A 63,508-nucleotide genomic window follows, 5' to 3' on the forward strand; every position below is an offset into this window, starting at 1 on the left:
TGATGATAAGCCACTTCGTTGAGCTATCATTTGTGATGGACAGGTCGCTTCTGAACAAAACGCTATATAGCTCAGTGGGGCCTTACCTCGTAAAATAAAAACAACAATATTGCTTAGCTTTTAGCTTTCACCATACTTCACCGCGCTGGTCAGTGCGGGTTGATTATGAAGGCGCGGTGGGTCCTGGGTGGGGGGTTGGTAGAGGTCTCAGACGGCACTCACCACTGATGCTGAACGTGGCTGGAAGTGCGACGCAGTGCGTTAACCGCTGAGTCACCTCTCCACCCCTAACCTTGTACATTGGAACCTATTTTGCACACCGCGCGTAATCGCCCAAGCTTGCTTAATCGGAGGTACCAGCCGGTGGCTCGTGCAACAACGACAAAACCACAGCGATTCCGCATGCGGCTGAGGGCAGGCTCATTTGAAGGAATGGTCAAAGAGCAACCTTCAAGTGGAAAGTTACCGGGACGACATCGCCACGCGGAGGCATTAACCCCCCCCCTCCCATCTCCCCGGCGTACGCGCGGGTCCCAGCGCATGAACCATCCGAGAGAATCAATATCCCCCACCCCCCCTACCGGCCCACGCATGCGACCTTAGCCCGCCCCCCGTGCCTGCCCCAGGTTAACTATCGGCGGTCGCGCTAAAGCGCCCACGTGGTGCGCCCGATGCGCCGCCGGCGAAGCCTCCCCAGGTAGCAACGAGGGTGGCTCGGCCGACGCTCGCAAGCGCTGATTCGTGCGGCCCTGAGTCGGGGTCTTTATTTGTTTGTTTCTGCGCTCTGCGTCTGGGACAGAGCGGTGTCCCCGCGCGCGTGTGCTGCGGAATTGTCCGAGTCACGGGAAGGGAACAGAAGAAGCTCGCTCGTTCGCAAGCTTTGGCGGACGAACGCTCCGCCGTGCCGTTCAGTGGCCGATCCACCGCCCTTCCTCCCCATTGATAAAGGCGCAGTACAACAGGCAGGGCGCAGTGCCGTATTAAAGACAAGCCACAGTGCGATGTTTGGCCACCATAAACAAAACTAGTGACCAATATATTCAACCGCTGCGGTCTGCGCTTGTTTTACAGAAGAGTAGCACAACTACACGAACTCTCTCTCTCTCTCGCTGTGTCTGCTGAAGCCCTCTGTTCATGGCCAGCAGACTTTGACTTCGAGCTCGTGAACAGAGCGCCTTCCTACGCAAGAGCGCAAGGGCCGTTCCGTCTTGTCGCTCTGTGGCGACGGGATCGTCGTTGCACGGACATCGCTCGCCCGATACAGACAACGCTCCTTCGGCGAACACCGCCGTCGCTCGTCTTTCGCTGCAGCGGGAGGGGTGCCAACAACGGTGGCAGGATGTTGACTACGTCGCCTGGTATGCAGGAGGTCGCGGGTTCGATCTCGACCCTGACGCCTGATGTGTCTTTGGAGTTCGCGTGTCTCTCTCCCCGTGGTCGCGTGGACTTTTCTCCGGGTCCTCCGTTCCCCCCCACCCTCCACATTTAGAATCAACATCACGCGTTTTTGATTATTTGGCCGCTTCACATTTTCCCGTGATGATAAGCCACGTCGCCGAGCTATCACTCATGGCCGGGTCGCTCATTAAAAAAAAGAGATATGTATAGCTTAGTGTGTGGGTCTTTACCTGCTTAAAACATTAAAATAAACCCATGAAAGTGTATAGTTGAGTTTATATGCTCGGCTTAACGCGTCGCTCTTCTGCAAAAGTTGTTTGGCTCCCCCACCCACCCCACTCTCCACCCTCCTTACAATTCCCGTCGCGGCGCTGGGATTTGTGAGCGAGTGTCCAGAACGCGGTTTTTTTTGTTCCGATTGCTGCCGTGCAGAAGGGGTTGGGGGGTAACCATGGCGCTGTCCGAAGCGCGCGCCGCCTCGGGCACAAAGGCGCCGCTTGTGCCGCGCTCACGGGCCAGCCCGCAGCGAGCCCCTGCCGAGACAAAGACAAAGGTCCCCCGTATAGCCTGAAACAGGCGGTCGGGGCAAGTGCTGTTAGCGAGCACGTATTAAGGCCGTCACGGCGCATGTGGGGGTGGGTGGCCAGCAAAACGCACGGCCACCTTTGTCTCCCTAGTGACGATGTTTACTACACACCGCACCAGGTACTCATTTGAGGCTGAGTCGATCTATTGGAGGCCCAGGACCGGTTCAGATAATTATCGCTGATGTTGGCCGTGAGCGGAAATCGAACTCGGGTCGCCAGGTTCGTAGCGCAGCGCGCTAACCGCTACACTACCGCCCCCTGCACACACACACACACAGATAATAAATACATGATTCCAATCACAACGTTCCCTCCGTGTGTGGCTCTCTCTCTCTCGCTCGCTGCCCCTCAATGATCTCACACGTCTGAGACGGAGAAAAAAAGAAGTACCAAGTCTCTAATGATAAAACTTCCTCTTCCCCCGAGTGTTTTTCAGCAGATGAAGACAAATGCCTGTTTGTTGTGTCTGTGCGCGTGTGCGTGTGTGTGTCTCTGTGTGTGTATCTGTGTGTGTGCTGGTTAGGGGAGCGGTAGTGTAGTGGTTAGCGCGCTGCGCTATGAACCCGGCGACCCGGGTTAGATTCCCGCTCACGGCCAACACCGGTGACGATTATCTGAACCGGTCCTGGGCGTCCCCTAGGTCGACTCAGCCTGAAATTAGTACCTGGTGCGGTGTGTAAACATCGCCACTGGGGAGACAACGGCGGTCGGGCGTGGTGCTGGCCACCCACCCCGTCGTGTACCGTTCCGGCCTTCATAGGTGCTCGCTAACAGCATTTGCCCCTACAGTCCGTCAAGGCTATACGGGGGATCTTTGCGTGTGCTGGTGGGGGGGGGGGGGGCAGTCTCGCAGCGAACAGCGCACTGAGCTACAAACCCGCCCCACCCGAGTTCGATTCCTGCTCACGGCCAAAGATTACCCGAGTACCTGGTGCGGTGTGTCAACATCGCCGCCGCTCGGGAGACAAAGGTCGCCAGCCGAGGCGCTGGCCAGCCCACCCCCTCGCCTGCCACGCCGGTCTTTATAGTTTGCTCGCTAATAGCAATTGCCCCATAAATCCGTTACGGTTAGACGGGGGTCTTTGTCCGTTTGCGCGTGTGTCGACGATCAACTGGCGTATGTTTTAATCTGTCGTGGGCCCATCCCAGGTTGACTCAGCCTCGAATGCGTACGGTGTGTAAGCGTCGGCACCGGGGAGACAAAGGCGGCCGGGCGATCAGTGGTTCGGAGGTGAGCAACGACGTGGGGCCAGAGGCGACAGACACACAACACGAATGCATCGATGTATGCTGAATACACAACACGTGACCACCCAACATCAGAGGAAGTCCAGCGAACGAGCACGCGGGTCTCCAGCGCAACCAACCCTGGACGATTACATTATGGACTAGCCTGTTGCCCAAGGACGGGTGTATTGCAGTAAATCTGAAACTTGCAAGCGAAAAGCAGATCGCGACGGGATATTCATTGCATCAATTCGTGTGCAATTTGTAAGGGCGCGGTGACACGGACCTGTTTCATTTAAAGGTTATAATCCCCTGTTCATCATGACGTCCTTTTTACTTTGATGTCCCAATAGCGTTACGGAGATCGCGTGAGGTGAGGGTGTTAAGTTGACACTGAGGAGGGGGGAGGAGGCGCCTTGCCCCCCCCCCCCCATGTGGAGTGACGTCATCTGCTAATGATTAATAATGAGAGGGGGTGTCCATGTGGAAGACGTCACCTGTTCATGAGTATTAATGAGGGGGGCTGGCCGACGTGGAGTGACGTCACGCGCGGGACACACATACATTATTGGCTCATTATTGTAGTAAATATGTTAACCTTGCACTCTAGTGGTAGTGCCTTACACTGATAATCCCTACGAATCGAGGCCAGCCTGGCAGCCTTCATATATGTACAGGGTGCTTCAAAACAATTTTGACACTTATATGGGAATATCGTTTTTAATAGGAAAAGAACGGATAATCCACTGTAACATGATAATAAAAGTACGTGAATAGCTTCAAAAAGTCAAAGAGTCACCAACACTTGTTATCCATCGTTGTCAACACGTGCCTGGAACTGTCTCCAGGTAGTCTCTAGAGCTCAGAGGCACATTTCTTGTGGCGTTGTCGCAAATTCTCAGAAGTGTTAAAAACATTTTTTTAAGCACCTTGTATCTCACTAACTTCTAAATTAGTGGTATACAATTCTTGCGAACTGTTTTTGTGTTTAGTTTTCTGTTCCCTCTACTCCCCCTGTCACGCCTGCGATTAGCCCGGTTGGCTACGTACAGTGCGAAAGAAGTTCAACATACACACACATATTGTACACATCCATTCGCAGACACTCGAGTAAATCGTCGTGGGTGAAGTGCTTCTCCATCCTTGGCAAGCGAGACTGCCGTCAAATCGATGGATGAAGCCTTGTAGAAGTGAAACGAGGCGACGAGGAGTGTTGCCCAACAGGAAAGGGGACAGCTGACCTCTTGACACCCGCGCTGAAAAATGATCCGGCCTCTTAGCTTCCCGTTCCTATGGAGCCCCTCCACCAACCCCCGCCCCCCATTCCTTGCTATTAAAGTTCACTCTCGAGAACGTGGATAGTAACACACAGTCCTGCTCAATCCGCTGCTGGATGAGGGTCCCCGCCCCACGCCACCGTGCGTGCGGGTCGTTGGGTTTATTTCGCTTTGTTTCAGCAGGCTGATCAGCGTAGATATGGAGGGCGTCGAGGTTCAGTGTAACAATGGGTTTTGTTGCACCCTGTGGTGCAAATCACGAAGCCGCGCAGCCTCTAACACCCGCTGTGCATTACGGTGGTATGTAATGTATGTGTAGTGTAATAGCGCCGACTACTCTCCAGCAGCGGCAACTGCGGTGGACAAACAGTACACACGCCGGTGAACATGGACACGGCTGTGTGTGTCGGCAGGGCGGAGTAACTGGGGCAAGGGTCGTGGAACACCCCATCTGAAAGCCCCTGGAGCCCGCTAGTGGGTTCGACAAGGGAGACGCGGCCAGGGCGGAGCCAGGCCGTGCCGGGTAGCATAAAAGCAGCTGAGAGGGCGAGCTCGGGGCTGCCGGTTCTGGGAGGTGGACTCGTCTCGTCTCGACGTCGTCTTTGCCGCCTTCGTCGCTCCCGCCGTCTTCGCTGGATATTGCGCTGCCGGAGAGTTGTTGGCTGTCTCGGTCAGCACCGTCGGTGTTACACGGTCAGTGTCGTGTCTAGGCTAGGCTAGGCGACTAGGGAGAGCGCGAGGGCGAACCTGTGAAGTGTGAAGGTGTTAATAAAGAAGGTGCCTCCTGGAAACCCATGTCTCCGAGTCGCTGACACGACATATGTACTATGTTGAATTTCTTTCGCACCGTACGTAGCCAACCGTGCTAATTGGAGGTGCGGGGAAGGACAACAAACTAAACACACAAAACGGTCCTAAAAAAACGAGTTTTCAATCTAAATTTAAAAGTGCATAGCTCCAGTGGCTTCCTAATGGTGGAAGGAAGAGCGTTCCTAGATGGTCAGCGCGCGATGCACTGACCATCTTTGTTCGACGGCCAGCCAAAATCCGCTGCTGCGAGGATGACCGGAGTTCGCGTGATGGTTTTTGTGTTCACTTGACAAGATCAGCGAGGTATTGTGTGGTTCATTTCTGGCGAGCACTTTGTGTGTAACGAGTGGTCACACATCCAAGCACTATCCTGGTTCAAAATCCTGTTTAGTTTCCTCTATCTGAAGAGATGGGGCGCATACCAAATGATTTGGTTATGGGCGCAAGCAACAGCATACAACAACACCATGTGTATATACACACACTGTGTGTTTAACACGTAGCCTGCACGTGTGTACACTGCACCAATACACACCGGCGGTGCGTAGCCACACGCACTGGTTCTGCTTTCCAAGAAACTCTCAATGTTACGATCTTCTGTAGTGATTATAATTTGGAAGAGGGTGCTTGTGAAAAGTGAGGACAAAGACGCAGCCCTGCAAATGCTTGTTCACTCCCCTCTTGGAGGAAAGTCGATCGGAATCTTAATTGAGACAGGAAGAATCCGATGAGCTATGAAGCTCTTTTTCGCAGATAGCCAGCAGGGGACTGGTCAGAAAGTTACAACAAACAAACGATACGGAAACACGATAGGAGTGCAGAAGTATAGGCAAGCTAAGCAATTCACCAATTTAAATATGACTCAAGTAGATAAGTATGCATTGCATAAGGACACCAATGCCTGCCATGGCTCGAGGGAGAACGTCTCTCGACACACGCAGCGACTTGTAATTTCTTCTTTACAGTGCTGTGAAAATAATAATAAAAATTGTTTTTTTAATAAAACACTATCACAGAATCCACCGGAAGAAAAAAAAAATTCACAAACAGAATCCGTACCCCGCAAGTGCAAAGCTGCAGCCGTCACGATGTGGCCACAGCACCGCGTGGCTGCACGGTGACACGTGACGTCTCGAGGGCAGCGAGCAGCCGGGCAGCGCTGCGGTTTGCTGCTGCACGCTGCTGCTCGTTCACTTCCTGGGCTTCGTGTTGTGCAATATTCATCACCCCCCCCCACCCCCCAAGTTGGAGCTTTTGTCTGGGGCCTCTCAAATACAATGCCCCGCTGGACGCGGGAGAGACGGTTCATCCGCCACACGCTATGCTGAAGGCACTACGTTGCTAGCCGAGATTTCGTTTAATGTAGCCGCCGCTGCTACTGCTCCGAAGTTTTTTTGGGAATCAACCCGCGGTGTCTCTTCTCCGGGGATCGCCACTCTGCCGTCACTGTAACTCTTTTTAAACAAGTCGTCAGTGAGGTCAAACAATACAAATGCGAATGTGCGTAATTGTTATGTAATATTTTACATCTTGATAATAGGTTTTCCCCTTTTTTTTTGGCAACAAAACAGGTGTTAAGATGTTAAAACACCAAACTGAAACCTTTAACAAGGAATCGTGTCTGCATTAACCACAATGCTTGTGGTCAGAAACAAGGCCGTAATTATAATATATATTGGGGGGGGGGGGGACACACACATCCCCCCCATTATTCAAATATGCTCAAAATGTCCCCCCCCCCAACATATTGCTATAAAATATATTTCTCTTTTTATGATTGTGGTTATGGTTGTACTTTATTAATCCCTAATCTCTGCCATTACATACAATGAAACAAGAAAAGGTAAAAAAAGAAAAAACAGAGCAATGTAATACAATACAATACACTCTTAGACACTGTAGAAAAAAAAATCCATCCCATGTGTTAGTGAATTTTTTAATATCTTCGGCAGGAAATCGCAGGAAATTAGTTTTCAATTTTTTTTTTTGGGGGGGGGACCCCCAGACCCCCTGTAAGATTTGGTCCCCCCCCAATGTTGACTCCATGGCTACGGCCTTGGTAAGAATGCAAACAAAAAAAACATACTCTGATAATATATGCATTGTCCTTGAAACTGATTGGTCTACACCAGAGACAGCTGTTTCTGCAGGTGAACTCACTTCTCCGTCTGTGTCTTCCCCTCGCACTGCTGGACTTTGGGATTCCATCTGTAGAGGTGATACGCGCTGGGATTAGAGATCGTATGCCAGCGCGTAATGATTGGCTGTGTAGGTGGTGACGTGCGCTGACGGTGGAGGATCAGGGGTCAGCGCGGGGTCGTGGGTTACGGGGTACTGATTGGCTGTGGACGGGTGACGTGCTGAGAGGGAGTGATCGGGTGGCAGCGCGGTGTGATTGGTGGAGGAGTGTTAACACGCGCTGGGGAAAACGGATCGTAGAGAGAGTGCGTCGTGATTGGTTCATTAAGGAGCGATGCTCACGTTGAAGTACGCATTAGCTCCGCCTCTCGTGAGCAGGGGCTATAAAAGGGGATGCACACAGGCGTGAGGGCAGTGTGTAACCAGCGAAGAATGAAGACGGGGATGAAGACCTAGGGCCCTGCGGTACCTAGTCCCGCTGTCCTAACGGGACCGGGACTCTGTGTAACCCAGAGGCGAGTGTAGTGTGTGTAGCCATAGGCGTAAGGTCTACGCGAGCCGAATGCAGTGTATTGTGTAGCCAGGGACATAGGGTCTACACGAGTCGAGTGTATTGTGTAGCCAGGGACATAGGGTCTACACGAGTCGAGTGTATTGTGTAGCCAGAGGCGTAGGGTCTACACGAGTGAAGGGTATCGTGTGTAGCCAGAGGCCTAGAGTTTACACGAGAGTAGTGGAGTGTGAAGTCGGAAGAAAGGAGACTACACGTTGTATTTTGATACGTAAAGATTTAATAAAAGTGTGTTCCCGTCAAGAAGTTCCTGCCATCAATTCCCATACTTCAACTGGCGTCAGAAGTGAAACGGTCTTCCAAGCATGGGTACAAGGAGGAACCGTCGGACCCACGGGATTGACCACGGGGACAACCTCGACGACGCGGGTCAACTGGCATCGGGGGGTGAGGAAGAGGAGTTGCCCACGGGCCAGGATCCGCCGACGGCGCCGGACGAGCCACGGGGGACTGACGCCGTGCTTCGCGAAGCGCACTCCCGTCTGGCGGAGCTGCTGCTCGCCGCCGCGTCCATCTTGGCGGAGATCAGCTCGTCGGGAGGAGCGGGAACGGCGGCCGACGTTCTGCAGGGTCGCCCTGCAGATTCCCGCCAAAACGATTTTGCGATGGCCGCCATTTCATCTGCACCGACTTTTGGCGGGAACGGCCATCACCACGTGGCAGCGGTTCTCCATGCGCGCCCGCTGACGTCACCAACGCGCGCGGCGGACCGCCATCACACACCCGCCGATGGGGCCGCCATCTTACACACCGGCGGGGCGGCAGAGAGGAAGCACGAGGAGGAGGACGACTTCATTTTTCAGCAGCGCCTTCCCACGTTGTCAGCCTTCAAGGCGGAAGGCGGGGATTGGAGCCAATTTCAGCGCAGATTTTTGGCGCATCAGGAGATGTCCGCCTGGTCCGACGCTACGGCACTGCGGGCACTGCCTGCCATGCTGGATGACAACGCGCTCGCGGCCTTCACGTCCGCACGCAGGTCGGACCGCTCCACGCTCAAAGATGCGCTGGCTCTCATGGCCAAGGTCTATGGTCCTCCCTCCGCGTGCCGCCATCATTTTTATGCAAGACGGAAGGCGGACACGGAGACCGTGCTCGCCTACCGCACGGCGTTGCTTGCTCTCGCCGACGCCGCGTTCCCTCGTATGGACGAGGAGGGCCAAGATGCCATGGTTTTGGAGCAGCTGCTCAAGTTGGCGCAGGACCTGGGGGTCCCCATCAACACGGCCGATGAGACCGATATTTCATCCTTACGGGTCGCCACAAGCATACAAGCGCACGAGGTCCTTCAACGTAAACAGGGAGTCGTCTGCAACGCTGCCGTGGCCTCAACTCCGGGCCCAGTTGTCACCGTGCCCTAAGTCGTCAGCCCACGAGAGGAGGCGTTCATCGCGGGACGACCGGGGGACTGGAGATCGGGGGGTCGTTCGCCTCTGCGAGCGGCCCGCAAGCTGGAGCAACCGAGATCTCCGACGACTGTCATCACCTGCTATAACTGCGGCCTCCGGGGCCACGTGGCCTCCGGTTGCCGCGCCCCACGTCAGCGCGCCATGGGACCTCGGCTGGACGACGACCAAGGCCCCAAGTCGTCCCTGCAAACCCCGGCAAGTCGCGGCACCTCACATGCTCGGCCCGCATACTCGGCACATATGGGTCGTCGCGTTGCGGCGGGGGAGAGCCGAGTAGAGTTCGGGGATTCGGTTCAGAGAGGGCGATTCGGCCGGGACCGGGGAGACATTAAATGGTCGGAGTTGGGGCACAGAATAGTGGCTGCCTCAGCGGGTTCATCCGTAGTTACCGGATCTATTGATGGGGTCGAGGTCAGGGTGTTAGTGGACACGGGGGCATCGGCGACTATTATATCGGATCTCATTTATAATATTCTCCCTGTACAATGTCGTCCGCTTCTTCCGGTGGATGTGCCATTTTACGCCGCTAACGGGGGATCGTTGGGCATTATCGGTCAGATTAGGGCATCCATTTGCATTGGTGATATCAAATTGTCGGGATCCGTTTTTGTTTCGTCCTCCCTGGCGGTCCCTTGTCTATTGGGCACTGATTTTTTGGCAAAAATGCCCATCAAAATTCTCATTGATCAGCGTTGCATTGAACTACCATCGGGTCGCCGTATTTCATTTTTTACGAGCCTTAATGAAATTCGGACGACGTGCGCTACCATACAGGCGTTAGCGACACAGACCGTGCACGTGCCCCCGGGTTCACAAATGTTAATTCCCCTCCGGTTGCGGAAGCCATGGGTGAAGGAGGCCTCGGAACAGGGCATGCTTTTGGGTCCTTCTAATAGGGCTGTTGGAGGTCTCGATTTGTCGGTGGCTCACACTTTGGTGGGGGCTGACAGGGATCCGTTTGTGATGGTTTTAAACGCTGGGGCGCGGCCGGCCGTCATTCAGCAGGGCACCGTGCTAGCTCACGCGGCGCGGGTCCCTGCGGAGGAGAGGCTGGTTGCGCAGGCGGATCCGAGTCCCACGAAAAACGTTACATTGAAGGAGGACCTCGATTGGGTTGATTCGCTGTGCGCGGACTCTGACGATTTATCAGCGGTACAGTTGGGTGCGCTGCGCGGGTTGCTCATTGAATTTTCGGATGTCTTCAGTAAACATAAGTATGACATTGGGTGCACGGACCTGCTACGCCACCACATTGAAACGGGCGATGCGGCACCGGTCAGGCAAAATCCCTTCCGACTGAGTCCTGCTGAAAAGGAACATGTTCAGTCGGCAGTTAACGATATGCTAGAAGCCGACATTATTTCGCCTTCCTCCAGTCCTTGGGGAGCGCCTATTGTGCTCGTTAAAAAGCAGGACGGGTCCCTGCGATTTTGCATCGATTTCCGTCGCCTGAATAAGATCTCTGTGGCCGACGCGTATCCGCTCCCCAGGATGGACGAGTCTCTCGACGCATTGTCTGGTGCGCGATACTTTTCGACTCTTGATTTATTATCCGGATTCTGGCAGTTGCCACTCGACGAAGAGTCTAAGCCTAAGACCGCATTTCGGACTCCAGGGGGCCTGTTTCAGTTTAACCGGTTACCCATGGGACTTCACTCCTCTCCGGCGACGTTTCAGCGTCTTATGGAATTGGTTTTGTCGGGCTTGCAGTGGGATACGTGCCTCATTTACCTTGACGATGTCATTGTTTTCGGTAAAACGTTTGAAGAACACCTCCAGCGATTGAGGGGGGTGTTCTTGCGAATGCGATCGGCTAAATTAAAGTTTAAACCGGCCAAATGCCACCTTTTTCGTAAATCCGTGAGGTACTTGGGTCACATTGTCGACTCTTCGGGGATTTCTACCGATCCTGCGAAGACAGACTGTGTCAGTTCGTGGCCAACGCCCACGTCAGTGTCAGACGTACGCAGTTTCATCGGTTTTGCTTCGTATTATCGCCGATTCGTTGAGCACTTTGCCACCATTGCAAAACCCTTGCACGCTCTAACGGCGAAAGGAGTGAAGTTCCGATGGGGACCGGAGGAGGAGGCTGCATTCTGCTCCCTCCGGGACGCCTTGGTTAGGGCCCCACCCTTGCGCTATCCGGACTTCGCGAGTCCCTTCTTGCTAGACACGGACGCTAGCAACACGGGCATTGGGGGAGTGCTGTCCCAAGTCGTTGGAGGGGTCGAACGAGTGGTCGCCTATGGTAGCAGGGTGTTGTCGCCGGCAGAGCAGCGCTACTGCGTCACCCGTCGCGAACTGCTTGCCATTGTTTTTTTTGTACAACAATTCAGGCCATATCTCTATGGTCGTCATTTCACGGTCCGGACGGACCACGCGGCGCTCCAGTATTCATTGCGGGTCGCCCAGCCCTCGGGCCAATTGTCGCGGTGGTTGGAAGTCCTCCAGGACTATCAGTTCACGACTACGTACCGTAAAGGCTTGCGACACACAAATGCCGATGCCCTGTCGCGGTTGTTGCCTTGTCACAAATGTGCGTGCTTATCGGGATCGGCGCGCTGTAAACCGCCGGTTACGGAAGGTAGGGAGGCGTTGGTTGCGGCCGCGAGCACACCAATTGGGGATGGTCCCGCTACCCCTGGGGGTCAGGACTCGCTGCTCTCAATGTCATTGATTGAGTGGGGCCGTCTCCAAATGGCGGACAGCTCCCTGCTGGCATTGCGCCGCAAGACAGGGGGTTCCGAAGGTAACCACGACCGAACTGGCTCCTACGAGCTTAAGCAAGGCCTATTGATGAGATGGGACAGTTTGTCCCGGCGGCATGCGATTGTGGTGCCTGCTGCTGTGAGGGGGAAGGTTGTCTTGGCCGCACACGAACGCCTCTTGCATTTGGGAGTTAACAAAACGCTTGCCCTGCTTCAGCGTGACTATTATTGGCCGGGAATGGGGGGTGACGTGGTGAACATTCTGAAGGGTTGTGTTGAGTGCGCCAGACGGAAACCACCGCCTGTGCCAGCTAATCCACCGCTGCAATCCATCCAGGTCTCGCGCACTAACGAGCTCGTTGCACTCGACATTCTGGGGCCTTTTCCGGTCACGCCTAGGGGTAATAAGTACCTGTTGGTGGGGGTCGAATATTTTACCCGGTGGCCTATGGCGTGGCCACTCGCCAACCAGTCGGCGGCGGCTGTGACGGACGCCTTTGTCCAGGGCTACGTCCTGGACAAGGGGGCTCCCGAACGCTTGCTGACTGACCAAGGGAAGAATTTTTCGAGTAAATTACTGCAAGAGGTGTGCGACCTGTTGGGTACCAAGAAGGTGCGTACCTCCCCGTACCACCCGCAGACGGACGGGATGGTGGAGAGGCTTAACAGGACATTGACTTCTATGTTGTGCCAGCAGGTGTGTGAGGCGCATGTTGATTGGGACCTGCAGGTCCCTGGGGTCCTCGCCGCGTATAGAATGGCCCCCCATGCAGCTACGGGATTTTCCCCGTTTTATCTGATGTACGGTCGGGAAGCCGACCCGCCCATGGAAACGCAGCTGGGTCTGTCCGCACCACGAGCAAATTCGAAATTGGCAGAGCATATTAAATTTAATATTCATAAGCTGACAGAGGCAAGGGAGGCCGCACGGCTTAATTCACGGGCTCGCCAAATTGCAAACGAGCGGTTGCGGGCACGGAAGGTGTCCGTGCACAATTGGGAACCAGGTGACAGGGCCTGGCTGCATTGCCCGCAGGCACCTTTGGCTACGTCGCCTAAATTGTTGAAGCCGTGGCGGGGACCCGTGGAGGTCGTGCGGGTTGCACGCCCCCAGTGCGTTCAGATAAAATGGGGAAAACGCCGTTGGTACGTCCACCCCTCCCGACTGAAACCGTTCTCGCCTCCGTATGGCCTCCCCTTGTGTCATGAGGGCCGAGCATGTGACGTGACCAGCGACCCTGAGGGGGAATTGTCTTTGCCTGCTCCTCACATGTCTCCGCCTGATCCGCTCCCAGGTGTCTCGGAACTGACAGCTGCCGACCACCGGCGGCCGGATCTTGAGCGGCCGGAGCCACCGGACGGTCGCCAACGTCCCGTCCCATACGACGGACCGGCCAGACGGACTCGCGCTAGGTCGCGCTACTTTGTGTGACCTGCCACGTGAGGAGTCGAGGCAGCCGGAGCGCCTCGGCACTGCGTTTAGTCACAGAGACACTTGGCGCGTTCGGTTTCCGGTGTTCGCTTTTATTGTGTTCGTTTTCCGGTGTTCGCTTTTATTGTGTTGTTCGTCGGGCTGTATATTGCTTCATATTTAAGTGTTGTGTTGTGTTGTTGTTGTTGCGTTACGGGGCACACTGAGAGGTGGAGTTTCTTTGTTACTGCATTGACGTTAGGTTGTGTTGTTGGTTAACAGCCGGGCCGGCTGCAAGCTATGTGGGAGGGGGTGATGTAGAGGTGATACGCGCTGGGATTAGAGATCGTATGCCAGCGCGTAATGATTGGCTGTGTAGGTGGTGACGTGCGCTGACGGTGGAGGATCAGGGGTCAGCGCGGGGTCGTGGGTTACGGGGTACTGATTGGCTGTGGACGGGTGACGTGCTGAGAGGGAGTGATCGGGTGGCAGCGCGGTGTGATTGGTGGAGGAGTGTTAACACGCGCTGGGGAAAACGGATCGTAGAGAGAGTGCGTCGTGATTGGTTCATTAAGGAGCGATGCTCACGTTGAAGTACGCATCAGCTCCGCCTCTCGTGAGCAGGGGCTATAAAAGGGGATGCACACAGGCGTGAGGGCAGTGTGTAACCAGCGAAGAATGAAGACGGGGATGAAGACCTAGGGCCCTGCGGTACCTAGTCCCGCTGTCCTAACGGGACCGGGACTCTGTGTAACCCAGAGGCGAGTGTAGTGTGTGTAGCCATAGGCGTAAGGTCTACACGAGCCGAATGCAGTGTATTGTGTAGCCAGGGACATAGGGTCTACACGAGTCGAGTGTATTGTGTAGCCAGGGACATAGGGTCTACACGAGTCGAGTGTATTGTGTAGCCAGAGGCGTAGGGTCTACACGAGTGAAGGGTATCGTGTGTAGCCAGAGGCCTAGAGTTTACACGAGAGTAGTGGAGTGTGAAGTCGGAAGAAAGGAGACTACACGTTGTATTTTGATACGTAAAGATTTAATAAAAGTGTGTTCCCGTCAAGAAGTTCCTGCCGTCAATTCCCATACTTCACATCCATTCGTCCCATCGTCACCTCGTCACATCGTCACATCACCCCATCATCCCATCGTAATATCGTCACATCGCTGAGGCTCCAGCAAGTCAGTAGGACTCACAACAACTCGGGGAGATGATTTGTTGTTTATAGAATCTCGCAAGTTACTGAGCACAGGCCCAAAAGCCCCAAATCACTTGCGGCCAACAACAAACAGCATCATCCAAAGTGGAAGAGTTAACAGTGCAAACGGTTATTGAATAATTGCAATATTATGCTAATTTGGGAAAGGGACGATGATGATGATAGGAGGGCATTCCATAGTGTGGTGAATGAGTGGATGAGTGAGAGAATGAGTGGGTGAGTGAGAGAATGAGTGGGTGAGTGAGAGAATGAGTGTGTGAGTGAGAGAATGAGTGTGTGAGTGAGAGAATGAGTGGGTGAGTGAGAGAATGAGTTGGTGAGTGAGATAATGAGTGGGGGAGTGAGAGAATGAGTGGGCGAGTGAGATAATCAGTGGGTGAGTGGGAGAATGAGTGAGGAGTGAGAGAATGAGTGGGTGAGTGAGGGAATGAGTGGGTGAGTGAGAGCATGAGTGGGTGAGTGAGAGCATAAGTTGGTGAGTGAGAGAATGAGTGGGTGAGTGAGAGAATGAGTGGGTGAGTGAGAGACTGAGTGGGTGAGTGAGAGCATGAGTAGGTGAGTGAGAGACTGAGTGGGTGAGTGAGAGCATGAGTGGGTGAGTGAGAGCATAAGTGGGTGAGTGAGAGAATGAGTGGGTGAGTGAGAGAATGAGTGGGTGAGTGAGAGCATGAGTGGGTGAGTGAGAGCATAAGTGGGTGAGTGAGAGTGAGTGGGTGAGTGAGAGAGTGAGTGGGTGAGTGAGAGTATGAGTGGGTGAGTGAGAGCATGAGTGGGTGAGTGAGAGCATAAGTGGGTGAGTGAGAGAATGAGTGGGTGACTGAGAGAATGAGTGTGTGAGTGAGAGAAGGAGTGGTGAGCGAATGACTGGATTAGCGACCGAGAGTGTGGTGCTTGTACACCGTGTGAACGAGACGAAATGATGAGTCCGGTATCCCAAGGGCCTCAACGTGGAAGGGGAGACAACAGTGAGTGAAGTTGCAACCGCGCATGGTTCTACACCGGCCACTAAAACCACCGCCACCCATGCCGCGATCTCTGATTTACGACCAAAGAGAAAGCATTTGCTGAGACCAGTGAAATAACTACATTGTCTTCCTGCTTCTAGGCTGCGAGCGTGGGAATCGTCTGCATTGTTATAACAAACATTTAACAACAGTGATGGCGAGTAACCGTCAGACGTTGTTTTTTCGATGCACGTGAGAATTGTTATTCTGGTAAAAGTTACAACCCTCGCAAAACGCACATCACAAAGCTAATTACTAAATCAAAGGATTTCTCTCGCCACAGACTTCCCGTCCACGGTTCGATTAGAAACACGCCGAGGTCAGCAACAACGCCTCCAACTCCTCCTACATCTCCTCCCTTCCCACCCCTTCCGAACACTGTTCGTAAATTAACAGAAGTGGTAAATCTCGTTTCCACGTTGCAACAGGCGCAGATAATAATCGGGTTTTCACATACATCGTTAAAAACTTTCACTTTGTTTTTTAACCACCCGTGCAGAGATAACCACGGCTATGTACGATGAGCAAGTGGCAGCCACGGCTGTGAATCCGCCCGGAGGGTCGTCAAGCAGGTAGAGATGGAGCGATGAAATCGGATCGCGCGCAGGTGCTTGGTGGATGATGACCATCGTGTTTGGAGCGGCCGGTGCAGCGGTTACGGAGCCGGCTACCCGAGTTCGATTCCCGCTCACGGCCAACCGCCAGTGAACAACATACGAACCGGCCCTGGGCTTCCGCTATAGGTCGACTCAGTCTCAAACGATGACCTTGTGCGGTGTGTAAACACCGGATGGGGTGCTCGCCTCCCACCCGCCTCGTGTGGCGTGCCGGCCTTTGTAGGTGCTCGCTAATGGCACTTGCCCCATCGGTCTGTTGAGGCTATACGGGGGATCGTTGTCTTATTGTCGTCGTTAGATCGCTATAGATTGTGACTGACCGTGGCTGCTGCTGGCTGCTTTTGCCGATGATGCTATAATCAGACCGCGGGTTGATGGCTAACGCACAAGTTGTAGGTCATTAGTCAAGGAGCATTTTCTTTTTGAAATGTACAAAGAGCCAAGCGCACCGTGGAGACGGAGCTATGAAATCAGCAAATGTGCGTGTGGTAGGTGATTACATCGCAGAATCGTGAGAGATGCTGACATCCCGCAGTGAATTGATCGTGGCCGCTGACGCTGCTGCTGCTGCTGATGAAATCAGACTACAAGTTAATGATTGACAACGCGTGCATGTCCTTGGTCACTTGCAAAAAAGGATTGAATATCGGCTTAACGAGCTTTCACACGTAGTTATTGCTTTGTGTACCACGCACGTTCATGCTTCACAGCCATTCACTCGCATCGCTATCTCAAGAGACGCGGACTGCTGTGATGGGTCGGGTTTGTGTGATGGGTGGAGTTGGTGAGATGGGTGGAGTTGGAGTGATGGGTCGAGTTTGTGAGATGGGTCGAGTTTGAGTGATGGGTGGAGTTGGTGAGATGGGTCGAGTTTGAGTGATGGGTGGATTTGGTGACATGGGTCGAGTTTGAGTGATGGTGGAGTTTGTGAGATGGGTCGAGGTGGGGTGCTCAGCTGAGCACATAGTTGGGATGGGACACGCGATGCACGTGTGCACTGTAGTGCAAGAAGGCAAGGGATAAAGCTCGCGCATGTTCTGAGCAGCTGTGGAATCCGAAACCATTGACATGGGAGTGTTTGCACACTTGTGTCTGTGTGTTAGTAGAGAGCGGTGGCGCAGTGGTTAGTGCACCGTTCTACAAACCCAGCGCACCGTGTTCGATTCCCGCTCCCAGCCATCATCGGTTTACAATTGCGTGAACTGCTCCTGGGCTTCCTCTAGGTCGATTCAGCCTTGCCTGAGAACCTTGTTGACATGCATAAACATTGCCATTGGGGAGATAAAGGTTGCTCGCTGACAATATTTGCCATAAAAGTCCGTTAAAGGCTGAAACGGGGAATCGTTGTCTTGCGTGTGCAATGCAGAAGAGTATCGGATGTATTTTTTTTCCAAATGTCATGTTTTAGGCCCCGTTTCGGATCATCCGAATATTATATTTTTTGATTGTTTGCATGTTATTTCGACGACCAGAACACATCCATATGTGTTGGCATTTCAATGTGTCTATATGAGTTGTAATTGTTTATAGACTAACTTAAATGATTTTACGCAATGGCATTAACATAAGCAGACAAATCTCCTGCTTCCCGCATCTATCCCTCCACATGCCAAGAGACACATGGTCTTCTGGGAGTGGACAAGTTCATCACAAGCAAACTCTGGACTGGTTTTTATATTCATTGCCTCATCAGCAGAGTCAAGATCACTTGAACCAATGCTTGTGAAATGCCAGATGTAATTCTTATATTCTCTACAATGATACGAATGCTCATTTGTACAGGTAGTCCTCTACTTACGACGGAGATGCGTTACGACGACCCCATCGTAAGTCGAAAATATCGTAAGTCGAAGATGGCCGAGCCTACCCAGGAGTCTTAAAGAATGGTGATAATTTAGCAAAACAGAGCAATTTACAGTACCGTACTGTATAAACTATATACTGTATGTATTTATTAATTACAATACTGTATTGCACAGTAAAATGTAAAGTAAAAAAACAAGGTAAATTCTTAGCCTATCTATATGAACTGCAATTTAATAGACATTTTTTTTCTGGAAACAATCCTATCTGCTATAAAAATTGTTTTTTTTAAGTGCATTGAACGTATCGTATCGTGGTAACCTTAAAATAAAATCGCTAAAGCTACGTATCATACATGCATTGAACGTATCGTAGTGTATCATATTCTACTGTACTCAACAAGATTCTGTCCATCGTCTGCATATTTGAACGATGTTAGGTTGTTGATGGCAATTTTGTCGTATCGCTATCGCCATCGTAAGATCGAAATATCGTAACTCGGGTACTACCTGTATTAATACCGATATGTATTTTATTAATCGAATTATTAGATTTTATGTAAAGTACCATCTATAAATCAATACGTGAAATGTAAGATTGTTTTTTAGTTTGATAGATGAACCAAAACGTGGCATTCGCGTGACAGAACCATTTTGTCGTAGGAAAACGCCGACGTGACGTCACAGGAGCGACTACTCTTCCTGTGTCGTCACTTGTGTCGTCACATCCCCCCCCCCAACTCGGGGTAACGCAGCGGCCCTCGTGTGCAGTGGACCAATGAATGGCTCAGCGATGGTGAGACATCCAGAGAAGGACACTGACGTATCGACCACTCGATACTTATTTTATGTAAATGAGATTTATATAGCGCCAAGGCGCTTTACAGCAATTATTTAATTGTACATTGCGTGATAATAAGAATTGGGGGATATTGTAAGTGGTGGTGTAGTTTTGATGGCAGTAATACAGAGGGATTGATAAGGAGTGTTTGGGGTAGGCCTTGTCGTAGTTTGGGGGTGACAGAAAGCTGAGGTGGGGTGGGGGGTGGAAAAAAAATTAGGCATAATTGCATTGGGAAGACAAAGAGGGACGGTGAGGGGCTGGAGCCAGGAGGGAAAAGGGGGCCAATCGCTCTGAATGAAAACATCGATGTGCCCCGAAACATTACAACGAACACATTGATGTTTGTTTGGTGTTCAATGTTTTAAATTATTGTTTTTGTACGTTTGTTTATTACCTCTTTACAGGGAATAGCAACGCTTACGTTCAAAAGCAAGGTATTTTTGCTCAAGGAAATAATGAATAACTCAATGTAAGATAGCTAATAATGAATTGCTCAGAAGGCAGAGGACTGCTGCAGAGTAGGCACTCAGCAAGGGCTTGCGTTACTTTCCAAGATACATCGTAATAGGGAATGAGAAATAGATTAATAGGAAAAGTACAAGAACAACACAAGGCTGTTGTTGTTGAAGAGACAACACTCGCCCGCAATCTTGAGTCTACTTTCCATCAACATGTGTAGAAATGTTTAATGATTTAGAATAATGCTGTATACATACACATGTAAAAAAGGCACATGGCTTGTTGTTGCAAGGTCAACACTCAGCCAATAGCAAACCTACATCTACTTTCCAGCGCACGAGCTTTAAACCTATCTGAGTGTGTGTACATGCGTAGTGTCGCGTGTGTATAGCACAAGTCGGAGATGAGATAATTGCAGGAGCCACATGCTTTTATTTGTTACACCTTTCCGGCCGTTCACACCCAGGATCGCCTTCTCTCTCGACCACGTCGCCGTACAGCCCGGCCTAGACACAACCCTAACCGCGTCGACCGAGACAGCCAACAGCTGCCCAGCCGCACAATTATCGGGCGAAGGTGGCAGCGACGAAGACAGCGAAGACGACAGGACAGCTACGACGAGACGAGTCCACTCCCAGAATCAGCAGCCCCGAGCTCACGCTCTCCACTGCTTTTATTCTACTCAGCACAGCCTGGCTCCGCCCTGACCACGCCTCCCTTCGCGAACCCACTAGCGGGTTCCAAGGGCCTCCCGATGAGGTATTCCGTGATCCTTGCCCCAGTTCCTCCGCCTTGCCGGCACACCCGTCTATATACTCTACGGCATGTGCACTAACTGTCCACCGCAGTTGCCGCTGCTGGACAGCAGTCGGCGCTGTGTCACTACACATGTGTCAAGCACTTTTGGACAGTGACCGGTAATAATTTCATTAAAGAGCTTACAATTAATTCGGCATGATATATACAACAAGGAAAGCAAAACAGCGATGTTCCAATGTAAATCGGAAGGATCATTATCGATGTCAAGACATTGATGCATCAGAACCAAATCATCAACGTCACCGATTGATCGATCTGCTCATTTACCCGACCCTAGGATTCGCGAACCCGGCCACCCAAGTTCGATTCCTGGCTACAGCCAACATCAGTGACAAGCGGTGTCTGAATATGTCCCTGGTGTCGTCCAGGTCGACTTCGCCTACAATGAGTGCTGGGCGCAGTGTGTAAACATTAGACCTGTACTGGGGAGACAAAGACGGCCGGACGTGGTACTGCTGGTCACTCCATATTATCCTCCGGAGTTCCTTGTTCTAATAGGTCCAGCACTTGAGACTCTGGAATCTATGCAGGGCAATTTGGTATTTGTAGAGACGGCAAATCTCAATAGGTGTTTTACCTGGTTATGTAAAGTACAGTCGCGACGACACTACAAATGATACGCTGCAATGTGAAACATTACTTGTTACAGTTGTGACTTGGTCGCACGTGAAAGAAAGATCACAGTCTTTCACGAAATAATAAAGTGCCCTAAACGCATACAGAATAGGGAAAATTAGCCTCTACAGTATATTTTAATCCACCAATTCATGGGGCCTTCTGCAAGCAATGTTTGCCAGCAGATGGATATCTGCGAACAAGCGCTTCATAGCCCATCGGATTCCTCCTGTCGAAATAAACATTCTGATTCTGATCTCTGGATGAGTTTACATATGCTCTCCGCGCGCAAGTCTCTTTAAACAAACACTGCTGAGCGGCCAGATGTTGAAGGCAAGCAAATCTGTAGCGCTATACAAAAGCTCACGACCAATTCAGACTATCCCCGGGGACATGTAGATAACGCCATGTACGTCACACATTGATAACAATAACGCATTCGTCGACAACACTGTGGAAATATATTAGTTTTAATAACAGATGAAGTTTCGGGCAATGGCCCTTACCCACAGCAAAGAAAATGTTACACGAACGCTGTCGAGTTAGTTGTGCTTGTGCATCCCATATTCTTATTTTTTTCGGTAAAGTCACGTAGGTAAGAAAATGAAATAAAAATTAATAAAAATTAAATAATAAAAATAATAAAAATCACGACGTTTTGGAGGCAACACAAGTCTCCGTCATCAGGTGGGACCGTCACATCCAGATTTGCTGTATCAAGTGAGGCAGGGATTCCAAGATGCATCCACTTCAATGCAGCAGCAACACCAATTACTTATCTTACTTTATATTGATGGAGCGCGTTTCGCTTAAAGCACTCATGAGTGAAGCTGCCATATTGCTGAGAGGGCACGTGGTTGGGCTGGCAGGCCCATCCTTCCCTCTCCCAGACCCCGCCTACTTTTTGCCTCGCCACGCCCAGTCAGCCAATAGCCCCGCTTACTTGTGCATAGCCACACACACTCACCCGCGAGCCCCAACCCCCCACAGCGAGCGGATTGGCTCCCTCTGATACCCTGGCCCCGCCCTATGATTATAGACCCCGCCCACTGACCAGATTGCCCCGCCCAGCGCTCAGGTGTCATGTGTCAGTAACGAGATCAGGAAATATTCAACTCGGGGACACAAAAAAACTCCTCTGATTTTCACGAAACCTTCGGCGCTGTGGTGGGGTGGGTGTGGTGTGGTGCGTCGTGTGGGACACCGGAATAGCCCCTCTGACGTCAAACCCAGCTGACCCCGCCACGCTCGGCAGCTGAGTTACGCGTGGACACAGGCAACACGTTCGGGGTTTGACAAGGCGCTCGTGCATCGCATGTTGCGCTCACTCACTCTCACCTGCTTCCGCGAGGAGGAATGTTTGCCAAAGCACACAAGTCGAGACCCGCGGGTTTCCCCGGGCAATTTTGGGACACTTGGCGCGTTTTCTATGCTGCGTGCAGAGAGCAAACGAAGATAGTCCGTGCCATGGGATTAACCAAACCCGTTTCGCGACTAAGCGCGATGATGCCGATATGCAGCTCCGTGTGTAATGGGATCGCATCTGCAGCGATGTTTAGCATCCGTCCACAACGCGAGATGGCATCGTGCATTTACCGGCGTTCAATCAAAACCGTTTTGCAAAGAACACGATACACGTCCAAATATGATCCAATCCTATACGTTGTATATCTTATAGGTATTACCAGTATACGATATGAGCTTGTTATACTATAAGAACTACAAATGAGAATGCGAATAATGGCGCATCCTTTGCTCGATGGAGGTTATCCCGACGTCTTGACCGACGGTCATGGAAGCTGTTTGACCATACTTCACCACACTGGTTAGTGTAGGTTGAAGGCCGGGAAGGTGGATTGACAAAGGGGGATGTATGTATGTATGTTGAACTTCTTTCGCACCGTACGTAGCCAACCGTGCTAATCGGAGGTCCGAATATACCGGATGATATTGGTGTAAGCTGTTCATGTGTGCCGGATGTTTGAAGCAAGAGCCATCCACCAGAATTAGAATATTTATTTCGACGGGAGGAGGAATCCGATGAGCTATAAAACTCTTATTCACAGATGTCCAGTAGGGGTGGGTCAGAACGTTACAACAACAAACAATACAGAAACGCGATAGGGGTGCAAAGTATAGGAACGGTCAACGAATCACTTAAAAAATAAATCTACAAATAATACGAAATAATTGTTTTATCTAACTAGGCAATGCCCGTTAAGCTGTTTGATTTTCTTTCAGACGCAACCTGGCCACACATGATAGCTCGACGAAGTGACTTATCACGTGGACGTTTATATCGGGCGAAAAAATCTAAACAATCGCCAAAGGCTGGACTCGTTCAAACTCAAGACCAAAAAAATAAGAAAATATCCACCATGCGTCCGAAGTCTCGTATGAATGAAGCAGAGTGACATTCCATTTTGAACTTACAGGGTATAATCACAACCAGCTTAACACATTCTTACAGACGGCGAATCGGGGCGAGAGCCCCGGGCCCCACGCTTTGGGGGGGGGGGCGCACTCTGACGACGCCACAGTGGTGTCAGATGTAACACTTAGCTTTGAAAGTGTGTTGGCACCGGGTCAACACGGTGGGGTTTGCCCCGGGTCCCGCATACCCCTGCTTACAGGCCGTGTCTATCCACTGCTGGATGAAGGCCTCTCCACACCTCGGGGGTTGTTGGATCATACTTCACCACGACGCTGCTCAGTGGGAGTTAGTGAAGGGCTAGAGTCGTGAGGAGTGGGGGCGGGAGAGGGCGTTGGGGTCAATATATATTTCCCCCCCACTGATGTTATCCGTGGCCAGGATTCGGGAATCGAACTCAGGTCGAACTCAGGTCGCCAGGTTCATGGCGCATTCATGGCGCAGTGTGTGTGTGTCACTAAGTGACGGTGACGTCACCACAGCGTCTGTGGCAGGCCAAGGTGCACTTTATGGCCACGTGTAAGTGTCGAAGGCTCGCTGACAGAGGAGGTCACAGGATAGACCCAGGTGCCAGGGGTTAATGTGCCAACAACCGCTATGCCCACGCCACCATCCCAGACCCGAGCGACCGTACAGAAGTTACCAAACGCAAATTCAGTCCCCCAACCGCGATACGTGCAGCGGCATTACTTTGCCTCTCGCTTGCAGTTGCTGGAATCTGATGGCACCGTGGCTGCTTTGCGTCCGCAGAGATAAACCCAAATGCAGGAAATGTCGCGCGCTCACACGCGGGTGACGACCATGGGCAGGTGGAGTCCGGGTTGCTTCTGCTGCTGCTTCTCGCTCAGAAATGTTGCCGCCGGAAGGGATTTCAGGTGTTAACTCGAGCCCCGACCACCGATCCACCCTATAATGCCACTCACAATACACCTACGCGCATCGAATCGCTTATTCAGCCACGCAACAACCCCCCTAACGTACCCACTCAACCGCACACACCTACCCAGCAATGGATCCACCCACTCACCCAGCCACTCATCCAACCACCCAGTCACTCACCCAACCCCACAGTCACTCACCCAACCACCCAACCGTGCACTAAGCTACGCATACATCCACCCAACCATGGACCCCACCCACTTACCCAACCACACAGCCACTCATCCACCCACCCAGCCACTAACCCAACCACACAGCCATTCACCCGACCGTGCACCCAGCTACGCACACACCCACCCAACCATGGACCCCACCCACTCACCCAACCACACAGCCACTAGCCCAATCACCCAGCCACGCGCACCACCACCCAATCACGCGCCCACCCACTCACCCAACCACACAGCCACTCATCCAACCACCCGGCCACTCACGGAAACCGCCCAACCACGCACTCACACCACCCCCCGCCGCTACATACACAACGGCTCAACCACACATTTGAGCACGTATCCACTCACCCAGTCATACCGCCACACAACATTCCCACACCCCCCACTCGAGCAGCTCACAGGACCCCGCCCTCCGCACGGCAAAAGTTGCGTCGTGTTTGGCGAAGCCCTCCCCTCCGTGCCTGTTTTCGCTGCTTGCTCAGTGGCTGCGAGAGTGGGCGCCCCTCTCTCTCTCTGGTGTGAGTGTGTGCGTCTCTCTATCTGTGTGCGTGTGTGGGGTGAGAGTCGCGCCTCTCCGTCTTTCACTCTCTGTTGATCTCTTGACGCCACATAGCTCTTCCGCTACCGAGCCCTTGAGAGCAAAGGGCGCTCTCTCTATCTGTGTGGTGTGCGTCTCTCTGTCTCTCTCTCTCGGTGTCTCTCGCCACGCGGGTTTTACGCTGCGTCGCCTGCCTCCGTCCGTGTGTCCGACGTTTCGAGCGTCGGGGTTACTACCGCGGCACGCACGGAGGCTTTTCGTCTCGCCTCGCGTTGGGTTTCGCCCGTGCAAGTTTCGCGGAGAGGTAAGGTTGGGCGTCTGGTTCCACAGCAGAAACCACATGTGGGAGTCTGTTGCGCAATAGGGCGCATGCATTGAGCTCAGTCATAGCATGCGCATGTATACTGTGTGTGTGTGTGTGCACAGTGACTTGTATATGGGGAGCGGTAGTGCAGCGGTCAGCGCGCTGCACTAGGAACCCGGCGACGCGGGTTCGATTCCCACTCACGGTCAACCCCAGCGAAGATTATCTGAGCCGGTTCTGGGCCTATCCTAGCTCGACTCAGCCTCAAATGAGTATCTGGTGCCGTGTCTAAACATCGCCACGAGGGAGACAAAGGCGGCCGGGCGTGGTTCTGGCCACCTACCCCCTCGCGTGCCATGCCGGGCTTCGTAGGTGCTGGCTAACAGCACTTGGTCCTACAGTCTGTTAAGGCTATAGGGGAATCTTTGTCATTGTAAATGTAGTGATATGTGGATATAGAGCACATCGATTATTTCTAATTAGCCTCTTGTAGAGCTCACTGATGTTTTTTTTAATTCAGGTTATATCGCGTTGTTTGTTCCACGTGATGTCCGACAATAGAATGTTTAACTTCTTTGCGAAGTAAACATTCAATTATAAAGTCCTCCCCCGGGGAAATGGATGTTCAGTTCCGTTCCTGAAGAAGAAATTCCCACCATGTGGAGCGAAACGTCGGACATCGCGCGGTTAACATTCCGAAAACACATGTACATCGGAGAGAGCGACAACACATCCGCGAAAGAGCGAGGCAGCGATTATCATGATCTCACCCTGAGCATCATACTGGACATCTGTAAACAAGAGATATGTATCTTCTTGGTTCTTTCGGTAAAGTCACGTAGAAGGGAAGTAATAAAATAATAAAAATAAAACATAATAAAACAATTCTCACGACGTTTCGGCCACAACGCAAGCAGCCGTCCTCAGGTGAAAACCAGGTCCGTCGAGGCGACAGAGTCTGAATGAAACAGCACACGAGCTTGGAGCATATATATAAGCTGGGTGCATTGACAAAGGAATTTGCATATCAAAAGGAATTTAGCATATTTATGGGAAATGCAGGAATGTGATTAGTACTGCATATGCATGTGCATTATGCAGGATTAACAGCATCAAAGGGAGCTGCAGTTGCTGCTGCTGCAGCAGTTGCTGCTGCTGCAGCAGTTGCTGCTGCTGCAGCAGTTGCTGCTGCTGCAGCAGTTGCTGCTGCTGCAGCAGTTGCTGCTGCTGCAGCAGTTGCTGCTGCTGCAGCAGTTGCTGCTGCTGCAGCAGTTGCTGCTGCACTTGCTGCTGCTGCTGCACTTGCTGCTGCTGCTGCACTTGCTGCTGCTGCTGCACTTGCTGCTGCTGCTGCACTTGCTGCTGCTGCTGCACTTGCTGCTGCTGCTGCACTTGCTGCTGCTGCTGCACTTGCTGCCTTATCCATTTTAATATAACACTATGTATTATCCTACCCACCCTAATGTGTATCATACTGCTATATGTTTACTGTACAATTACGACACCATACATTACTCTGCACACTGCACCATGCCAGTGAGTGGAACGCGGTCTGAAAGTCACCGTTAATCGTGAACACAATCAGTTAAGATCCGAAATGGTTTATTACGTCCTTCCAATGATTGCTAAGCCAGAATCCATCTTCTCGGTTGAAATTGTCTCTGTGTTTGTATATGTGGATCGCCTCATGAACGAATCTCTCATGATAGCCAGATGGCTTGCAGAGAACCTCTGTCTTGGAGAAGTCAATGTCATGTGAGCCCACTGAATTGTAACAGTGATCTGCCACGGCTGAGGTGTTTGTCCTACCGTGTTTCAGGTCTGCCTTATGTTCACGGATGCGGTCCGAGACATGTCGTTTGGTTTCTCCAATGTAACTGCTACCACAGAGGCAACTTAGTTTGTAGACGCCAGGGTACTGTATGTCTGGAACCACATCTTTTACAGACGGGACCAGATCACGGATTTTATGTACTGTGTTGAATCGGACCTGGATCTTGTGTTTAATCAGGATTTTGGAGATATTTTTTGTGACCCCAGCAATGTAGGGTAAGGTGATGGTCTTGAAAGGCTCCTCAACAGGATCCTTCTTGATGGTTGGAGTGATGGCTTTGCGGATTGTGTAGTCGGAGTAACCATTAGCCTTAAGAGCTTGGCGTACGTGTTTGAGTTCACTGGAAATGTGTTCATGGTCGGAGATGCATTGGGCTCTATGATATAGAGTCTTGATGAGGGAATTCTTCTGGGATGGATGGTGGTGGGAATCCGGTTTTAGATAAGCATCCGTGTGGGTGGCTTTCCTGTAGACAGAGTGGCTCATTGAACCATCAGGTCTCCTTTTGATTAGGACATCCAAAAAGGGTAGCTTGCCATCATTTTCGACTTCCATGGTGAATCTGATGGCTGGGTGTATGGAATTGATGTGGTCGAGAAATTGGTCTAGAGCAGGCCGGCCATGTGGCCAGATGACAAAAGTGTCGTCTACGTACCTCTTCCATTTCTCCATGAAGATGTTGGCTACAACCGGAGATAGGGGGGAGCCCATTGGGGTGCCCTCAATTTGAGACGGACGCCATCCAGACTGCCACTCTACGCCCGACCTTATGGAAGAGGTACGTAGACGACACTTTTGTCATCTGGCCACATGGCCGGCCTGCTCTAGACCAATTTCTCGACCACATCAATTCCATACACCCAGCCATCAGATTCACCATGGAAGTCGAAAATGATGGCAAGCTACCCTTTTTGGATGTCCTAATCAAAAGGAGACCTGATGGTTCAATGAGCCACTCTGTCTACAGGAAAGCCACCCACACGGATGCTTATCTAAAACCGGATTCCCACCACCATCCATCCCAGAAGAATTCCCTCATCAAGACTCTATATCATAGAGCCCAATGCATCTCCGACCATGAACACATTTCCAGTGAACTCAAACACGTACGCCAAGCTCTTAAGGCTAATGGTTACTCCGACTACACAATCCGCAAAGCCATCACTCCAACCATCAAGAAGGATCCTGTTGAGGAGCCTTTCAAGACCATCACCTTACCCTACATTGCTGGGGTCACAAAAAATATCTCCAAAATCCTGATTAAACACAAGATCCAGGTCCGATTCAACACAGTACATAAAATCCGTGATCTGGTCCCGTCTGTAAAAGATGTGGTTCCAGACATACAGTACCCTGGCGTCTACAAACTAAGTTGCCTCTGTGGTAGCAGTTACATTGGAGAAACCAAACGACATGTCTCGGACCGCATCCGTGAACATAAGGCAGACCTGAAACACGGTAGGACAAACACCTCAGCCGTGGCAGATCACTGTTACAATTCAGTGGGCTCACATGACATTGACTTCTCCAAGACAGAGGTTCTCTGCAAGCCATCTGGCTATCATGAGAGATTCGTTCATGAGGCGATCCACATATACAAACACAGAGACAATTTCAACCGAGAAGATGGATTCTGGCTTAGCAATCATTGGAAGGACGTAATAAACCATTTCGGATCTTAACTGATTGTGTTCACGATTAACGGTGACTTTCAGACCGCGTTCCACTCACTGGCATGGTGCAGTGTGCAGAGTAATGTATGGTGTCGTAATTGTACAGTAAACATATAGCAGTATGATACACATTAGGGTGGGTAGGATAATACATAGTGTTATATTAAAATGGATAAGGCAGCAAGTGCAGCAGCAGCAAGTGCAGCAGCAGAAACTGCAGCAGCAGCAGAAACTGCAGCAGCAGCAGCAACTGCAGAAGCAGCAGAAACTGCAGCAGCAGCAGCAACTGCTGCAGCAGCAGTAACTGCAGCTCCCTTTGATGCTGTTAATCCTGCATAATGCACATGCATATGCAGTACTAATCACATTCCTGCATTTCCCATAAATATGCTAAATTCCTTTTGATATGCAAATTCATTTGTCAATGCGCCCAGCTTATATATATGCTCCAAGCTCGTGTGCTGTTTCATTCAGACTCTGTCGCCTCGACGGACCTGGTTTTCACCTGAGGACGGCTGCTTGCGTTGTGGCCGAAACGTCGTGAGAATTATTTTATTATGTTTTATTTTTATTATTTTATTACTTCCCTTCTACGTGACTTTACCGAAAGAACCAAGAAGATGAATCCCTGCAGTCACGAAAGCTTTAAATCGAAAGAGATATGTAACTCATCGGATTCCTCCAGCATAAATAACTATTATGATTCTGATCTTTGGAAGTTGCAAGCGATGCAGGCGGGGCAATATTATGTTGGGCAACAGTGTGTCAAGAGAGTGGTAAACAGATGTAATGAGTGTGTGTGTGTGAAAGTTTATCGAGATTGGTGAGAGAACGTGTACAGACTTTAAATTTAAACTTAGTTTCTTTTCCGAGTATCTTTTTAAAATATTTTTTTTCAGTGGGGTATCTACGAACGATGCACCCTCCTTTATGTGTGTAACAAACAAACAAAAATCTCAAACATGATTATGTGGCCTCTCTAGAATAATTATCAGAGACAGTTAGACTCCGTCGGGTTAGCTTTTGGATTGTAAATTCTTTAACGCACGCGAAGGGTACCCCCCACCCACCACGGCCACGCGGGCAGGACCCGAACTTATTTCACCTCGTTGGGGGGGACCACGCGGCCACCGGACGATATTTACCCGGGGCACTGCCAAGCATCGATGAGTGGCCGAGTGGAATTGTCGTTGACCCGCCAACGACGCGCTCCTGAACGTGGGAGCGCTCGACCACTTTGTCACTTACAAGAATATTTATTTATGCTGGAGGAATCTGATGAGCTGTAAAGCTTTTTTTTCACGGATGTCCAGTTAGGGGCGGGTAAGAACGTTACGACAACAAACAGTGACGGAAGTAATTTTTATTTTAAACATAATTGCTGATTACGGTAGGCCCAAAGGCATCAAACATCAAGCCGGCCAGCAACAAAAAGCACTGTCAGAATTGTAACCGATAAAACGAGTTAAGACTCGTGGGTTCGATCCCGACCCTGACGCATGCTGTAGATTTAGAGTTTGCGGCGTCTCTCTCCCCGTGGTCGCGTGCGTCTTTCTCTGAAGTCCTCCGGATTTTCCCTGCACACTTAGAAACCTGTTTAGAGAGTCCACCAGCGAAGATGGAGAGTCCACACTTTACATGCATCAAGAATATGTGTCTGAATCTTGATTTGAAGCTATAAATGCCCACGTGATAAGCAACTTCGTTGAGCTATCGTTTGTGGCCAGGTCGCTTCTTAAAACAAGAGCGATGTATCTCAGTGGACCTTACCTGGTCACATTAAAAATAGTTTAGTTTATCTCTTAGTAATAGATGACAAGAGTTAACACGTTTGGTGAACGTGGGCAAGCTGGTTCAGAGCTTGTGGTAAAGAGAAGATGGTCAGAGAGGATCCGTGTCGATGTGTCTTTGCTCCGCGCCAAACGGTATTTTTATTCGAAAGTGCTCTACAGACCCCGGTGAATGGTCGCTCTGTTACCCGCATCGCGCTCCGCCGTACCCAGGAAAGCACCCTTCGCTGTGCGACTCTCATGACTATCGTCGCACGAGGGTGCCCCCCCTGCTGATGTTGCTGCTGTGCGTAATCCCGGTCGGGTGACTTTGCCCGTTGGCCCTGCCCGCTGGCACTGCCCCCTGCCCGCTGGCACAGCCCCCTGCCCACTGCCCCCTGCGCTGTTGCCGCGAGAGAGCGAGAGGAGAGGCGATGGGAGGAAGGGAGGAGGCAGGGAGATGAAGCTCATCGTGGATGGAGTTTGAGGAAGAGTTGATCAGCACATGAAGAGGGGAGCAAAGGACAAGGAAAGTTGTAGAGCAGCCCGAAGACTGGCTTAAGCCTGGAGCTGTGGATATTATTGTTGTTACGTGTATATATAAAAGACTCGCGTGCAAGTGATTGTATGTAGGTATGTTTAACTTATTTGGCGCCGTACGTAGCCAATCGTGCTATTCGGAGGTGCGGTGGAAGGACAACAAACTAAAGAGAGCAACAAGCAGTTCTAAAGAAATACGTTTACAATCTTGATTATTTAAAGTGCACAGCTCCCAGTCGCTTCCTAATATTCGGAAGGAAGAGCGTTCCAGACGGCCGCATGGAGCTCCTCTGAAAGCACGCGATGCGGTGACCACCTTTGTCCGATGGCTATAAATGACTACGTGCTGGATAGTGCTTGGATGGGTGACCACCACGCATGAAAAAAATCAGGTGCTATAGGCTGCTGCTGCTGCCCACTGGGCTACGTTGTGGACAACAGAAGATGGATTGAAGCCAAAATCCATCGTTGTGCTGCTGAACCTCTATGGTCCCACGCCGATGCTCGTTTCATTTGCCCAAATGAAACCAAGTCCGAGTGCTTTTCCCTCCACGTGTTTCCCTGTTGTTGTTGCTGCTGTTTTTGTTTGTTGTTGTTCGAATCTCGTGGGTGTTTTTTTGTTGTCCGGGCAGCCTGCACCAATGTCCTTCTGTAGCGATGGGATCTGTCCTGGGCATGTACAGATATTGTATAAAGCGCCCTCGCTACAAACTGGACGGACAAAGCACGTCTACGTGAGGTATCCGCGCGTTCTCGCCCCTGGTTAATTACCCGAGGTCTGCCGCGGCGGGTAATCGGGGCTTGTCGGGGCATCGGCCTGGCAAAAAATCTCGACAACTGGCATTTAGCTCCTGGGCTTATCGCTGCCATGCGCAGGAATAGAATCAAATAGTGCCGCGTTGTGCAATCGGAGGAGGGGGAGGAACACACAGAGGAGGAGGAGGCATGTGCGGTGCAAAGGCAACGAAAGGGCATAGGGCAACCGACTGGTATCGGTCTCCAACAAACCGCTCGTATAATCACACAGCGATCGGGATCGTATCGAAGGGTTGTTAGTGGCAGCCGTCCTGGGGAAACTGATGAGGCTCCAGATACTAATAGGGCAGTGGTCGTGGGGTAGAGTCCAGCCTATATCCTATGTCGTGTGCCTGGCCCGGTAGCGGCGTTTAGAGGCCACGCGATACCCGTGCGTCATGCGCGCGCCCTATTTTCGCACACGTGCCAACGCCGCGGCAGCACCTATCGCGGGGAGATCAATTAAACGCGATATGTTAAACGGTGACAGATTGGCGAAAACCACGACCTTTGCGTGCCCATGTGTACCGGTTTTCTTTTTCCGGAACGCGTTATCGGTCGTGCTCTGCCCCTGCTCGGGTGCATACACGAGTGCGGGCTTTCAATGGTCCCGGGGATTTCTGGAAAGAGCTTTTTGGAAAATGTTTACGACAAGTGCGAGGGGTGCGCGAGTGCGCTTTGGGTAATGCGTTATGCGGCCCGTTGGTGCTCTTCATCGTAAGCCGATACTCATATCTACAAACTAGGAGAGGAAGTATCGAATTTTCTCTGTCTCTCTCTCTCAACAAACCAGCCACATGTCCATGCCGCCTCCGTGTAACGATTAGCACGCTGGACTGGCAATCCAGAGGTCACCCCTTTGATCTCCCCTGCGTGGCAGTTTAAACAATAACCGTGCAATGTTCTCAAACCCCCCCCCCCTCCACTCGCCGCCTCGGGTCCCACCCAGCAGGAGAATCAGAATGGGGATCTTTTATTTATTACTGGAGGGATGCGATTAGGCTATTGAGCTCTCGTTCACAGATGTCCAGTAGGGGCACGGGTCAGAGCGTTACAACAAAAACACGACAGGAGTGCAAAGTGTAGAAAGGTAAGGAAATCACGAAAATGATATATAAATATTAAACTAAACTCTTTTATTTTACAGGTGAAGTCCAATGATCTGTTAGCTCCTTTTTCAGAAGCGATCTGGCCACGAATGATAGCTCAACGAAGTGGCTTATCACGTGGGAATTTATGGCAGCAGGAAAATACTCTGAACGCACTTTGATTCTCAATGTGTGTGGCAGAGCGAGTCGATGATCGAGTGGTGGTGGTGGGGTAAAGATGCTCGTGCACCCACGTCTTCCAAGACGCCTGAACAACTGTGGAGGAGTATGCCAAATTCCAGCCAGCATCACCAATCTTGTAAAATCTTGAACACTCATTGAGTGTTTTGCCTGGATAAAGCTTTGAACATGAATGTTGAACTTGAACTTATTTCGCACCATACTTGACCAACCGTCCTAATCGGACGTGCAGGCGAAAGGCAATAAACTAAACATACGGTCGCAGAAGCGCATCTGAAAGTGCGCGATGCAGTGACCGTTTTTGTTCGACGGTTAGCCAGAAGCCGCTGTTACGACCATGACTGGAGTTCACGTGATGGTGGTTTATGCTCCTTGACGGACACAATACACAGTAATCACAATTAGTCCATCGGCAGGCCGCGTGTGGTGGGGTAAAGTGTGGGTGCACCCACCGATTCAAAGATGTTCGCCCAGCGTGGATGAGTCGGCCAAATTGCCCTCCACAGAAGGGTTCTCTCTAGCGGAGACCCTTCTGCCCGCGGTGGCGCGGGTGAGTGATCGCAGGGCTGCGCCTTTACCGTAGAACAGGCCACGTGAATCGTCGCCGCGTGCAACGTTGGAGAGGTTTATCATCGAGTGGGCTGACATTGCACGGAGAGAGCGAGCGCTTGACCACAAAGCAGTGCGACATCACACGGTTGCTCCTTCGGGGGGCCCTGTAAACTTAGAGCTCGCTGCATAGCACGTGTTTCAATTGAATTCTGGGCAGTCTTCTACACTTGCAGATGTTAATGATCAAACGCTCCCTCGGTGGACTCCTATAATGAATGTAATAAATAAATAAATGTTACTGGTTTTGATAAAGGGCCACTGCTTAGAAACATCAGACTGCTGTGTGGGTGGACGCGATTAGCCGCGCTATGTCAATCCACTGCTGGATGAGGGCCTCCCCACGCCGTGCGAGCCGTGCTGGGGCGTGGGGTTACACAGCCATACTTCACCGCGCTGGTCGGTGTCTGTCGGTGAACGCGGCGAGCATCGGCGGGGGAGCGTAGAAGTGCAGTACAAATGTTTTATTCCGCTGAGCTGACCGCCACGCGGCAGCAGCAACCTATAACAACCTGGTATGCATGGTGGTCACTCATGTAGGCACGATCCAAGCTCGGCGCCGCTTAGCTTGTGAGGTGCGGTGAAACTGGGATGCGTGTTCCGGGTGGTGCTGTGCCTGATTGTAAAGCAGTGTTAACAAATAATTTGGTCAGAGAATTGTATTTTCATCATAATGGTTTTTGTGTTGGATCGCGTTAACTGCCCACCACCCGACCTCTTACACCTGCTGTATATTTGGAGTTTGCGGTGTGTCTCTCTCTCTCCCCGTGGTCGCGTGGATTTTTCTCCCGGGTCCTCCGGTTTTCCCCTCCACATTTAGAATCAATATCACGCGTTCAGAGTATTTGGCCGTTGCCATACATTTTCCACAGGATCAGCCACTTCCTTGAGCTACCGTTTGTGGCCAGGTGGGCCTTACCTGGTCAAATAACAAAAAAAGTAGGCTCAGTTTGCTTAAACCCCTTTACAACACGCGTTTGTTCTTGGGAAATGTAGAATTAGCAGCTCGGAAGCTTGAGACGACGGGGCGGCTGCCACGGCAAAACGCGTCATGCACGTTACACCAAGTTTTGGCCAGTAACCCTTTGAATCGTCTGACCGGTCTTCGATAGGCTTAGTCCCTGATCGCAGCACAATCTTGCAAATAATAGTTTGGTTCATATTGGATCACGTATCTTTACGAGTTAATACTCTTCCCCCACCCCCCCCCCCCCCAGTTACCTACGGGGTGGTTAGGGTGGGGGTTTGAGTAATGATTGTAACCTTGGTTATAAAGCATCTACAGCGTGCGTCGAGTTGAATGACCAACAGAGGAAGGAGCCCTCGTGTGAGTGACCGAAAGGGCAGATAGGGGAGATTCCCTCGGGAATTTTTGGGAACGAAACTCATTGCATGCATGTGTGCGCGTTGAACTTCTTTCGCACCGTACATAGCCATCTGTGCTCCGCACGGTGTGGCTACCACAGCAGTGTTATGTAGTTACAGGAATAATCATGTAGCAGTGGATGGAGAGTGAACCACTGTGAACGTAAGATTGCAGTGATAAGCTTTTTGCAGGCATGCGGTTTTAACTGTGCTTTGTTTTTATTATGGTTGTTGTTTCCTGGTCCAGTAACTCCTTTTCAGGAGGGCTTGCACACTGCATGGGACGTTTGACTCGTTCTGTTGTCCTCAGTGTTTGGCTTCCCGTGGAAGGAAACTGATTAGACAGAGAACACTGCACGAGGCATACGAGGGGATAACACTCAAAGGTCGGGGCAGACAGGGCAGGAACCCACTTGCTGTACTGCTACTTCGAGGCCACCTTGCAGCCCGGCACATTTTTGAAGTTCACAAATCTACCAAAACTGTTTGCTTCAAAGCACCGGAATATGGGATACGTATTGTTTAGTGATTTAATTGAGGTCTGCCAATTGGCTTTGGAGATCAGAGGTCTGGGTTGGCACCACTGAGGTCCTGGGTTCGAATCCAGGCAGCTGACCATGATTAAACCTGGATCCCAAGTGTAGCGAGGTGATGGTGGTCTCAGCCCGGTCACCAATGATATTGCACAATCACTTTTTAGCTAAATAACACGCTCTGGGAAGTCAGTTGGACTGCGATGCAATGACTATTATGTACATTACTCTCAGTGACAGAGTGCGTCGTTGACCAGAGCTCACATGGAGGGATCTCTGATGTAGTTCTGTCACATCCACTTCAGCGGGCCTTCCACCAGCACGAAGGCTTTTTCCTCTGCCCTGCGAGAGATCCGAACGGTCGATTTAATCTCATGGCACGGGGGCGCCGATAGCGCAATCGGAATGAAATTAGGGAAGGGAAAAAAAACACAAGTAAAAGACTAAAAAAAGTATTCCGTGCAACCAAGTGGGCCCAACGATTTGCGCTTCAAGAAAAAAAATTTGCGTACGGCACAGTGCGTTGTATGTTGGTGTGCACGGGGGGGTGTGGGGTTGCAAGGTGCAGCCGTAATTGCATTGTAAAACAAACAGTTACAAAAGTTAGGTGCAGTTTTTTTCTGGGTGCGGACGCACGACTTGCATGAGTTTCCACTTGGGACAAGAATGGGCGTTATTTGCTTTTTTGGGAGTTTTTTTTCTTTCTCTCTTCCCCTGCGTTTTTTTTTTAGTTCCGACTGTGGCAACAGCCTTCCTGCTCTCTCTGGTCTGGCCATGTGGAGTAAAAGCAGCCGACGCGGAATATCGAAATATTGCATGCCCCATGTGACGTCGCATTCCATTTGATCAGAATGAGAATATTTGTTTCACTATTTTTTTGTTTTACTAGGTAAGGCCCACTGAGCGATGTAGTTCTTTTTCAGAAGCGACCTGGCCATCACAAATGATCGCTCAAAAAAGTGGATTATCATCATATGGAAGTTTTTCGCAGCCAAATACTCTAAGCGCATGTTGATTCTACATAGGGAGGGGAAAACCGGAGGAACCGGAGAAAAATCCACGTGATCACTGGAAGAGAGAGACCTGCAAACTCCAAATATACAACAGGCGTTCGGGTCGGGACTGAACCCATGACCTCCTGTATAACAGGCGAGGTAGTTAACATCTCGCCACTGCAGCGAGATGTTAACCATCATGTGACTTGGGCAGAACCCGTCACTATTTGGGATGGCCGATGCTGGTTGGATAACCTTTAAAGCAAAACCTCTTTTAATATGAAACTTAAACAATCATTTCTACTTTGCATAAAAACCATACACGTTTGTATTTGAAGCGTTGTCTCTGTGTTACGTGTACGCACTGAAACATTTACAATCTGAGTATGACGGTTTGCCAGTAAATTTTGTGGCTTTGCTCTCCAACACACCGGTGTGCTGTACTCGTAACACATTGGCATGTTCTGTTTACGTAGCAAACATTACTAATTGGCTGTGTCGGGTGGTGGCAGGTTTAAAGACACATTAATATATTTACGTGATCTAACCCCAAAAAAACCTGTATTATGGATGATATTGGTCGCGAAAGCCTAGGTGTTAAACTAGAACATGTGTTTAAATCCAATTTATTATGTCATTTTAATCCTAATGTTACGTAGTTGTTGCTGCTGCTTACACTTAGGTTGTTTTGCTTTGACAGCAAATGGACCAAGTCACCTGCAATTGCGCTTGATGTCATCCGATCGCGCAAGCTGAGCAGGCCTGAGCCTGGATAGCAAACCACCGTTTAAAATGCAGTCATTGTACACAGACTTCGGGACTACATCGTCAGCAGAGGGCAGTGTGAAAAATATCTCCTGTTGTGCTGTATATCTATGCTCCCTGCCTTCACCAAGCCAGACCTGTGCTATGGTCCAATAACCCCGATGACCTACGCAGCGTGGGGAGGCCCTCATCTGGCCCCGGATGAGCATTTACGCGATGTCATATATTTTATGCATCCCGTTTCCAAATGTTGAACTCCGCATTTCAATTTGCTGTACTCCAGAAGCTGCTGCTCTTTTGGGACCGCTGGCCCCTTTACGACGTTTAAGCTCTTCGCTAGCCAATTTCGTTTTTGCACGCTGGAACCTGGTGGGTTTTTTTTATGTTTCCCGGTGCAGTGTATTTATATTCTTTATTCACCCGCGTATCCGTTTGCGGCTTACAATGCTATCACATTTATTTTTACATTCCAAAAATATAACAAAAAATCAATAGAAAAGAAATCAAAAAAAAACCCACACAAGTCAAAGAAACTCACAAATCAATTTTGGAACTTGCAATCCAACTTTACAGCAGTTGCTGTACAGAAAAAAAATCGCTCAAATCAAAGAAACTCTCACATCAATTCTGGAACTTGTAATCCAACTATACAGGGCCTCCTCTACTTACGAACGAGTTAGGTTCCTGAGGTCTGTTCGTAAGTCTATTTGTTCGCAACTGAACTCCTGTCGATTCCAAACATGTTTATACGGCATGTAGACTAAACACGGGGAATGGCTTGAAAAGTCGTATAATCTCCTGTAGATGTAGATGCCACTGGTTCTTCACGTTCTGCAGATGTAAATGCCACTGCCGCCGTCCATTGTGCGGTGGTTGAACTTACGAATCTCGGTCCGAACAGGCAACTGGACATACGTACCGGGTTTGTTCGTATCTTTTAAAGTTTGTAAGTCGAATGTTCGTATGTAGAGGAGTCCATTTACAGCAGTTGCTGTAAATGGCGTGTGACGTTTCTGTGCAGCTAACACCACGTGGCGTGAAGAATAAGAGCCATTTCCCGAGACGTTGCATGTCATGTTTTCCTTTTAAAGCCTCATGGTGCTCTCGACGGGGAACGCGCTGAGCTTAATTGTTAATTGCACTTGTGCATCACTGCCAACGGAGCAGCAGCATCACCAGATGATTTTACAACTCGGTGCTACTTTGTCACGCTCTTCAAGTTTACGGCCGTCTGGCGTGCAATGTTTGTCAACGTGATTCCAATTTCCTGAACATTTTTTTGCGGTTTTCCCTAAAACCCCACGACCTCTCGTGACCTGCGTGTGTGTGAAACTTAATTGCCAATTGTTGCTCAAGTCGTCCTCGCGTCCGATTTAGCACGATTGGCGACCTATGGTAGGAAGGAAGTGCAACATACACATGCATACCGGTGAGTGCAGCCATGATGCTCACTGATTGCGACTTCGAACCTACCAACCACTTGCTGTAGACCAGGCAACTTTGGCAGTCAGGCAGGAAGGCAGGCAGGCAGGCAGGCATGACAACACCAGCAGCAGAATGCATAGCAGCGGCAGTAGACCGTACAACAGCAACAGCAGTCTGGTTCATGAAGCTATATTTGGCACTAGATTTGCCGGATAAACTTCAGGCTTTTTTAGGCCTAGTGAGGCTTGGTGATGATGGAGAGGTTGTGTGTGGGGAGCGGTAGTGTAGCATTTAGCGTGCTGCGCTACAAACCTGGCGACCCGGGTCCAATTCCCGCTCACGGCCAACACGAGTGATGATTATCTGTAACCAGTCCGGGGCCTCTCCTCAGTCGACTCAGCCTAAAATGTAGTTGCTGGTACGGTGTGGAAACATTGCCATGAGGGAGATAAAGGTGGCTGGGTGTGGTGCTGGCCACCCACCTCGTGTGCCATGCTGGCCTTCATAGGTGCTCGCTAACAGCACTTGCTCCTACAGTCTGTTCAGGCTATATGGGGGATCTTTGTCTTTTGTGTCCCAGCATGTGATGAAATCAGGTCGATCTTTGTGGTTGTGTTACATTTCCCCACCTCAATGAAATGGAAAAGTTTAAATATAATTCCCGGAAAATTGCCAAAAGGTCGTCCGTGAGAGCGCTGCCCCGACACATGATATCGCGTCCGTATCTACCAGCGATGGTGATTTCAACGCGCGTGCTTCTGTTTCTCCCTGTAGGCCTGCCTTCAGCTGCAACGCCCGTGAGTGGATCCGACGCCGTCTCACCGTGGAGGTCACCTCTCTGGTGGGAAAATCGCTTGCAGCTAAAGGCCCGGGGGTGGTGGCGCGGCGTGGGGGGGGGGGGGGACCTCAAATAACCTGACAAGTTCACGTTCGACGACATCGATCGCCCTCTTCGATCGTTTGCCAGAAGAGTGAAAAAAAATATCATTCACCCGGGGAGGGGGGGGGGGGCTACTCCCGAAGCCGTCCACTTGACTTGGTCACCAACCCCGGAGTGAACATTTACACCGTTGCTGATCAATTCGCCACCGTCCAAAAGAAGAAAAAGGCCGCAGGATTTTCCTCGCAAGTGGAAATTGCTGAGCGCGAATTATGCCCCGCACGTTTCGCCTTGCGGGGGTTTATCTCGCATTGAAGTGAACCGAAATCTCCTCGTGTGAGATTTTATCAAATAAATCACTTGACTTCTTTACCCCTTTAGAGCTCCTCCCGTGGAGGCTCAGTCCTCCATCAGAGTGTGGTGGGCACAAGCAGTTGCAGGGCTGCACCTCTACCCCCCACCACCTTCGAATAGTTTTCAACTTTGTCGATGACTATCGTCAGTAGTACCACACAGAACTGAGGATGGTCGTTTGAGGATCGGCTAACACGGCACTCGATGTTGCTGGGCAGGGCTTGATTGATACAAGATAGCCACAGATAAAATTGGGCCCCGTCAGATATTTATAGACGGAGAAGTGGCGGCGGGCCATCGGTGGAGGGGATATTAATACTCCCAAGACACAAGCCCCATTCAATTCACTTTTATCTTTGCATTTCGGCTAAGAAGTTATCTCCTCTTCAGAGACAGAGATATGAATTTTTAAATATATATTGGAATTTTAGCCACGCAGCCGTCAAGCGTTTTATGATTAACATCTGCTCGCGTGAAAACCGCTTTTAAATCAATTCGAAACCTGCCTAATTAGCCACCTCCAGGGTGCACAGGGTGGGTGGGGGGGACTCCCCAGCGGTACGTAGTGCCCGCGACCCGCAAATCCTTCCGCCATGAACGTGACGGCGGCAATGGCCGACAATTTCAACTCGACCGCGGGCCCTACGGTGAGCGCCAACGGGAGCGAGGAGCATCGCTGCCAGCTGAACAAGGCCTTCCAGCACATACTGCTGCCCACCTTCTACAGCATCGCCTTCGTGCTCGGTCTCATCGGTAACGGCCTCGCCCTCTGGATGTTCAGCTCGGCGCGCATGCGCCCATGGACGAGCATCACGGTCTACATGTTCAACCTGGCGCTCGCCGACCTCCTCTACATCTTCACGCTGCCCTTCCTCATCTTCTACTACCTCAACCGCACCGACTGGATCTTCGGCGAGGCGTGGTGCAAGGCGGAGCGCTTCATCTTCCACGTGAACCTCTATGGGAGCATCCTCTTCCTCACTTGCATTTCGGCACACCGCTACGCCGGCGTGGTACACACCATGCGCTCGCTTGGGCGCCTCAAGCGCCGGCACGCACGCCTCATGAGTGCCGTCGTGTGGGCCGTGGTGGTCGCTGAGGTCTTCCCCAGCCTCATCTTCGCCAAGACTGGTAAGAACCACTCTGGTGGCAAGACCTGCTACGACACGGCGCCGGACGACGAGCTGGAGCGCTACCTGACCTACAACCTGGCCGTGACGGTGCTCGGCTTCCTGGTGCCCTTCGTCGTCATCCTCGTGTGCTACGGCTTCATCGCGTGCAAGCTCGTGCAGCACCAGCTGTCCAATGCCACGCTGCGGCAGCGCTCGCTGCGCCTCGTCGTCATCGTCATGATCTCCTTCTCTGTATGCTTCCTGCCATACCACGTGATGCGCAACGTCAACATCCTGGCCCGCCTCTACCTGGGGCCCAGCGAGTGCGAGCTGTCGGCCCGCATCTATGCCGTCTACCAGGTGACGCGTGGGCTCGCCAGCATCAACAGCTGCATCGACCCGGTGCTCTACTTCCTCGCGGGTGACACCTTCCGCCGGCGTGTCAGCACCACCAAGCGGCGGCGGCAGCAGCAGCAGCAGCAGCACCACGCGCTCACGGCCAAGCGGCTGCCTGTGCTGGAGCGAGCCGCGCAGGAGGAGGAGGACAGCGTGCCCCGGTCCTTCGACACCGTCACCGAGCACGCAGAGGACAAGAGCAAAGTTTTGTACATCAAGGCCGAGCAGTGAAGCCGGCACGTGATGAGAAGAAAGAGCGGGAGGAGGTGGTGCGATGAGGAGGAGCAGACGCAATGAGGTGGAGGAGGAGGTGTGGAATGACCCCGGTGCCTTGTCGTTCGATGAACCACTTTCAACCCTTGGCCCCACCTGTCTCACCCACTCCCGCTCCCCATCCCTGCGGCCGTCGCAGAACCTTGGTGCAGCCGTCGCAATTCTGCGACCCCGGCACCCGTTATCACGAGTGTCGAGTCGACCGCGCCAACTGAACTCTCGCGATGGTCTGGTGGATGCCCCCCCCCCCCATCCCCGGCTCCACAGCGCGGTCGCTGCATCTGCTGGAGTCCCGTGCACTTTGTCGTCGATAAACAAATTGCTCTGTTGACGTGTAGGTTAACCGGTACCACCCCAGGTGGGTCAGATGGCGTGTGTATCCATCACCAGCGGAACATGACAGAATCCGAATGTTTATTTATACTGGAGGAATATGATGAGCTACAAAGCTATTTTTCACATATGTTCAGTAGTGGCGGCGGGGGGGGGGGGGGTCAAAAGGTTACAACGACAATGTGCATGACCCTCAGACGTGCGCCCTTTAAGTTACGCGGAGATGTATAAATATTTTAAAACGTGGGGTTTTACGGAGGCTGTACAATTGTGGTAAGTGATCTCAAGCGGAACGCATCCACTGATCGGTACCCTGGCCCTGCCTGTGACGCAGAGGCCGCCGGCTCGATCCGATGTCCCTGCGGCCCCCCTCTGCCCACCCAGCAGTGGTAGCGCGTACGTGACCCCCGCAGGTGCGGTCAACCGTTGGGTGCTCTTAGCAGCTCTTTCAAGGCGTCTGGCCGGCGTGGAAGGGTAGAGGCCCAGGAATGTCTGTCAAGAGGTTGGCTCTCTAGAACTCTCCTCGAGATGGGGCGGCAGTGGGGGGGGGGAGGCCCTTACCTGGCCAGCAGTGGCGCGAGGAACTGAGGCACTCGCAGGGCTTGCGCCCTCTTTTACGACGCTTCTGGTTCTTTACGCCGCGCCATTGAGATGCGCACTTCTGGGGGGGGGGGGGGGGGGGGGTTAATGGTCGATCCGCACGGCTTTTGGCGATGGAAGCTGGGGAGGAAATACGTGCCTAGAAATCGAACAAAAACCATTCATTCGAAATGTGAACAAGCTGCCCCCCCCCCCTAATGACCATCCTCCCCCCACCCCCTTCGATGTTCTCAAGCCGTTGTTAAACCGCGACTATTACCTGGATGTAGCCTAAACTGTAGCCACCCGGGCCATCACTTTATGTACATTCAAAACTAAAGACTTGCATTTACTTATCGTCATTTGTTGACATTAACTTATTGGTCTTCTTATTTTACCGTGGGACCGCGTGTGTGCGTGCGGCACATAGTGTGCAATGTGGTGGTAATTTTTATTTTTTTAAATCCTAACAGCGAATAGAATGTGTGTGTGCGCCTAAATCGTGAGCGGTGGCGGCGAGACTGATATTTAATACGAGGTATTGCAAATTAAAACCCAACGGTCCGGCAAATCTCAACGGGACGGCGAGCACTTGTACTCGGGTCCGAGCAAAGGCACCGTGTCGGCGTTTTGAACTGTGCGGATGCTCCGATGGAAAAACTGGCAGAGATTTGAGTGGAGTTGTGAGGGGTTTGGACGTCCGCGGCCAGAGAATGAAATAAATGTCGTAGGTATTTTTACACGACTCGGTGGTTTGTGTGGCTCATTTGCATCGGCCAATGTCCAACGTTTCGCGCGAAAACTAAACGAGCATTCGCTACCATAGAGGATCTACAACAGCAATGTTGTTGTTTGTAGACTCACCCCTTACCTCTCTCTCATCTCGCTCTCCTCCCTTCCATGCACTCCCCTACCTCTCCCCTCTGACTTTACTCCCCTCCACGCACTCTCTGACCTCTCCCTTATCTCCCTCTCTCTAATTCCCTCCACATGCTCTTCCTTCTCATCTCACTCTACTCCCCTCCACACACTCTCCTACCTATCGCCTCACTCCAATCCCTTCAACACTCATTCACTCTTTATCTCGTCGTTGAGTGGAAATCCATTCCACAGCCGTCCGTCCTGTCGGATTCTTGCCCACAGCACCCTGTCCCAGTCGAGGTCCAAGACCTTTCTCCCCCTCTTGTCCGACTGCCTCCCGGTGTCTCGAGACGAGATGGAAATATGCCCGCCGTTCCTGTGCGGCATCTCGGACTTCGGTCGCATTTAGACACTGTGTAATACAGTAAGGAACAATATGTTCCACACTGCCCACCAGGGATTTTTTGTCTGTCTGTCTGTCGTGCATAAATATAATATAAACAGCTATTTGATTGGTGGAGACCGACTGCCGGGTACGGAGAGGGGAGGTGCCTAAGGAAGGAGGGTCAGGGGAGGGGCCTAAGGATATGGGGGGGGGGGGGGTCAGGGGAGGGGCCTAAGGATATGGGGGGGTGGTCAGGGGAGGGGCCTAAGGATATGGGGGGGTGGTCAGGGGAGGGGCCTGAGGGAGGGGGATAAGGGGAGGGGCCTAAGCAAGGCGGGGAGGGCGATAGTGAAGGGGGCTGGCTACCTGGCTGGCTGCCTGGCTGCCTGGCTACCTCAAGTCAAGTTATCTTTTATACAGGTAGGAACAACAGGTTCCACACTGCCCACCAGGGATTATTTGTCTGTTTGTCGTGCATATTTGTCTGTCGTGCACGAATGCGCTGTCCAACCAAGTTCCTACCAGCCCACTCCGAAGGAACGTGTTCTATTATCAAATCCCGGCGTTCCATGTGGCCCTTTGTCCGTTTGTCTGTCAACTGAATCAAAACGTTATAGAAAGTGGACCTCCCCCCCCCCCCACCCCAGATGTGGGGGTATAAAAAATTGATCCAACAGTTTCACAACAATTGTCAAACCCCCCCTGGAAACAAAAATTTATCCCTCCACTGCCTCCCTCAAAAAGATAAATGTATTTTTTAGGCATACATGCCTACACACCCTACATATACTAGTCAGTAGTATCTACTACACAGCCTACACACAATAGAGTCAGTAGTATCTACTACACACCCTACACACAATAGTCAGTAGTTTCTACTACACACCCTACATACATACAGTAGAGTCAGTAGTTTCTACTACACACCCTACATACAATAGAGTCAGTAGTATCTACTACACACCCTACATACAATAGTCAGTAGTATCTACTACACACCCTACACACAATAGAGTCAGTAGTATCTACTACACACCCTACACACAATAGTCAGTAGTTTCTACTATACACCCTACATACATACAGTAGAGTCAGTAGTATATACTACACACCCTACATACAATAGTCAGTAGTTTCTACTACACACCCTACACACAATAGAGTCGGTAGTATCTACTACACACCCTACATACAATAGTAGTAGTTTCTACTACACACCCTACACACAAGAGAGTTAGTAGTATCTACTACACAGCCTACATACAATAGAGTCAGTAGTATCTACTACACACCCTACATACAATAGTCAGTAGTATCTACTACACACCCTACATACAATAGAGTCAGTAGTATCTACTACACACCCTACATACAATAGTCAGTAGTATCTACTACACACCCTACACACAATAGAGTCAGTAGTATCGACTACACACCCTACACACAATAGTCAGTAGTTTCTACTATACACCCTACATACATACAGTAGAGTCAGTAGTATATACTACACACCCTACATACAATAGTCAGTAGTTTCTACTACACACCCTACACACAATAGAGTCGGTAGTATCTAGTACACACCCTACATACATACAGTAGAGTCGGTAGTATCTACTACACACCCTACATACAATAGTCAGTAGTATCTACTACACACCCTACATACAATAGTCATTAGTATCTACTACACACCCTACATAGAATAGAGTCAGTAGTTTCTACTACACACCCTACACACAAGAGAGTTAGTAGTATCTACTACACAGCCTACATACAATAGTCAGTAGTATCTACTACACAGCCTACATACAATAGAGTCAGTAGTATCTACTACACACCCTACATACAATAGAGTCAGTAGTTTCTACTACACACCCTACACACAAGAGAGTTAGTAGTATCTACTACACAGCCTACATACAATAGAGTCAGTAGTATCTACTACACACCCTACATACAATAGTCAGTAGTATCTACTACACACCCTACATACAATAGTCAGTAGTATCTACTACACACCCTACATACAATAGAGTCAGTAGTTTCTACTACACACCCTACACACAAGAGAGTTAGTAGTATCTACTACACAGCCTACATACAATAGAGTCAGTAGTATCTACTACACAGCCGACATACAATAGAGTCAGTAGTATCTACTACACACCCTACATACAATAGAGTCAGTAGTTTCTACTACACACCCTACACACAATAGTCAGTAGTATCTACTACACACCCTACACACAAGAGAGTTAGTAGTATCTACTACACAGCCTACACACAATAAGTCAGTATCTACTACACCACCTACACACAATAGAGTCAGTAGTACCTACTACACACCATAGAGTCAGTAGTATCTACTACACATCCTACATACAGTAGAGTCAGTAATATCTACTACACATCCTACATACTATAGAGTCAGTAGTATCTACTACACACCCTACACACAATAGAGTCAGTAGTATCTACTACATACAATAGAATCAGTGGTATCTACTACACGAACCGAGTGACAGAGACGGCCGTCCCTCGGGTTACGGTGAATCAGGGCGACCGTCCCGGGCCCCGCGCTTTGAGGGCGGGGGAGGGCAGCCCGCGCTTCGACGTCACAGTGTCGGATGTGATACCGGGGTGCGGTGGGGGGGGGGCACGGTGGAGTTTGCCCCGTGTCGATCCCTCCCCCACCTATGGGCGGCCCTGGACTGAGCCGTATGCTCGCTTGAGATATGCACCGAGTATTCTAGAATTGAGTGTGTGCGTACAGGACAGTATAGAGACAAATATAAAGACCCTCCTCCCCGTATAGCCTTAACAGACTTGTGGGGCAAGTGCTGTTAATGAGCAGCGCCTACGAAGGCCGGCACGGCGCACGAGGGGGTGGCTGGCCAACACCACGCCCGGCCGCCTTTGTCTCCCCAGTGGGGGGAGGCTCAGGACCGGTTCCGCTAATCGTCACTGGTGTTGCTTGCCATGAGCGAGAATCGAATTCTGGTTGGCCAGGTTGGTAGTACAGTATATAGACACACACACACAGGAATGCTATCATTCATCTGCAGCATACCCTCGCGGAAAAGAAAAACACACAGACGAAACTTTTTTTTGTACAAACGTCACACAACACCGAGCGCGTCATGCCGGCTATTTGTATCGCGCGCGCAATCGATTGGCATCGCTTGGCACGTGGCCTCGGCTAACGGCGTTGCGTTCTCGCGCGGAGACTTTTGACTTTTTAAACAACTTTTATTGCCGCCAGCAGCAAAAGCACTGGAGGCGATTTCGATATGAAATACACACACCCCAGCAAACAAATGAAAATAAACGCTACAAATCGACGCGCTGTGATGCTAAAAGCACCGCGCACAACACAAAAGAAAAGTCACGTGGTTGTGGTGGTCATCGCGCACGCCACGGTGGCGAGCGAGCGAGAGAGAGCGGAAAGCGTGGAACTTTTGACCCGGAAACCCAAAATCGACCCCCACAGTCCCGCAACAGAAAACCGTTGGCTACGTGCGGTGCGAAAGAAGTTCAACACAGGAGTACACGTGTTGATGTTAGCCATGGCCCGGGAATTGAAATGGTGTTGCCAACTTCGTTGCGCTCCACCGCCATAAAAAGAAGGATATTCAGGGTGACGAATAAACCAAAGGGACAAGCAAATGCTCAACTCGATGTGGAAGTGAGCGGGTAAAATCAATACATTGAGAGTGCGCCCGAGATAAATAATTAATTTGTGTTGGTTATTGTTGCACAGAGCTTTTGGTTGAGCTTGCGCCCATATCTCGAGCCGGCTCCAATATCTCGAGCTAGCACCAATATCTCAAGTTAGCTCCAATATCTCTAGTTAGCTCCAATATCTCGAGTTATCTCCAATATCTCGAGTTAGCTCCAATATCTCGAGTTAGCTCTAATATCTCGAGTTAGCTCCAATATCTCGAGTTAGCTCCAATATCTCGAGTTAGCTCCAATATCTCGAGCTAGCTCCAATATCTCTAGTTAGCTCCAATATCTCGAGCTATCACCAATATCTCGAGTTAGCTCCAATATCTCGAGCTAGCTCCAATATCTCGAGTTAGCTCCAATATCTCGAGCTAGCTCCAATATCTCGAGCTAGCTCCAATATCTCGAGTTAGCTCCAATATCTCGAGTTAGCTCCAATATCTCGAGCTAGCTCCAATATCTCGTGCTAGCTCCAATATCTCGAGCTGGCACCAATATCTAAACGAGAGGGGGGTGGGGGGGGACCTTGCCAAGAAACATCTGGGAGTTTGCCAGTATTGGTTCAAGCAAGCCTGGCTCTGCTGCTAATGAGACACTGGATGTCGAAACCGGATATTTTCTTTGGTCACCAAAGTGCACTGCCACGGAGGCAATTGTACCGCGATTCTGTACTTCCACGTCGATACTCACTGCCGTCAGCAACTCCGCACTGACCGGCGTGGCAGGTGCAGTTGGTGTCACAGTGGTTCGTGGCACGATGCCATGAGCCGAGTCCACCTGAATTTGATTCACGGCCACGGCTGACATCAGTGACGAGTGACTGCCGAACCAGTCCTGGGCCTCCGATGTCCTTCGCCAACCCGCACTCACCAGCCGCGGTCGAGTGTGGAAACAACCTCCAGGACCTGCATGGCGTGGGGAGACCACCCCCCCCTCCTCATCCAGCAGTGGATTAACAATCGTAATTTTTAATTGTAAGGCGACGCTGCACGATATTGGCTCACTCGTACAAAGAGAGAGAGAAGTTGATGATGATGATGACTCAGAGGTACGCGGAGAAACCGCAGAAAAGTGGCAAGGCATGATAATTGTTTTTTTACCCTTTTATCTGGCAACAAAACTGACCCCTTTTTTACGAGGAGTGAAATCTATCTCAACTTCAAGAACAGTGCATACATTATCAGAGTTATGTTTTTTGTTTGCATTATGACTGCAGGTATTGTCGTCTATGCAAACATGACTCCTCGTAAAAAAAGGTGTCAGTTTTGTTGCCAGATAAAAGGGTAAAAACACAATTATCATATTTTTTACTGGCAAATGAGGTACCAATGGTGTAAATGCTTACCCCGAGCTCTTATACTCTGATGGTGCATTGCCTTTGAGTTGTGCGCCTTTTGGCGTCATCTGGTCCAACCCATGTGAGACTAGGCTCTCAGGAAAGCTGTCTCGGGTGTGGACCAATCAACTTCAAGGACAGTGCATACATTATCAGAGTTATGTTTTTTTTTGCATTATGACTGCAGGTATTGTGGTCTATGCAAACATAACTCCTCGTAAAAAGGTGTCAGTTTTGTTGCCAGATAAAAGGGTAAAAAAACAATTATCATATTTTTTACTGGTAAATGAGGTACCAATGGTGTAAGTGCCAAGGCAGTCGCGCGGCGAGCCGGCGCTATCAACAATTCCCCAAGCTCTACAGTCCTCTATACATCAAGTTGTTATCGGACAATTATTGAGTGTTTACAGATGGAAGGAAACCGGAGCACCTGGAGAAACCCCACGGAGGGCGAGGGGGGAACACTCGATCCCATCCAGTCGAAACAGCTGGAGTCCCATGTATTTTTGCTGTACTGCCTTATAGAAGGGAACTCGATGCCGGATTGACAAAAAGGGCCGTACACCTTCGTATGTATACCAGGTATATCACTGGAGAAAGTACTGGTATTTGTCAGGTAGATGCTTCCTTGTCACATTGCTAAAATCAAATATAAGGAGAACTCCATTCCGTGTCTCAGACAAAAATCATCAAACACCATTTATTCAAGCAAAACACACTCTGGACCAGCTACGACCTTATTAGGTCTCATCAGCAGGGTCAAGCTTGTTACACAAATGCTGCTCGATTCATCATCACCAGCCTTGATCAATCCACTGCCGGAGGAAGGTCTTCCCAACCCGCCACCACTGCTGATGATCCTTCGATGCAACAATCTATCCAGCACCTTCACATCAACTGATGTTGTCGCGCCATCTCCAAGGTAGGCTCCCTCCCGGATTACAAGTCGTTATTGGCAAGGGCACTCCATTAAAAATGACTATAAACTATTAAACCACTTTTTTATTTTACCAGGTAAGGTCCACTGAGCTGTATAAGACTTTTTCACAAGCGACCTGACCGCAATTGACAGTACACTTTGTTTGTTTCGGTAAAGTCACGTAGGTTAAAAATAAAATAAAAATAAATTAAATCACGACGTTTCGGAGTCAACACAAGCGTCCGTCTTCAGGTGGCACCGTTACAGCAAAATTACTGTATCAAGTGGGAGAACTCTAAGAAACACGAGACTATATATAGGTTAAGGGGAGGGAGGAGCATATGACAGCTCAACGTAGTGGCTTATCACGTGGAAATGTATAGCAGCCAACAACTCAAAACGCATATTTCTAATTGTGGAGGGGAAACATATTCAGAGGACCCCGGTGAAAAATCCACGCGACCACGGGGAGAGGAAGTCACGCAGACTCCAAGCAGACAGGCGCCAGGGTCGGGATCGAACCCACGAGGGAGTTAGCATCCCGCCACCGCGGCGCCCTGGGACCTCGTTAAACGCACACGTCAATAGTGAGTGGGCACATCAAGGAGCGTTAATCTGTGCACGAATTGTACACAATTGTGCTGCTGGTGCCGGAGTCGATCTCCTCCCACGTGAGTGCTTGCAGAGAACCACCACGTAGCGCGGCACGGGATGGGGGGGGGGCACGCATAATCGTCTTTGACAAACAGCAGACTCGGCCTTTGGAAATTCAATATTTGTTGGCTAACCCACAGAATAAACAAGTGTCAGCAAGGGGCCAGCGAACAATAAATACTCTCTTCTCCCGGTGGCACTTGAGATGTCAAAACTGCAGTCTCGTCAAGTAACGGATAAGCAACAAATAAGAAAATAAGTAATATTTAAAAAAAACTTTTTTTAAAAACACGCTTTTATGAAATGTACCGTACGAGTAATGGCAGAACTCCACGACTCCAGTAAGTGGCCCCGAAGCTTGCCATAACGGAAGGGACCGTTGCCAATTACAGCCAACGTCAGCTGACCATGGACAATTAGACCCAAGCAGAAACATAACATATAAAACATTTTGAAAAATACATTGAGGGAAAAAAGATATTTGATCCCGTGCTGATTTTGTACGTTTGCCCACTGACGAAGAAATGATCAGTCTATTATTGTAATGGTAGGTTTATTTGAACAGTGAGAGACAGAATAACATCAAAAAAGTCCAGAAAAACGCATGTCAAAAATGTTATAAATTGATTTCCATTTTAATGAGGGAAATAAGTATTTGACTCCCTCTCAATCAGAAAGATTTTTGGCTCCCAGGTGTATTTTATACAGGTAACGAGCTGAGATTAGGAGCACACTCTTAAAGGGAGTGCTCCTAATCTCAGCTTGTTACCTGTATAAAAGACACCTGTTCACAGAAGCAATCAATCAATCAGATTCCAAATTCTCCACCATAGCCAAGACCAAAGAGCTCTCTAAGGATGTCAGGGACAAGATTGTAGACCTACAAAAGGCTGGAATGGGCTACTAGACCATCGCCAAGCAGCTTGGTGAGAAGGTGACAACAGTTGGTGCGATTATTCGCAAATGGAAGAAACACAAAAGAACTGTCAATCTCCCTCGGCCTGGGGCTCCATGCAAGATCTCACCTCGTGGAGTTGCAATGATCATGAGAACGGTGACAAATCAGCCCAGAACTACACTGGAGGATTTTGTCAATGATCTCAATGCAGCTGGGACCATAGTCACCAAGAAAACAGTTGGTAACAGACTACGCCGTGAAGGACTGAAATTCTGCAGCGCCCGCAAGGTCTCCCTGCTCAAGAAGGCACATATACATGCCCGTCTGAAGTTTTCCAATGAACATCTGAATGATTCAGAGGACAACTGGGTGAAAGTGTTGTGGTCAGATGAGACCAAAATGGAGCTCTTTGGCATCAACTCAACTCGCCGTGTTTGGAGGAGGAGGAATGCTGCCTAAGAACACCATCCCCACCGTCAAACATGGAGGTGGAAACATTATGCGTTGGGGGTGTTTTTCTGATAAGGGTACAGGACAATTTCACCACATCAAAGGGACGATGGACGGGGCCATGTACCGTCAAATCTTGGGTGAGAACCTCCTTCCCTCAGCCAGAGCATTGAAAATGGGTCATGGATGGGTATTCCAGCATGACAATGACCCAAAACACACGACCAAGGCCTAGACAGGCTCCAGACCTTAATCCAAAGAAAATCTGTGGAGGGATCTGAAGGTTCAAGTTGCCAAACGTCAGCCTCGAAACCTTGATGACTTGGAGAAGATCTGCAAAGAGGAGTGGGACAAAATCCCTCCTGAGATGTGTGCAAACCTGGTGACCAACTACAAGAAACGTCTGACCTCTGTGATTGCCAACAAGGGGTTTGCCACCAAGTACTAAGTCATGTTTTGCAGAGAGGTCAAATACTTATTTCCCTCATTAAAATGCAAATAAATTTTTAAAAATGTTGACATGCATTTTTCAGTATTTTTTGTTCTTATTCTGTCGCTCACTGTTCAAATAAACCTACCATTAAAATTATAGACTGATAATTTATTTGTCAGTGGGCAAACGTACAAAATCAGCAGGGGATCAAATACTTTTTTCCCGCACTGTATATATATATTTTATGATAGAATAAAGTATTGTCATCAGTATGACATAAGTATACCAAGTTTGCAGTCGATACCACACTGGGAAGTGGGTTAAAATTGAGGTACAAGATTTGAGGATACGAAACGACAATAACAACAACAGTGAGTTAAATGAAAGCGTGTAATAATAAAAACAACCCACGCGTTACACATGGGATTCTGAAACGCTTCCCAATGTTCGTGCGTGTATCCCGGACCATAACGACCATCTCATCTGCCCGGTTTTGCATACGCAACACAACGATTAAGCAAACAGTCCTCCACGTAATAAAATAAACACACAAAGGTAGCTTTGCACATCCCACTCGACCTCAAAGGCTCCCTGGCAGTGCACAATTTCCACATCGTTGATTACTTTGTCTTGTGTGTTGCACAGTTATATATCGGGTAAACCCCCAATAGCAACACAACTTCATATTAATACTAGCTTTACTACCCGGCACTTGGATTCACCATGCCCGGCCGCCTTTGTCTCCCCAGTGGCGATGTTTACACACCACACCAGTTACTCATTTGAGGCTGAGTCGACCTAGGGGAGGCCCAGGACCGGTTCAAATAATCGTCACCGGTGGTGGCCGTGAGCGGGAATCGAACTCGGGTCGCCGGGTTCGTAGCGCAGCGCGCTAACCGCTACATTACCGCTCTCCCCCCCTCACACACACACGCGCGTGCGTCCATAGCAGGGGCGGTTTCTTCATTAGGGCGATTGGGCGACGCACCACCAAAGTGTGAAAGGGACTTTTTCAATCACATTAACATTCAACCACAGAGTCACGCTAGCCGTTACTGTGCCTCTGGATATAGTACAATCAGCGTCATGTCACGTTCTGTGGAGTACCGCCTCTTTTTGGGCGATTTCACTCTGGCTGAGAATCGCCCAGAGTGTTTCCATAGACTTACATTCAAAGATGTTTTTTTTCGAACGGCGGGCACTCCAATGCATTCTCTATGGCTTCCGGGAGGGCTCGCACTAACGTGCTTACGTCATCATACGTAAGCACGTTTCAGTCAACAATATTATTTGTCGCCACCTAGTGGAATCTTTAATAAAAGAAACTGAGTGGATTGAAAATACATTTACTGGTTAAAAACCCTTGTCAAACTCCATTTGAGCTTGAATTTTGGTAAAATGTTAATTAACGTAATAACATACACACAAATCATCGCTGTCGGACGGAAGCCTTGTATGTCCAAAACTGTTACTTTTCAGGAAACGAAAGAAAACCTGTTTTTTCCCCAAAATAATTTACAAGCTCTTTTAATGCTTTTCATTGGTTAAATATTTGTAAAACACATTGACAGATGTAAAGGGTGACCAATAGCATTAATTTTTGAAAAAATATGGAGATATAAAACATGGATTCTGCCTGATACATTGTTGCTGTCGGGATAGAAACCTTGTATCTCAATATTTATATTATAATAAATAATTTATTTTATAACTAAAATAAATGTATTTATTTTGTCAGGTCTGCGACACAATCTTGGTCTACACCAAAGAAAGGTTCTCCTTTACCGACCACCTTGTAAGTGCCACGCTGCTACAAGGAGAGATGTTTCAACAGCATGGCCATACATTCCCTGTTGAGGCTCTGAACATCACTGTCAGGGCATACCCTATGTTAAATAAGGCGAAGCTGAAGACTGAACTGTCTCTCATTTATGAGAGTCCAGAATTCAAGGGCTGCTGTGGTGCACGAGCGCTGTACCAGGTTTTGCTGAAGTACAACCTCCAGGAAACTTTTCCAGAGACTGTTGCTCTGTTGAACATCCTCATAACCACTCCCATGACAACTGCTGAAGCTGAGAGGTGTTTCTCAACCTTAAAGAAAATCAAGACATTCCTGAGAAATGTAATGGGACAGGAACGTCTGAATGCAATGGTTATGCTTTCCATGGAGAGGGAACTAGTCAGGAACATGCCTGCTTTCAATGAGAGAGTAATTGATCACTTTGCAACTTTGAAAGAGAGAAGAGCAAAATTTCAGTATAAGTAAGCAGTGTATTAAGCGAGTAATGTGATGTAAGCAGTGTAATAATAGTGAGTATAGAAACAAACAAGGAGATGTATTGTAAGAGTCACTTTATTTTTCTCTAATATTAAAGTAGTGAAGTTGCCTTTACATGCTTAAGCTGTTAATTTATCCATTGCATGGGTGGACCTTATCCTTATCAATCATCCAAACATTTGCCCCCCCTGAGAGATTTTGCAGGAGCCGCCACTGGTCCATAGGTACACATACACGCGCTTTCTGCAGACACACACAACTTTCAGGGTGCGTTAGGCAGTAAACGAGTGAAATAATAAAGCAATGCTGCGCGAAGAACGCCTTAGACCTGCAACACATTTGTATGGCACTGTACCCGCGGAGGGTTGGGGGGGGGTGACATCAGCAGGCACCCTCCGTTACGCTTCCACATGCGCGGATCACATGACAGCTGTGACGTCACAGCTCACTTGCCGTGCAAAATTGCGCCCCCCCCCCTAAAAAAAAATACAAAAGTAAATTTTGTATCATTTTTGCATGGTGTACATTCTGGAAAGTACCGACATGGCAAATTTAAAGTTTATTGCATGTTGGGAAGTACGCTAAACATTTTGAACAGACACACATATTCACAAATTTCCCTTTTATATATATATAGAGATTGACATACGTTTGGGTTTTTTTATTGTAATGGGGTAGCAAAGGTACTTCATGAAACAGCCTTACACCATGTGTCAGTTACACGCCTTGAGCAAACGGCCGTAACATGCCGTCGCTTTGGTGGTGGAGACGTGGGAAAGCATTCACCGTGAATAATCGGACGCTTTTATTTATCCTGAAGAAATCCGATGACCTATGAAGCTCAATCTAATGCTCTTTCATTTGGGGTAATGCATGAAGAGGTACGGCCAGGATAAAACAAACATGGATGATGCAAAACGCGCGTTAAATGTGTAATTAAACCTCCTTTCCAACAGCAGGTACAGTTACAAACAACTCATAAATAATCCAACAGGTTTTGGCCTCGAGCAGCATACAGCAGCTGATTCCCAGTTGTCCGACGCAATCGGAATCTTTATTTATCCTGGAGAAATCCGATGAACTATGAAGCTCTTTTTCACAGCTGTCCAGCAGGGGCGGTTCAGAAAGTTACACAAGAACCAATAACAACGGTTAGGAGTGCAAAGTATAGGGAAGGTAAGTAAATCACTGAAACGAAATTAATAGAAAATTAAATTAAGAATATACAGGTAGTCCTCTACTTACGATGGAGATGCGTTACGACGACCCCATCGTAAGTCGGAAATATCGTATGTTGGACCATCGTAACTTGGGGACTACCTGTAAGTTCAAATTGCACAAGACAATCAATTTCCAAGCTTGGACAATGCAGAAAAGAACAACAGCGAAACCATTCCCAGACCACACTAAGACAACGCAGAGCCGATACAAATTGCACATTAAAATGTACTTATCGATACACGGTTAAGGATTAAAGTTACAGATCATATTCTTTGGGTCTTTCGGTAAAGTCACGTTGATAGATTGAAAGAAATAACAAAAAAATTAATGTATTTCAACCGATCTACGTGACTTAACCGAAAGACCCAAAGAACATTAATACCTGCAGTCACGAAAGCTTCGAATCACGATTTAGTTACAAATCACATTTGTAAATGTGATTGTATACAGCACGAATATTCTGCTTCAGACGAAAACATCTAATTGTTCAAGATGTGAATCGGCCCCGTACATTTCCTCCGTAAGCTGTCAACAACAAAGACATTGCAGGCCTGCGCCTTTGCCCATTCCAAGCACAGTATCCAACGCACGGAAACTCCAATCTGTTTTAAATCTCAAAGAAATGCGTCAAATGTCGCAATAAGTACTGTGGCACATTCGACACCTCGTAAACGTTATCTTGTTGCTTGAGAAACACCCGACGAGCCGGACAATTCCTTGAGGGCACTCGACCATTCCAAAGGCAGCTCTAGCAACATCGGATGCAACGCCCTAGGGCGAGCGAGGAACGCCACAACTACCACCACAACAACCACAACAACCACCAAAACGGCGTATCTCTGGCAATAGTTCGAGGTGGAACCCCCCTTGCTCCGTTCAACAACGACCACACGCCGAGCGGCAATGGTTCCACTCATCGCCTATGAGTCATCATCGTGGCTTAACGCAACGCTACCCAACCCCTACCCCTCCCAACGTGGCCCCCAAGAGAGTGTCCCCAACGTCGAGTATCCGGTGACATTAAAGGGGTGGGGAGACTGCCGGTTGCCTCAGCTGCAAATACAAACGAGATGCCAAACGCAGGAGGGGAAGAGCATAGCGTACGGGGGCGATGCCAATGTTTTTTTTATCTGTATTGCTCCTACGACTGCAGCAATCGCGCAGCAATGATAATAGCAATGGCTAGGCGGCGGTGAGTGGTGTTGGTGTCACGGTGAGAAACACGGTCGTTAATAATACTGGTAGCTGGAAGACAAAACGGAAAAGGGCGCCAAGAAGCACGGAGATTGAATGCTGAGAAATTTAATTGAGACAGAGAGAGGGAGAGAAAGCGGTTACACGTGGATGTGAGACCACACGCATTTTACAAAGACAACAATTCAAGCTGTGAATTAAAAAAATAACGCGCGCTTGGGCAAGACGCTTCTTGGCGAGAGGGGTCGATCGCGGATGGTCGAGAAGAGTGACGAAGTGGCAGCCAAGGCATGGGACGCGTTCGATGACACGTCCCGCCGTGGAGACGGAGCGAGGAGATCAGATGGTGGGCAGATGTTTGGTGGGCAGGTCTTCGCAGAGCTGCGAGAGCTGGAAATGGCTTGGGGAGGTCTTCATCCAGCGGTGGATTGGTCATGGCTGATGATGATCGGGAGAGTGATAGCGTAGCGGTTCGCGCATTGCACTCTAAACCGAACTGGAATATAATTCCTGGCCACGGCTAACACATTCCTGCGGAGGGAGCTGGTAGGAACGTTGGGTTGCTCGGTCAATGGCCAGGGTCAACGGCGGCGTGGTGTATTCCGCAAATATGCCCGACTGTGAGGGCAGGCACAAGCCGGCATGAGTAGGTTAAACGTTGAGTTTTATAAGAGAACCACGGCGTGACCAGCCCCTCCCCACCCAGCCCCACCCCTCTCACCCACACCCAGCCCCACCCTCCCCACCCAGCCCCTTCCCACCCTCCCCTCCCCTCCCCACCCTCCCCTCCCCACCCAGCCCCTCCCCACCCTCCCTACCCAGGCCCTCCCCACCCTCCCCACCCAGCCCCTCCCCACCCTCTCCTCCCTACCCAGCCCCTCCCTATCCTCCCCTCCCCACTCAGCCCCTCCCTGCACGACGGACGGACACAATAATCCCCTGTGGGCTGGTGTAACCAGGAGCTTCTTATCAGTAACATCATGACTAACATCTGAACTTGTCTAGTTCCATCCACTACCACTAATTCACCAGCCCGCACTGACCAACGTGGTGAAGTATGGTTAAACCACCCACGGCCGCAATGTATAGGGAGGCCTTCATGCAGCAGTGGATTGACAAAGGTCTGAAAATTATTATTATAGAGGTATGCCATGTGAATGCTGGTCATCGCATTGCAGGAAGGGTGTCACCCTCTTTGGGGAGAACGTATTTATAATAGTTTGTTCCATGCTGAGCACGTGTAATACGGTGGCGATTACAACCTACACCACCAATGTGCGATTTACAAAAGTGGCTTAGCTCTCGAGTAAGCAGGCAGAGCAACTGCACTGGCACCCACGGGCCAGACGGGGCCCAGGTGTCAGGCTATGAAGGAAGGTCGGTGTGGGGGGGGGGGGGCGATGGGGCATTTATTTGACTTACATAGAGATTCCCGAGACTTATATAGAAACTCATCGACTTAGAGAATCGTAGTCTCACATGGAGATCAATGGACTTAGGTACATTTTCATTGGCCTTCTGTACACTTGCATAAAGAACCAAGTTCTTGCATAGAGACCCATAGAACTACATATACCTCCAGCTACGGATGTTGCTATTGTTTGTGTGCCACTCACCAGCGAACCATAAAATATTCATTGAAGAATTTATCCCTGCAAATTTTCGAAAGGCACAACAGAGGAAATATTAATACATGGATGAAGCAGAGGTTACAGACAACCCAGCGGCTGCCACCCGGCTGTCGGAACATGGAACAACTCGCGCTTGAGATGGGCGCAGCTGTAATTGCAGTCGGCATGCGGTGGAAGGGAATCACTTTTCCTGACACCGTTGACACCGAGCCAAGTGGGGCTTGCAGCTTGTTGCTGCTGCCGCCACGTACCACGTGTGTGAGTGTGTGTGCAACGCGGCGATGGGGCGGTGACACGGCACGGCGGGAGCGCGTTTGGTTGCAGAGCTCCGCTGTTACAGCATAGCGGGCCGCCCTGGCCAATACTGTGGATGTATTAACCGTAACCACTGCACGCTGTCTGCTTTATAGTGGACTTGAGAAAAAAAAGATATTCCCGGGACGTTATTTGGTGATAAATATGCCAAGTGTGCTGCAGTAATGGTCCAAATTTGCCACACAAAAAAAACAAATCGCTTAATTTGGAAAACTCAGTCACTTCTAATACCCACTGGCAGATTATACCCATGTGTAGGCCAGTCCTGAGTACACCCTGTGTCGCATTTGTTTGGTTACCACTGGGGGTCCCCTCGGAAAAACTCCCTAAATTCCCGCAGAGAAAGTGAATGGTTGAGATGAGAAGGCGCTTTGAGATTCTGGGCATTTAAGGCCCCTGAGAATGCAAATCCCTCTCTCTTATCCTTATGTGGACAATGACCCCTATAGTTAACGCGTGGGAACGCAGATGTGGAACTTCTGCACACCAACCTGCTGCTCTTAACATTAACTAAAATTTTAACTATTTGTATTTTACCAGGTAAGGCCCACTGAGCTATATATCTTTTTTTTCAGAAGCGACCTGGCCACAAATGATAGCTCAACGATGTGGCTTATCGCGTGGAAAGCTATAGCAGCCAACTACTCTAAACGCATGTCGATTCTAAATGTGGAGGGAAATAACCGTAGGACCCGGAGAAAAATCCACGTGAACATGCAATCTCCAAATAAACAACAGGCGTCAAGGTCGGGGTCGAACCCACAATCTCCTGCATACCAGGCGAGGGAGTTAACGTCTGGCCACCGCGGGGTAAAAAATCCATCAGACAACACTTTCAGCAGCACTGATTCAAAACCAGGCTGCTGGTTGTAGACTCTACGTCTTCCAGAAGACGTTTTTAAATCGCTGCTACCTCTTCCCGCAATAATCGATAGTTTAATCATGATTTGAAGCTTTCGTGACTCCAGGAATCCATACTCTTTGGTTCTTTCGGTAATGTCACGTAGGTAGAAGTAAAATAAAACAAATGACCTACGTGACTTTAACGAAAGAAGATAGTTTGTCTTTTTAAGATAAACTCGTTCATGAAAACCTGCCTTTGCCAGGCAAAAGTTTTCAAGAAATATAATATTTAACTTGATTTTTTATTTTACAAATTTCATCTACAGACACTAACAACTACTCCAAAAATCGGTATTTTCCCGCAAAAAACACAATTTGTTGACGACTTAATTAAACTTCTTATATTTAAAGACGTACACTGTAAAAACTGAGACTGGGGTTAATTAATGTTTAGTAAATATATAAGAGTAGCCTATACATAAAATAATGACTATGTGTAGTTTGGAATCACATTGAGCTGAATTCAACACATTTCTATTAGTTATTAATTGTATTTTACTCAGTTTTGTTCGAATAAAATCAGCCATCAATAACTAAGTGGAATTTAATTGTATTTTATCAGGAAAATCAAAAATGCAAAAAATTGATTAATTTTACTAATCGGGAGGTTTTTGAATTTAATAACGTTACACTTCCACCTCAACTCTATGCATTTTTTCGCGCCACGTGCATGTCAACCATCTTCTTCCACAGACACGTTTCAGGGACCGCCATTCTCCCAAGGGCAAGACATGTTTTATTATTTTAGCGAACAATTTTTTAACAGTTGAACATTGTTTTATGTTACTGCATGTTACCAGCATGCCAATTTAACTGGCTGTAACGTATATCAGAATTAACTAGCACAACGTTAGGCCTTTGGAAGTCAGTCTGATTCGACTAAAAGCACGAGATTATAATTTTTCTTCCGCACACGAAAAAGTAACGTGCGTGATTAAAACTAGACTATATTCATTCGGATCACAGCGTGTACCGAACCAAAAGTCCTGTACCTGCCGTTACACCTCCAGTATATTATATCTTGGTGTTGATGTGCGTACAGTATGCTAACGTTAGCTAGCTTGCCACCAGTCAGTTAGCGTCACCGTTGTGGCTAGCTTGTTGTGTAGTTGCTAGCTAGCTAGATGATGTGAGTGACAAGAAGTTGATGTGCTAAATTTGAGCATGAAAATATGAATATTAAAAATAATAAAGAATAATCTTGTAAATGTGATTCTATTGTCCTCATGTGATTAGAGACCTGGTGGCCTTGCATCTGATACATGGACCTTTTTCTGCCTCAGGTTTTTGCTTATGGAATGGAAGTGTAAGATCTGCAAGTCTTTGTCTGCCACAAAGGGAAATCTACTAAAGCATTACAGACAACACGCAACAAATGGTCGTGGGCAATCCCAGCCATGCCTATATGACAGTTGCCCTTGCACATTTAAAACGCAGAGTGAACCTATCTACGTGACTTTACCGAAAGACCCAAAGATTATCCTAAAAGCTACTTGTTTAACAAATGTCAGCTGTCTTGTCGGGAAGTAACCCTCGTGGTTTTTGAGACGTGCAGATTAAGGTCTTTATTTAGATAATTTACACGCACGATAAACAGTTTACAACAGTACTGTCTTCCTACACGCATACAATTCACATTAACCACAACACGTTACTGACATTTCGATTTAAAGCTTTCGTGACTGCAGGGATTCATCTTCTTGGTTCTTTCGGTAAAATGACGTAGAAGGAAAAGAATTAAATAATAATAAATAGTAAAGAAATAAAATTATAAATTATTATTTCCCTTCTACGTGACTTTACCGAAAGAACCAAGAAAACGTTACTGACAGTATACATACAGTACATAAAATGGGTTTGTAGAACATGCGTTTTTACATAAACGACTTTTTGGCAGGTATCGCGATGCGTACGTGCACACACCAACGATGTTAAACGCAAATTAAACGAACGTAACGCAATTAAATCCTCAGTGTCGACAGGAGACGCGCTACTGCAGCCTGCACAATGGCGCGCGAAGCTTTCACTCAGTCACCACGCCTCTCTCTCTCTTGTTCGTCCATCATAGTTGATGATGACCATGGCACGTTTGTCATTTTGTTGGGTTTTGATGAGTGCGCAGATGGCTGAGCAGGCCAATCCGAGCCCGGAATTCTCTGTGGCACACTGGACAGGTCAGGGAGGATGTAGAGCTCTGAGGTGCAGCCACAAGTCCTTCCTTGGTAGATTTGCGCCGCTGCCTCTTCAAGATAGCACAGGAGCTTCTACCCTCACAGAGGACTGCACCGGCCTGTACTTTTCTTCTCCAGGCAGGTCGGTCCCGAGCTATAGGGGTTCCCAGCTTTTCAGGTCGAATCCAAAGCTCTTCAAGGAAACTTTAAGGGTGACCACACCAGAGACACCAACACCCTCCACTAAGTGACGGTGTCGTTACCACGGCGCCTGTGCCAGGCTCGGTGCACTTTGAGGCCACGTGGAAGTGCCAACACGGGAGAGAGCCAGGTTGCCGTTCGTCGACTTCATAGCTGACCCATACGGGTTACCTGTATTCTTGTGCAGGGAAATTGAGTTTGCAGGTCCATACGGCGTTCAGCCGTTTCAATACGGGCAAAACTATTTATTGTCTTTTTGTTTGTGTTTCTTCGTTGTGATGGGACTTTGTAGGATGAACTTTGAGATGTATAAGGGCGCGGGGTGACGAATAAGGCCTGAATAATAAGGTAGGGCACTGAACACATTCCTGCGGAGGGAGCTGGTAGGAACGTTGAGTTGCTCGGTCAATGGCCAGGGTCAACGGCGGCGGGGTGTAATCCGCAAATATGCCCGACTGTGAAGGCGGGCATAAGCCGGCGTGAGTAGGTTAAACGTTGAGTTTTATAAGGGCACCACGGGGTGACCAGCCCCTCCCCACCTAGCCCCTCACTGCACGACGGACACAATAATCCCCTGTGGGCTGGTGTAACCAGGAGGTTTCTACCAGTATAAGGGATTGACATGTATGTGACTGACTGAGATGACTGGCAGATGCATCAGCCGTGCCCCCTGCTGTGCCAACACTAACCAACACCAAAATATCCCCCGTATAGCCTGAGACTATTGGGGCAAGTGCTGTTAGCCAGCATCACTCCCAGCCGCCTTTGTCTCTCCAGTGGCTGAGTCGACCCAGGACCGTCCACAAATTACGTCACGTACCGGGGGGGGGGGGGGTCAGACATTTGTGACGATGTGTGACGAGGGGGGGGGGTTGAGAAATGTGATGTCACATCAAAATGCGCAACTTTAAATAAATATAGAATTGTTATAACAACACGAATTGTTCTCCTTCCAGAAGACTGTGCTTCAAAACCGTTGCCAAAGATCTTCCGGAATACATCTACCGCTTCCAGAAGACGATGCTTCCAAAAAGCTGCTAACCATCTTCCGGAATACATCTACCGCTTCCAGAAGACGATGCTTCCAAAAAGCTGCTAACCATCTTCCGGAATA

General features: G+C 49.6%; 1 protein-coding gene across 2 annotated transcripts; it reads left to right on the forward strand.

The window, feature by feature from the left end:
- Nucleotides 1–3,127: 3,127 nt before the first annotated feature.
- On the forward strand, nucleotides 3,128–43,560 carry LOC133357432 (P2Y purinoceptor 1-like). 2 transcript variants are annotated; one of them, XM_061575382.1, is made up of 3 exons: nucleotides 3,128–3,216; nucleotides 4,903–5,182; nucleotides 39,663–43,560. In XM_061575382.1, exon 3 carries the CDS (start codon nucleotides 40,716–40,718, stop codon nucleotides 41,859–41,861), a length of 1,146 nt encoding a protein of 381 aa, XP_061431366.1. In that variant the 5' UTR covers nucleotides 3,128–3,216; nucleotides 4,903–5,182; nucleotides 39,663–40,715; the 3' UTR covers nucleotides 41,862–43,560. The 2 variants fall into 2 exon arrangements, with proteins under 2 accessions (XP_061431366.1, XP_061431363.1); XM_061575379.1 differs by lacking the exons at nucleotides 3,128–3,216; nucleotides 4,903–5,182 and adding an exon at nucleotides 24,681–25,296.
- Nucleotides 43,561–63,508: the final 19,948 nt, after the last annotated feature.

Source organism: Lethenteron reissneri, chromosome 58 (assembly GCF_015708825.2).
Source record: "Lethenteron reissneri isolate LAM-NWPU_2019-01 chromosome 58, ASM1570882v1, whole genome shotgun sequence".
Classification (NCBI taxonomy): domain Eukaryota; kingdom Metazoa; phylum Chordata; class Hyperoartia; order Petromyzontiformes; family Petromyzontidae; genus Lethenteron; species Lethenteron reissneri.

Excerpts from the sequence above, each read along its gene's own strand:
- LOC133357432 (XM_061575382.1), top strand. The coding sequence starts at position 40,716 with ATGAACGTGACGGCGGCAATGGCCGACAATTTCAACTCGACCGCGGGC.